Source organism: Amphiura filiformis, chromosome 3 (assembly GCF_039555335.1).
Source record: "Amphiura filiformis chromosome 3, Afil_fr2py, whole genome shotgun sequence".
Classification (NCBI taxonomy): domain Eukaryota; kingdom Metazoa; phylum Echinodermata; class Ophiuroidea; order Amphilepidida; family Amphiuridae; genus Amphiura; species Amphiura filiformis.
This window is the reverse complement of record NC_092630.1, coordinates 53,093,566-53,165,654: the sequence shown is the minus strand read 5'-3', so window position 1 is coordinate 53,165,654 and position 72,089 is coordinate 53,093,566. Positions and strand designations below refer to the sequence as shown.

Here is a 72,089-nt window from a genome sequence, read left to right as displayed (position 1 = left end):
TGATGACTTGAATGACTTATCCTTCACTATTAAGCAATTTATAAATAATTTTACACTTGCGCTGGGATCACTGAATGGGTCTTTAATTGCAATATTCCCCCAAAACTTACAGCGCCAATAATAGGGTGTTATTAGGGAGTCCAGATTTTTCTCTTTCTGTAGACATCACTGATTCATGACAGGACAGTTATTTGATATACTGGACAAGTGGTAATTTTTGCGCTTGTAATTATTTGCACTTTGCCAATATTTGAACTACATTGTTAAACGTACGCGTAAATATAGTAACAGAATAATCACAAGATACAGGCGATCAAGAATATAACATATTTGGAATGTTTTAATTCCTTTTTTTTTTTTCAAAGAATAAAAATGACCAAATATTAAAGTATGAATGGGTATGTAAATCTTTTAATGAAAGTGAAAGTGAAAGTAAATAAAATGCTACTTGCCAGTCTTATAAACATGCAAAATTGTAACAATCATGCTGTACTTTGAGGTGCAATAAATAAAAGAATAAAGTCAATATGATTTCAACACATGAAAACAAATTTCAGAGTGATTGATGTGTGGTTATTATGAATTGATGTTACAGTAATTACATGGATGTCACAAGGGTAACAATTACATGGGTGTCACAAGGGTAACAAAACTATGAAATAAGAAAATACTCAAAAGTTACGTGAAAAAATTCACACATTGTCTTAAAGAATTGTCCCAAATTGTGCATCATCATTGTCATCAAGACTGCACAATAACATTAACAAGACATATGTGAATAATTAACCTTTCTCTTGGTACAATCCAAATGGTTTAAAGAACTGTTAACTTGGGCTTCTTTTCCACACATTATGTCCCGCAACCATCATAAATGCACCCAGACTCATCAATATAAACTTCACCCAGAGTGGCGACTTGTCAACCATTTTATCCAGTGCCATAACACGTAGCAAGACTGGAGCCAGAATGGGTGATAGTTTGAGTAGCATCTGATCATACCAGTTATCTCTGGCTAGCTTGATCGGCATACTGCCAAACACTAGAATATAAACAGCACGTCGGATACAGTCATAATGGAATGGACTCAAGAAAGTGGTCTGAACCTTGCCTGATGTATGCAGATTGATGAACCACCAACTGAGAAAATGTTCTGCTGTCAGTGGTGTATACTTTTCAATGGCACGAAATACTAACAGTGCAGATTGGGTTTCATCATTGAGTGCGCTGTTTTCCTTTAAAAAGGACAAGATCTTTTCGTCGTCTTCGTCCAAGTGCAACCTCGCCAATAGATCTTCCTCATTTTCCATACACCAAATATCATCTTCTGTTAAATTTTGCTGCCCGTAACTGTCTGGGCCAGTGGTAGGTACTTGCTGAGGATTCTGATTAACTGGTGTGTCACCTTCAAAATCTATTTCCTGCAATATTTCGTTAAATTGCACTGGTATGACTTCGTCAGTGTCTGTCTGTCCTTCAGTTTCTTCGGTAGTTTCACCAAAATTACGTGCAAAAAGTGTAACAATTTTAAGCCGACGAGCATCTGGTGATGGAGGCTACAAATATAGACATTCAAGACACAAAAAAATTAAAAGTAGGAAAAAGTGAAGATAGATAAAGAGGAAATACAAAAAGAAAACAAATGAAAAGATGATTTTAAAGAAAGAAAAAGTTGTATATTATACAATTTTCAAATTTAGGAATTTAGAAAGTGACATTTATAAGAAAATAAATAAGGAAAAATTAATTGATTTATACTTGATAAGACTAGGTAGTAGTATGCCTAAATTATAATAGATTTTATTGGCTCAGGTTAACTGAAAGCAAAACAACAAGAATAAGTGTACATTTTTGGTATCTTGTTTACTATTTTCACTCCAGTGCAACTGATGGGCTTTGTGAATGAAGGTTCTGTCAAATGTCGAAGGTTCACGTCGCGTCGATCCTGTAAATAAATAGTTGGTTTTCTGAACTACTGGACATGTGGACGCTGATTGGCTGAAAGTTCAATTAACATTAGCAATAATTTGAGGGCGTGCTTTTTTCCCACTGATTGAACAATCAGACGGTGACTCGCACGGTCGCCGGTGCCCTAAATATGCGGGTATTTTTAAATATTAAAATCAGAAAAAAATGGAAGCGGGTGTGTGCAGTTGATGAAAAGAACCAAATTTGAATCGGACCGTATTAGGCCAATAATTAACAAATGATTAGGCCTATTGTATCTTGATCATGTTAAGTTAAAAGTGCTGAAATGCAACTAATCATGATTGGCACGGTCATAGGCTCAATCTTCATTATGGCAGCAATTCAAGTAAATTTAAAACTTGGTAAGTTGATGATGCCCCATCAGCGTATCATGGTAGGCCTAAATTAGTTCAGCGTCTCGCAAAAACGCACTCTGTGGTTAAAGAATGATTTTTTTAAACTTTATTTTTTATGAAAAACTTACCATCGTTCTGAATGCTAAAATAGGCCTTGTCTATCTAGTAAACTTCAAGTTCAGTTGTAGGCCTATAAATCATGAAATATCTACACGCATGCACGGGGAAAAAACAATCCCTGCTCCACATTTTTCCGACATTTGTCATTCCCTGTGCCGAGCGCAGAGAATTAAAATCGCGCGCGGGGAATTGCGCGGAAGCGCGGAATTGAATGAGCGCATAACGCGAGCAGCAAAATTTTGCCATGTTGCGCCATAAATCATTGTAATACTAGTTGAGAGTAATAATGCATTATGTAATATATATTATGAAAACCATTTTGATTAAAATTTAGATCATTTTTTCATGCAATATCTGACCCCTGTGAAGCCAAAAATTTAACACTTGACCCTATTGTCTATAACTCGAGAACTGTGTATCGGAGATAGGTCAAACTACATTTTTCTGAATCCTGATGCAGATGAGAGGAGTTAGTTTTACACAATGGTATGATTTTTAAACAGATTTGATCAGCTTTGAAATTTGAGATTCTGTTTTGAGGTCTTGTAATGAAAGCTTTTGTATGAGCCAGCTTTGAAGTTTCACGCGATGACATCAGAATGTCCTGCATGTAGGCCTATATAATACTACGTACAAAATGTATCCGCACAGTTAAAATAAAAGCAGTATCTTAAGGGTAGACGAGGCCTGAGGTATTGTTGGTCGAAGCAACCTAAAAATCGATTTTCATTATCTAGATCAATATAATTGAAAAATAACACCTTGATGTTTTGCAAAAGTTCATTCTACAAATTGTATACTTTGCAAATTTGCTTAAATTATTGTTGATAATGAGTTATGTACGTTTTACAAAAGTGTTGTTGTTTAAGCCCTCTTTACAACGTAACTCAAGAACCGCAGCACCTATTTTTTTTATTTATTTTTTAAGTTTTTATTTTTTCGGTTTTGTAGTGTCCCTGGACCTAGACCTAAATGCTAGGATCATTCATGGTTGACCTAAAAAAATTTTAAAAAAAAAAAAAATTTCAAGATGTTTTGTATTTTTAATATGAAAATTGATAATTTATATTCATGTTATACTCAAAATGCATTGAATTTGAATGCATTTTGAAATCATTAATAGAGTATGACATGAATACAAATTATCAATTTTCATATTAAAAATACAAAACATCTTGAAATATTTATTTTTTTATTTTTTTAGGTCAACCATGAATGATCCTAGCATTTAGGTCTAGGTCCTGGGACACTCCAAAGCCGAAAAAATAAATAACTTTAAAAAAAAATTTTTTTTTTAATTTTAATTTCTGAAATTTTTCGAAAATTTGGGGTGGGACTTTACTCGAAGGTGGGACTATACTCGCGTCAGTACGGTAATCTTAAATTACCAAATAGAGTGATCAATAGATACCTCATTCGGCACGATGCGATTTCATTTCACGAATCTTATATCAATTTGAACGCAAACGAGCACGAGTCGTTGATCTGTCACGATGTAATGAACCCGTTCCTCCTGAAGGAGGAAATACAAGTATCCCAATTGTCACTTTTAAAATGTCCTCGTTTTTTATTTGATTTGCTTAGCATGTATAGCAGCAGGCCCTCTCAAAATCTTGAACAAAAAAGGGGTGGAAATAGCCAATATGGGCCTTTAAAAAACCTTAAAATCCAGGAGCTTCTGGCGGCGCTGCCCCCTGGATAAAGCATCTCTGCACCTTACCCGCTATGCACACCAGCTACCTCGCTAAGTCCTCGCTTGACATGGTGGCACTTCATGGCACTTCAAATAAACTAGTTGAGAAGGCCTGAAGACATTTCGAACCTTTAGAAAGAGACATTTTGCAGGAAGTGTTCATATTTAAAAATGGGTATTATGATCCTTAATGGTACAAATCATATTAGTATCATCTACAAAAAGTATAAATTTAAGCGTTGAGGAGCAGTTGGGCGAATCATTTATGTAAAGGAGGAAAAGTAATGGACCCAGGATCGAACCCTAAGGAACTCCACAATGGATGGTACAGTGGAGGAATTTTTCTCAATTTTTCCAATTTGAAATTTCTCTAATGTCACAGTGGTAAATTTTTAGAGGATGGAATGGTCAAGGGTGTCAAAGCCAAGGAAGATACTAACTCAACATAGTATCTTGCCAATTGCAGTTATTGACAAGTAATTAATAGTCATGTAGGTTAAATGATTTTTATGGAAACCAAATTGGTTTGGACTGAGAATTTTGTGATCAGTTATGAAGTCAGGAATCCGGTTATAACTACTAGAATGTCAACCGTCGCCAATAGGTGTACCTACTCATATCAATTGGGGTACATTACATCTTTAGTTATGCAATAATACACAATACACAACCATTTAATTTGAACAAAACACACAAAATAGTTTCATTATAATTGTTTCTCATGCCTTTTATTCATATCTTGAATAATGAGTCCAATAATGAGTTGATACAAAATACATTTTATTACAAAATACACATTTTCCTTATGTATATATAAGAAAAGCAATTAATACTTCTTTTGAAACCAGCAGATACTTCAATTTGATGCAAGAAACATTCTTATCAACTATTACAATTGTTCTGAAATGTTGTTCTGTCATTGGCTTAGTCTTTTGGGGTTTATTAATCTTATTGGAAATCTGACTTAATGTCCTGAAAGAATGGCATTATAAATTATACTATTTAAATTAATCATTTATTATTTATATCAGAATAATTTCAGATTCAGCAACATAATCCATCATAAATATATTTATTACTTATATCAGAATAATTTCAAATCCAGAAACATATTCCATCATAAATATAAATATTTCAAGATTATAGATAGTTATATATATTTGAAAATATTATAGAATTTTAGACTGGAGTAGCTGGACTCCCATGTAGTCCGCATTGTAATGCTATGGGAAATCTGACTTATCCGTATAAAATATTACTGTTTTTTCTCTTCAAGACATGACATTGCAAAAAAATGGGGGAAATGCATACAATGGTGATATTTTGAAGTGGTATTCCAATTTGTGAGTTGGTTGAGTATGGTGTGCTAGAATTGCCTATGGCATTGATGGCAATGAAAACATGTGAAATAAGTGACTTGTTGTGAAGTTGATCAGCCAAAAGTGTTAAATTTATTGCATTTTTTTCATCAGAAAGATGACGATACTTAATTGTTCAACTTTTGGTCAGGAATTTTGCATATTATAATCCTTTCCATGGATGGAAACAAATTTCTATAAATGATTGATTTGGGGTGATTGCCGAATAGGGTGCAACTCTAGTCTTATCACAAGACTGTCCTACCCCAACCCTAAACTCTGTAAACGAGGACTGGACTCAAGTCGAGCAAGTTGCACCCTATTCAGTAATTGTACCTTGATTTGTTTTGACAAAATGTTGCCTCAAAACATCGCATTTGATGTGGGCATCTCTAAGATTTTAAATAATCTTAAATATCTTGAAATTTTCTTCAGCTATGTCCCTTGAACTAACTTCACAATTAACAACATTTTAGAATAACACTTATATTTCAAAGCTCACATTGCATGATTTGAACACAGAACAAAGAGCACTTTGTGCAAATTACACCTGCACATGATTTGGACTATAAGAAATTACACTTAACACCAAATACACATGTTCTCTCATTACATTCTCTATAATTGAGACCAGCTCTATCCCAGAAATGAAATGTGTGATATAAGTCCAGCTTATAACATAATACATGGAATGCTATCAAATAAATTGAAAATGCAAATGAAATAATTATTTCAATTAACTCAATTTTAACCATCAAATATACTAGATGATGACTGTAATTAAAAGAAGGTAATGTCAATCAATAAATAAACTGTAAGGTTGGCAAAATTTCAAATTTCATAATTGGCTCTCAGTTAATAAATATACTAGTACCGTACTGTACAAGTAGTTATTTTCAAGTAGAGATATATTTGTGATTTCAAACACAGAATAGTTTCCTACATATGTTAATATTTGAGTGAAATGGGTTATTCCATTTAAAATCCACTGTCCCTGTGGAAGATTTTGCAACTATCTTCCACAGGGGGAGTATAATTTTCAAATGAAATGAACACATTGGACAGCTCCATAAGAATTTCATACACCCTCTGAGAAAGATTCAACATGAATCTTCCACAGAGGGAGGGTGGGTTTCAAATGGAGCTGCTAATGTGTTCATTCCATTTGAAAATTATACTCCCCCTGTGGAAAAATAGTTACAAAATCTTTCACAGGGGCAGTGTGGATTTTAAATGGAATAGCCCAATTCATGCCTTACCAATCATATGACAAAATTTCATATTTGTACATTGATTAATTCGTGATATAACATCTATTTGCAAAATTCACAAAAATAAATCTCTCACGAAAATCACCACTTCTACAGTTCATGGTTCAAATCAAATTATATAGATCTTCTTTTGAAGTCTACTGTCTCAGGGTAACATTATTTTAATAAAATAATTTCAATAAAATAATTTCAATTAAATTAAATCATGATCCAAGTTAGTTAGCCCATCACCAAAATTCTTTTTCACAAGGTCAAAATAAAAAATAAACTACATTTCTATCAGAACACTCATTATGGTTTTTACAAACAAACTGAACAATTTACATGACAAACACCATCTTGGATTTGAAACGGAACCATCAGGTTTTTTATGATGCTCAAATGAGCTCATATGGAGAAGCATAGAAGATAAATATATTTTGGTCCAATCTCTACTATTCCAGATATAGGTATATAATGTCACTTTTGTTGGTTCACAAACTTGTCAAGAGACATTATTTTAACCCCATGAGAACTACCTGCTGATTGGCCAAAAAGAAGTTTTCATTATCAATTGGCCCAATCAGCAACATTGTTAGAATAATTTCACCACACAAAAAAATTGGGGTGAATTATTTGTAAAGCTCCATTCTGATTGGTGATTAAAGTGAAAATATCATGTAATTGACCAATCAGAGGCAATGTTAGATCAGCAGGTAGTGCTCAGGGGGTTAAGAGTGAAATGTTCATACACTTGGATTATGCATTATGGATGTCTATATTGGACCCTTTTCTCTCTATCCCATCATGCACTATTCCAGCATACCACATCACAATACACAACATTGTGTAATTCTTATCCATTTGAGGTTCACATATGGTACATGGTTCTGAAATGGTGCATTGTGGGACATAAGGGGAAAAGTTTATACTGGGAGGAGAGATTGGCTACTAAATAACTGTTATTCATCCGTTTGTAAAAACCACAATAAAGTATGCTGTCTATGTTGTGATCCATGTTAAATTAAACCAATAACCCAATACTCTATTTAATAGATCTTGAGCCATTTTGTCATCCCATCACCTCTATTAATATTACAACTATAGAACCTTTATGTTGTAACTAACTGTCGTACCTAGTGTGTCAATAATATACTACTGACGATGCACTTTTCACCCCAAAAACTTTTTGTGGACTTTGAAACACCGAGTTACAAAAGCAAACAACAACAAAACAACACAAATAGCACTAATACAAACAGTAGAGACAAACAAAATGCAAAACACATTCTGCAGTCTAACACAAGAACTAACACATACTATGCTTACATTAATAATAATATTCAAAGCCATAACACTGATAAGAGTTCAAAATTGCACAATACTACTACATTTGGATCGTTGGTCCTTTGGATGATAGTAATACTGTACCTTTGAGCTCCTTCCACTATGGACCACAATGGCCTCATCCCAATGGCATAGTTCAATGACCTCAATTAAACAATCATAGTGCACAATTTGACCTCAAGTTGAAGAGTATGATGTTTTGTACTCAAAATTTTAAAGGTCATGCAATGAAGGTGCAAATGATTGGGCTTAAAGAACTGTGCCCCCGATAGATGAGCATGTTGTGGATCCTAGTATTTCCCCTAAAATATAATACCTTTATAAATCTACTGCAGCTCTCAGAATGAGGACCATACTAACAGTGGCGGCACCAAGAATGTAGGGCAAAGTGAATTTCAGGGAGGGCAAAATCATCCAATTTTGCATAAAATTGACATAAAAAGTGGAAATTTTCATAATTTTGGGTTTTTACCAGGGGGGGTGCAGAAAAATATTTTTGGGGAAAATGCCCCTCTTGGCCCCCTAATGTCACCACTGCATACTACATCAGCACCATATTGCTTTTTGACAGAATTAGTCAAATGATCAAGAATTTAAACTCCCACTTGCAAGAGTAATAATATGATCAACCTTACTGTTTCCAACAAAACAAATGTCACCAATAATTTTGGTGGGATGACATTGAAAATCTCACTCACAATCTTGAATATCTACGGCCTGATGAACAAATGGGAGTCTTTTTGTAATTTCATCCTTTTTGGTTGTCTAAATTGTATGTAAAAATTTCAGTAACTTTTGCAATTCATGAAAAAGACAAATTATGTTGAAGAACAAAATGCCCTATCAAATAAAAAATAAATAAATAAATAAATTTCTTTTCCGAAAATACAACAAGAAAAATATGATAATCATAAGAGACTTTGCTGAACAAGTTAATCTTTGTATGATCATAACTGCAGCTGTTTATAAATAATCCCTAACATCACTGCACATTTGTTGATGTTGTTGTTTTTAGAGGAATAATTAAGTAATAGGCCTAGACCATGACATCTGACTCCCGGTACCCCAGGTCAACATAAAAAGTGGTAACCATGTGTGTTCTTCCTTTTTTCAAAACCCCCTTTTCACTGATTTTTCATTGATTTTACCCCCCTTTTTTTGCTAAATCACTGACAAAATCCGGGTATATAATACTCCCTTTTTCAAGGTTTTCAATGAGAAGATTTCCAGACACCCCTTTTCAATGACTCCAAATATTTTAATATATTAAGTACAAAATGTGCAAGTATGAACATTACTTTGTGTCTGTTGTACTCCCAGATGATCCTGTGTTATTAACTGGGGTAATTACAATGCCTGTATACTGATTTTAATTGAAAATGAACCAAAGAGGAACAATCCCTCAAGTTTTGTGTACAGAGGAACCTGTGAAATACCCCTTTTTTTTTTTTTTTTGCGGAGACAATGCTCAGAATACCCCCTTTTTTTGCGATTTAGCTGTCCGCGATTTCAGTCAACAAAATACCCCTTTTCTGCGAAATTTAGAACACACATGGTTACCACTTTTTATGTTGACCTGGGTAGGTATGTTCATAAAATTTTGAAGTTCAATATTTTTAGCTGAAAGTTCTTTCATTTGAAAGAGAATCAAATTACCTAAACAATAAGGGGTCAATCATGTTTCTAGTGCATATACTTTTGAAGTTACAGACAAAAATAGTGTCACCAAATTGTCCAAAATTTTGTGTGTGAAATTGTGACAGCAGGCACATGTACAATGTACACTACTGTATGTGACCCCAGATGACCTCCTATTCTTTATTGTAAGAAAGCTGTTTTGGATGGTCTTGATTTACACACAAATTGCTTTTGCGCTTTAACGAGCGTCCACTTGGTGGAACATAGATTGCACTATCTGATAGCTTATGAATCCATTATTATGCCAGTACCAACATAAGTCAACATCACTTAGGTTTTGGTTGTCAAAATTAATTTTTAGTAATTTTTTCCATTGAGCCCCACAGTAAAGCCATTTTTGGACCGTACAGGCACATTCCACTTCCCTATGGACGAATAGCGCCACCTATAGTGTGTGATGTGAGCCTGGCTAACCTGGGGTACCGGGATCTGACTCCTCATATGTGAAAGTTTGGTGACCAAATTGACATTGCAGCTGTGGAAATGGTCACAGCATATAGCTGTTATTATCACAATTATAAAGTGGTCCAAAATGATACCTGATTTTTATAGACTGATAATACTGAAAATCTTATTGTGAAGAAGGGTAAAGTAAACAGCCTCTTAAAATTGAAGCATGTATTTAACCCCATGAGCACTACTGGCCAAATTATCTGCCTCTAAGAACTATTTTGATTGGTTATAAAGAAAGCTATATCATGCATTGAGCCAATCAGATGTAAGAATAGTCAGCATGGCTGAAGATGAATAAGCTTAAAATTGCTAAGAGATCTATAAGCTGTATTTTGATTGGTTACTCAGATGATTATACCATGTAATTAACCAATCAGAGGCTTTGTAAGAAAGACAGTAGTGACCATGGAGTTAATACCAGGACCGCGACACTCCGGAGGACAGCAGAGGACAGAAAAATGTGACTCTCCTGCTAGTCTCCTACACAACCAGTTAATTATGTTTTTGTTCATACCGCATACAGTCTGGCCCGCGCCCGAGACTAGCAGGAGAGTCACATTTTCTGTCCTCACATCGGTATAGGCCGTCGGCACGTTAATTGTACGGAGTGTCGCTTCTCTACCTTTATTTTCTCTGTTAATACTGATTGCATCTTGTTACATGAGGCTCTCTGATATCTTGAGAGCTCTTCTTAACACATCTCTCATTTCATCTTCCATTCCAAGCAAAGTATCACTTGTTGACCTATGACCTTGTAACCTAGTATGAACTTTACCATCTTTTGAGCTTACAGTTGTAATTTCATTAGTTTCAAACATTCTGTATGTCACACGGTGTCCACTTTTGTGTCTCGATTCAGCTTTGGTCTTGAATTCATCAGTGTCAAGAATGTCTAAGAGATCTTCACTTGAGCTTGCTGATGAATTGCCAGAAGATGGGCTGCTAGGTTCCTCCTTGAGTATTGCATCATCCTCATCATCATTGTTCAGATTGGATGCACAATAAATACTCTCCCACATCTCCATAACAACAGAGTACTTGCCTTTTGAGTGTCTCTTGGAGATGCCATTCAAATCCGATTCACCAATTTTGGCACTCAATTCTGATGTTTTCTTCTCTAGTTCATCAGCAAGTTCTTGGAATCCAGAAGCTTGTGCCCCTAGAAGAGCAAAATCCTGATCAAAACCAGAATCTCGCTTATTGCTTGTAGTTAAGATGCCAAACTCTTTCTCTAGGCTCTCAACCGTCAAGAGATCTACATTGATATCATGTCCCGTTTCATTAATATCAAGTCCGCTATCGGTACCGCTATGTTTGCGTGTTTGTTTCAATATGCTTCTCTTTGGCTTTGCACTAGAGTGTCTCGTTTGGTCAATATTTGCACTTTCATGTTTACGGTTATCATCTTCAGTTGATATTGCAGCAGGTGTATGGTGATCTACCACAGAGGATTCAGTGACACCACTAGCCTCTGTCGACGTTTTGTCAGCCCTATGTTTACAATTGTTCTTGAGGATACTCTTGGGTTGCTTTGTCTTTTTATGTCGATAGTTAACTTCAACATCACTATCGCTTGACAAACCATCGGTATCAGATGATAGTTGCTGCTGTAGCCGAGATGACATTGGAAGAACACGGGTACCACGGACCTCAGGAGGCGGCACATCTAAGGTATCTCCACACACCCATGGATGATGGTAGATGTCCTCTATGTTTGCCCGTCTCTTGGGGTCCACTCTCAGCATCCAGTGGATTAAGTCGGATGCATCTGAAATAGCAAAAATGTAAAAGTTCATAATTTAGGATTGAAAGTATAAATTATTATTTGCAAATTTGATACAGACTTGTTTAGGCAATATGGTAGAGACCAGTTTTTGAAGCAAATACATGTGGAAAACATATGATTGTATAGTATACTATAGGTTCCAAATTTCTCAAAGCATCCATGACTCAATTTAAACAGAATGAATCATTTTATTTATTGAAACATTTCGTGTCATTAGCATTACACATAACACTAATACTAATAGTCATTTTAATTAAAACAACAGTCATTTTAATCCCCTGTCGTGTGAACAAAGATTAACTATATGAGTAACTATTGATTTCCAAGAGGAATAAAAACAAATGACTAAACAAGTCAATGTGGCAAAACTAACCTGAAGGGTTGCTAGGCTCATAGTAATCACCTTCTGATATCTGCTGCCTGAGCTCGTTGAAATCTCCGCCAAGGAAAGGCATAGTCTTGTAGGTCATTGCATAGAGTACTACACCCAAACTCCAACAGTCAACCTGGCCAATAAAGGAAATAGTTAAGTTAGTGATTAAGTATTGGCTACACTTGAGGATACAATAAGGTTCTAGAGAACTATTGTGGATTAATTTAAATATACTCCCTTTGGGATAGATAGATATAACCCAGACTTACTATTAACCATAATAGTAATAGTATTCTGCTCCTTACTCTATTGAACCATTCGCACAGTTTTATCCCATTTCATTGATCCTTACTATAAATAGTTTCTTGTATATTTTCCAACTTGAATTTCATTTCTACTTTTGTGCAATGCTGACTCTTTTTTGAGTTAAGGGAATTTCAAGATAATAATATTGTTATTTCGTTTTAAGCATTTCATTGCCCATGGTATTGACAATTATTTTAATTTTATTTTTAGCATAATTTTATCAATACTTAATGCTATAAATAGTTCTTTAATGTACTCCAAATCAAATTCCTTTCTATATTTAGTAAGACATTTATTTAATACCAACACATTTCGGACAGATGTCATTTATTTGCATGCTCAACATTATTGATACTTTCAGAGTAATCCAAATTCAAATATCGCTATGTTTCAGTTAATACACTTCACTGCCCACAATATTGACAATTGATCATTACTTTGATTTAGATTTTATTTTTAGCACATTTTTATCAATACTTGCTATAAATAGTTCCTTATCGAATTCCTTTCTATTTTTGTAAGACATTACCAACACCTTTCTACCAGCTTTTATTTGTGGGTGTGATTAACATTATTGATAGTTTTCAGAGCGATCAGATTTTACAGATAATTGTCATGTTCCAGTCTATGTATTTCATTGCCCACGATATTGATAACTGATGACTGCTTTGATTTTCATTTTATTTTTAGCGCATTTTTATCAATACTTGCTATAAATAGTTCTCAAATGTCTTCAAAATCAATTCCAATTTATTTCTAGTGAGACGTTATCAACACCTTTCCGATAGTTATTGGATTTTGCAAATTTAGTTTATTGTAATGTTTCCAGTTTGTTGATCTCATTGTATGTTCTATTGTAAAAATGTCATTTGAATGAACACAACTACCAACAGCTTTACGGGATTCGGATGTGATCGTATTTCAAACTGCAAAATGTGAGCAGGTGGAAATAATGATCAAACCAATCAAAAGACATCATTGACAATACTAGCCAATCTGAGTGCATTGGATTCACTTCCGTATAAGCATGCATGACCATTTGTTATGTTATGTTCATTCAAATGAATTTTTTACTGTAGTAATAATAATTGCTTTTCTGTAAAAGCAGATATTTACCTCTGGACCATGATAAGGAAGACCGTTGACGATTTCTGGCGAAGCGTAGAGCGGGCTACCACAGTATGTGTACAAGAGGTTGTTGTGGTCAAACACACTGGACAGGCCAAAGTCAGCAATCTGTAGCATAGACAAAATCAGGGTGAACAAGCTATTAATATTATTGTTGTAAGGATAAAATTATTCATAAAGCGCTCCACAGACTCCGAGTATTGTATGTACAATATTGTATGCAACATATCTCGTTATTTAATCTATTGCCATTCTATTTCCAGTAATGTTTAAGTTCTAACGAATGTTTGATGACGAAAAATCGATAATATGTTACATGTAATATCTAGTAGAAATATATTATCGATTTTACGTCATCAAACATTCGTTAGAACTTAAACATTACTGGAAATAGAATGGCAATAGATTAAACAACGTAGATATGTTGCATACAATATTGTACGTACAATAAAAAGTCTGAATACTGCTTAAGATTGAAAATAAAACGGTGTCCTTGAATAACATTTTCTTTTCAGAAATATTGACAACAAATGAAGGAAACTGAAAGGTTACGATCTTTGAGATCACAGCCCCCATTGGATTTGCATGGAATATCTTATCTCCGAGCACAATGAATTAAGATTATTCCACTGCTGAGAAATGTTCTAAAACGTGCAAATCGAACACGTTGTAGAGAAAAGTGAGTTTGGGAGTGACTGATCACTGAAGGTTCTTCTTTAAAACATTTCATAGAACTATTAATGTCATACTGTATTTGTGCCAGTTTATATGCCCTTGGTTTGTTCCCTATTTCCGAGTTAGTAATTAAATTCAATTAAGTATCATGGGATATGAGCTTAATGATAGGAAATGAAGGGGAGTAAAGATAGTGCTAATGACTTCCCTTCTCTTAAGAACATTATAGCTCATAATCACAATAATTGCCTTTTGTTTTAAACCTCAAAAAACATTACACAATTTAATCCCATCCCACAGACACAGTTCTAAGATAATAATTAATATAACATTTGGTATATGAATTAGTCAATATGAGTTACTCAGCTGCACTTTAATCATTTCAAGTATTTTAACAGCTACTGGCAAGTTACTGCTCTTCCGTTTGGCTCAAAGCCCTCAAATGGAGTCTTAAAGCTTCTGTTTTGTGGTTAAATGTTACTTTTACATCTTTTTGACATCATAAAGTTTCCTTCTTGATGAATGTCAAAATGGTCTAGTTTGTATGACAGAATTAAGGGACGGATCACTTTCAATTGATGTTTTCCAAACGTCAATGGTTATTGACACAATAATGTTATTGTTATCCAAATGAAACTGGTAACAACAGGAAGCCGATCACTTTTGGAAATGGTCTAGTCTCATATCATAACATTACTACTAATGGATATGAATAAGTCTAGAAAACTAATACTTAGATATTCCCAAGTTGCTATGACACGGGCTAACACCCATTTCTATAGATATCTATAATTGCTGATATGCTAATGGCACTATAACCATGATAGCTATTTTGTAAGTGATGCCGCCTTAACATCTGTAGCTGATGTCTTAAGGCTATCAAGCGGCTAGCTTTACACTGTGTGGGTCGGTCTTTTGTGGACTCAAATGATTTGGTCTATCTTTTCTGCATGGATAGAATATTTGGGGGCAGCTAATGAATATTCATGACACCTTAAAACACAGTTAGAGATAGACGCAAGTCAGGTGATTATAGCAGAATAAAACATGATAACCAGAGATGAATAAATCTAAATTGCAGATGTTAACATTCTCTTTGAACTTCTTTGTTTAAGACTTGTACGTATTAAGTTTGGATATTCGACTTTGAATTTAGGTTTCACTACACTTGTCTGTGCGTGTGATAAATTTAAAAAATAGATTATTGTCCAATATACCTTTTTCACCACAAGGTAAGTTTTAAATGTTTCATAAAAGGACAAGAAGAAAGAAGCTAGAATAGAAGTTCACAAGAGGAAGGATGACGAAGGGATTTCAGTAAGTTAAGTTTTACACAAATTATGCCAATTTGTTTGAGATTAGGCTTGATATTATAAAAGAAAGAAAAGCAAAACTAAAACAACCTAATATGTATGGTTTTGAGATAACATTTGCAAAACTTCATTCCTAGGCCTCACCACAGAAACCAAAACTGCCAACTGGCTATCTACAGAAGACTGACCAAGAGGCATGGCAGCTATGGAAAATGCCTTCCTGTCTTTTACCTGGTGGAACACTTAGTAAAGGCATCTTATAGATAAACCATTCTCTTTCCTGGCTAGCTGGCTGACTGGCAGCTATGGGAAATGCCTTCCTGTCTTTTACCTTATGGAACACATAGAAAAGGCATCTTATAGATAAACCATTCTCTTTCCTGGCTAGCTGGCTGACTGGCAGCTATGGGAAATGCCTTCCTGTCTTTTACCTGGTGGAACACATAGAAAAGGCATCTTATAGATAAACCATTCTCTTTCCTGGCTAGCTGGCTGACTGGCAGCTATGGGAAATGCCTTCCTGTCTTTTACCTTATGGAACACACAGAAAAGGCATCTTCATAGATAAACCAATCAATTTCCTAAATTTAGACCAGACATGATGACTCTGCACATGAGAAATAGAATTGTTGTCAGGTTCTTCCTGCCACGATGCCAGAACATTATGCCAGAACACTAAATTTCACATTTTAGACAAAATAATGCACATAATCGCATCCAATTAGCTCCAATTGTAACATCGACAGTGCTACAGAAGTAGCCACTTCTAAAAATGTGTGCGTTTTTTCTGTGTTTTTTTTCCCAATTTCAAAAGTAGTAGCCCAATATCTCCTAATTATTTATGCAGGCAAGGAAACACTCATAGCCATAAACTCCTCATAAATTCACAAATATGCTTCAGGGATACTCATCATTACTAGTCAAATGATTTCCTCTCACTCTATTTCGCAGGAAAAGTGGCGACATCAAGTACTTGTGCGCTGGTGTTGTAACCTTTATGTTCACATCAACTGAGTAAGAGATCAATTTATATCTGTCAAGGGGCAGATAGAGTACATAGTAGGCATTGATGGGCAATGACTCTAAAATAATACATCCTAGATAGGTTTGTGGGTGTTCAAAAGTCAGTGGCTCGGAAAAGGGGCGGCGTCAATAATTTTGGTGGCTATGGAAAAGTACCATTGCCCCCCACCCCAATAATTTGGGCCATGCACCATTGCCCCCCCCCCTTATATTTAACATCTTCCGGAGCCTCTGAAAGTACACTTTTGAAATGGGAATTATGTGTTGTTGAGTGGTGGTGAGAGGGGGTCAAAATCTGGACCTTCTTTATAAGCTTCCATAAACAGTTGTCACTGTTACCAGATCAAAATGCGCATATTATGGTATAACACTCTTCTGACACTCCCACCACCACTTTTAGGCAGTGACTACACTATACATCATCTTATAAATTTAATCAAAAACCACCCCTTAAACCCCCAACAGCCCTTTACTAGCAAAGCAGACAGCACATGGTCTGTCATTACTGGGTGGGTAAAAAGGCTGAAATTGCTTTGTAAAACATAGGCCTATGGTAAAACAGATGGTAAAGTGATGAGCAAGCAAACTATCTCCCAGGGACCCATCCGGTATCTGTCTTGAAACTTTTTGTCGCCTCTTTTCAATTTGTCTCTAATCTCTCTACAACTCCGCCAGGTACTTTGTGTGTATTCCAGGCCAGCTCTATTATACTAAATCAGGAAATAGAGAGCCGCATCATCCCAGCCCAAAGTCGATATTACTCCAGGGGGCATGATTCGACAACGTGTCATGATCACGACATTATTAGGGCAAAATGGGCAGCCTGTGTGTGTAGAGACGTGAGATAGGTAGGCTACCCTCGGGTGTTAGCGGCCTGGCAAAAGATTCATGGACTGGGATGGACAAAAAGGATGGATGACCTTTTATAATTTTGTTTTAAATGGCAATGGTAGAAATGTATGGTAATAACACAAATTGATACTCAGATATTGTTCTTATGATATTTTGAAAATAATCAAAAAGTGTACTTAAAAATATATTAAAATTGACTCCAAATATAGCTTTTGTGTTTTGATATATTTCATTTTGCGCTTGAAAATATTTGCATGTCATAAGATCAAATGCTGTCATGTTGATGCAGGTGTAGATATTGCCAGCCAGATATGTCCCATCAATAAATGGTTGTTTTACATTGCCTCACATTGTTTGAAGAAGATGGTGAACAACAACATGTGATGGAATGTTGTGTTTTATAATCTGTTGAGAATAGCGTCCATTTCGACTTGGGTGGTTTTAACCTAAATTAATATCAAAATCAATCATTTATCCAAATTCCTGGTGCTATAATCATATTTTTAACACTTCATCTACAGAAATGTACACAATACAAAATATTGTGAATTGAACAATAGAGTTCAATTTTTGAATGAAAATCTGATGAATTTGAACTTTCTGTTTTTGACCAAAAAAAATCCAGTATACAGTTTGATCATGAATGGTATGGAATGTCAACTGAATAGGACCATTACAAAATGGAAACAAAAGACAAAAATGCTTCAAATCTCTCGAAGGTAAAAATCTAAGGTCATGCAAATATAGCTTCACCATTTGCAGGTAAATGCGATCCTTTGAGCACAAAGCAGCCCAAAACAAGGAGAAATATACACACATCATACACCTAATTTAGTTTGAAATTTACACCTTTCTTAGACAAAAACACCTCATATCATCTTGGTTGGTATCACTCAACAAGTAAGTGTTATAACCACATCACCATTCGGACAAGGCACAATTATTTGGTGTAATTCAAGCGATTCACCTAGCGGGGGATAGGAAGTTGGCTATCAACGTTAAATTTACCAATTGATCGTATCTGTAAGCTTAACTGTGCTACAAGGTGTTCAGTAAATAAAGCTGTGTTTACTAAGGTCTTATTCACTCTTTCCTGTTACCCCAGTGTTCTTTTTACTTTAAGGAAGTTATATTTATTCTGAAAATGACTTATTTATTTATATATTTGTTAAGAATTACCTCCCACAACAGTTTGGGGCTACAGATTCAAAGAAAGTGTTCAGGCCAATAGTAGGAAATTATGTTGGGGGGAGGGGCAAATGTTTGAAAAAGTGGACCTTTAATGGTGGATTTTTGACAAATTTGGCTGGATTCTAGCCCGGGGATTCTAGGAGGATTTGAGTGGATTTAAGGGTAAATTTTGAGGGATCTTGGGCCAATGTTTGGTGATTTGGGGTGGATTTGGGGTATTTGTTGGACTTTGGTGGACTGAGCCTGGGATATGTCTACCTCTTCACTCCTCCCTAGCTATGGGCCTGGCCTGAATGTTAAGGCTGGAGATTAATTTGTTGGGTAGAGAATGCCTGTGATCATGCTTTCAATGACTGGGACAATGTTACACGGATTTTAACATAATAAAATTGGTTGGGTTTGTTTCAAAGTAACACATCATAAGCTGAAAATAATTTCAATACAGCATAAACACATCCGGGAAACACATATTTACCAAAGAGACATACTCTATGAATTTCCATATTTTTGATAGACAGCTTACTCTGTTACAGGTTTCCAGCTATTTCTGACCAAATTTAGACACAAAATCACTGCTGACAACTATCATTCAAAGCTCTTGATAAGCAGCGGTATCACGGCAGGGAATCACAAAACAACTTATCCAACTATTCCATCTATAGATCATTCTCTGATCGCATGCTGCATGCCCTTTTTTCACAACTGCTTGGTACAAGGAATATGTGTGTATTGCTATGCCATTTCAGCAAATAATTCAATTCGCAGCTGAAATCCAGCTTAGACTTGCTTTTCTCCCCTCATGTTGTAATTAGTATTGCTTAAATATAAATCCTTTAACCTGGGAAAGGAAACAATCTGTCTGAAAAGGACAGATTATGTTTTAAAGGTAAATTTGACACCTTCCCCCACCAACAGTCCCCACCCCAAAAAGGTATAACATGTCACGCTATCTCTCAAATGATCCTTTATTCAATTTTGTCCCCATTGTTAGCCATTTGCGTCCCGGGCTTTGCGTTCATCGCAATGGCAGAAAGGTCCACAATAAGTGTTTACAAAAATGTAAATGAACTTTGAAATGGGACTTATGGGCAAATAATCCTGCAAATTATATGCCAAGAGAAAAGGAAGAAAAAAAAAGGTAAAATCTCATTCTCTTCAATAAAGCACAATATAACAGTGTTTGGAAGACCCCCTGCCCTGTAGGGCAGAGATGCACTTTAATTCGAAATGAGGTGAACCAAGTAACATTCCGCTAAGCATGCTAAGCTCCATCACAAATAAACGTGCTAGTATGTAGGGTCATAGCCTATTGCAAAACATTCACCATGTGGTGAATTATAGGGGAAATAGTGGTCAACCACTGATAATCTAATATGAAAATAATGTAATATTCTTTGTAGTGGAGTAGAGCGAGATTGGAGGAAAGCTTTGAGTGTTTCCGACTTCTGGGTCAAACTTGGTTAGAAGAAGCACCCACTAAAATGAATATAAAAGAGAAAAAATTTGGGGGTGTATAGGTGGTGAAAGGACAAAACAGAGAAATTACTGTAGTAGCTGAGTGTCATTCTGCACTATAGTGAATCCACTACAAAGAACCCTTACATCTCAAAAATGCTATATGATGTGCACAATACCCAAGGTATTTAGTAACAAAAATTTGGGGCACAAATTTTGCACATTACATTTACATTGCATATTTATCTTTCCAGCGCTATTTTTTTTTCAAATTCAAGACAATTTTACTTCAAAATAGTCAGTCATGCAGGATTGTAAAAATATCAAAACATTGATCATGAAATTCAGATGGTTCTAAGCCTTTCTAGTGTATATAACTATACTGCAACAAGAAGCCCTGTCATAAGGAGCATATCACAGACCAAATTTGACTGAAACATCCAATATGCATAAATGGGTTGCCTCAAGCTCTGGATATCAGATTTGACACACCTGAAATGCATAAAGCTATGAAACGTAAGAAGCTCCGGGAGCCTACTAAGTGTGAAAACAGAATCACAAACAGGTAAACATACCTCACTAGTTTGCACGCTATATAGTAGATAGATCTGTGTTTATAGTATACTGATATGATCATGGGGCGTGTGGCAAAATGACTGAATTACGCTATCTAGTTTTCTTAGCCTGCGGCGTTGGTATTTTTGAGAATTAGAAGCCATACCTGTTGTGGTTTGTTTTGTAATCTATCCAGGTGCATGCATCCGACTCGTGTTTTCGCTCAAAACGCATATCACAAATTTGAGTTACTTTGCTTTTCTTTTTTTCTCCAACAGAATCAACAAATGCACAGAACACACAGGCCTGGACAATTTTCCCATAAGATAACAACTTTTCTTCCAATGATGTCTTACATATTTCTTTATTTGGGAATTCGGGAAAGACACATATCCCTCCAAATGCCAAATCTTCTCTGAAAGGAGTTTCTTAGTTTCTTTACTTTTTCCAGCTCTGAAATATATTTGAAATACAAGTACATATGAGTACATAGAGAGCAAGACTGCTTTAATTTCAGGACAGAGAAACCTTCTTTGCCAAAGTCTCTTCACAAATGACAAATGCAAAAGTTCAAAGTACCCACCATTGTATGATTCACCCAATCAACACATGTGGATGTGTTATACCTGCGAGCAACTCCCAATATAAAAATGAATCTTCATAATCAAAAATAGGCCTGGCGACAAAGCCCCGCCAACAAGCATGAAAATAGTCATATCTGATGAAAGCTTTTGTGAAGTCATTCCTAGGGTCCTACCATATATCAGTAACTTGATATCCAGGCCAAGTTGACAGTCTAACAAGAGAACATCTCAAGTTTACCTTTTTTGCTACATTAAACCCAACTGAACCCATGTTTTTTTGGCTATCGAAAGGGAAAGAAGAAATGAAATGATAAAGGAGAGAAAATGAACAAAGAAGTCACTTGGTACCACCGAGATTTGAATCTTGGACCCCACGCATACCAAGCACAAGATTACTGACTGGTAGCCACAGGGTTTCACTGGCCCGGCCAGCAATTCTGTGTGTGTATGACTTATGGCATCATGTGGGATGCATGCATACCGTCGGTACTCAGTGGTTTTCCTGGTGAGATCTAGTGAGTTTCAGTTCATTCTGAATTTCAATGATTTCACTATAAACGATGTGTTGCGATTCTTAACATACCAAGCACTGATGTATGGATTTGTGTATTGTGCAACTCTACAACACCAAAATGAATAGATACTTACAGCTTGTAAAAGTTTATTCCAAACAACAACATAAATTCTGTGTTTAATTGTTGGCACTCTAGATCAGGTGACTCGGACTTTTTAAGGGCAAGAACTTTTTAATGTGCAAAGCCTTATAAATTTCTGTCAACAGCACATAAGGTTCTGTGCATTATGAGTAATTAAACAAGTAGAGGTTGATGCCTCTTTTGTATTAATAGTAGTGGCTCCAAGGTTCATGTTAACAAGTCCACTGAATCATACAAAAGTACACCTTGTAGGCATGTCCAAGTCCAAATGCTCAATTACCCTTGAATGATGTATATACAATGTATATATATAGATGAAATTTGGCAACATTTCAAAAAGAACAATGTGCATTACCTTTATGTCAAAAGTTTTGAGAACACTGAACATCTTATTCATCAATATTAAGCATTTCCCTAAAACTTGACATAACCTTCTATTAAATCACTAAGTAAATGAGCAGAGAGGCTTACACAATGAGAATCCATCAACAACTTTCAACAGGTATGCTGTCGGAACAGGAACAGTGGGATTGAACAAGTTGTCAAGCATTTATCAGATGTTTATCAAGTTTTCATCAGTCCTGAAGTTCCTGAACAAGTCAGAGCCACATCTGACCAAGATTAGTAGCTTTTTCAAACAAACGCTTTTTCAATCAAACAGAATACTCAATAAAACCTTGCATGATGCTTATCAATAAATGATTAACCCTTAATATAATTATAAGACTAAATGGCACGATATTATGTAGGCCTACATGTACGTCATATCAGAACCACTGCAAAAAAATGTGACTAAAACAGATTATCACCTCACACGACAGAAAGGTTTCTACAGTCTGTGTTGTCACCTTTTACAAAGTTAAAACTCTTGAACTTAACACCAGATCTTTATACTAGATAGCCTTTCCCCCAGATCGGAATGATGTTCAAGTATTTGCCTAATTACACGGTCTGTCTGAAATTAATGCTCTTTGATTTTCAAACTATCTTGTCATTCACGCTGTCAAACTTTTTAAACATTTTAACCAATTTATGTACAGCTAAACCTATGTCAGCTTTGCACTTTTAAGTTTTGGGTGAGATCTTTCCGCTTCCTCCAAGAGCAATAAGGATCAGTGCGATCTGATCAAAACAAAATGAATTTTTGAGCATGTGACTTAATAGCGTGGTAGAGATCGTATGAAAGTCAGGATGAAAACAATTTCATGGTACTGCATCCATTTTTGACCCAACCCTATTCAATAGCAATACTATCAATTTTTTTTTATCTTTACCAAATGAATTTGTAGGCCATGCATTTGTATAGAATGTCTGAGAAACCGAGATATGGTTCGTTAATAGTGGAACAAACAAATTTTAAGTTCAAAGAAAGTTACAAGTACTTTATCATAACAAATTGTATTTCTTTGAACCTTACTTTTACAATTTTTAATGGTATCAGTGTGATCATGATTTGCTTGTTATTTTCTGGAATTCAAATTTGACATTCTTGTCTATCGTGCAGGTTCAATTTTACTACGGGGGCAAAACAGATAAAATAGATAGCAAATTAAAAGCATGGCAAAATGTGACGCATACGTATTCTTTGAATTCTTAGAAACAAAGAATTATTTTTTTGTATAATTTATAGTTGCTATGTTAATTATTTACCTTGACATTGTGGTTTTCATCCAGTAATAGGTTCTCCAGCTTCAAATCCCTGTGAACGATGTTATTCTGTGAAAAAAGAAAGAAACTTAACATGATCTTCATCCATGGCATTGTCTTTTTTAAAGACAGTTCTTGTTTTAAATCAAAATTTTAACCAAAATTTTAAAATATTTCTTGATTTTATTTTTCAGCTGCAAATAAACCTCCCCCCCCAAAAAAATATTTGGTACCTTGTATTTGTTGAATGGTTCTTGAGATATCATGCCACATGCACTGGGGATCTTAGGAAAGTGACTTAAAATAAATGATCAAATCTACAGCTGCGTACAAGGATTATAACTCAAGGAGATAGGTGTAGAACATATGATATAAGATATCAAAAAACTGACAACACAAATTCTTTTGATTTAGACGTCACAGTGAGTTAAACTTGTTGGAATAATAATAACGCTACGGGCAGTGCATCTTCACAACAATTCTATGAAAGGAGCCAAAACGTGGCTATAATCCTTGTAAAATATCTCAAGTATTTCTCCCTGTGTGCTAATGACAGTACACTGCGAATCGTTCGAAGGAATACGCCAATTCTTAATTCTTGTAAGATGCTTTTGATTAAGGCATCGAAACCCTGACATTCGTCTGTCAAAATGTAACTATTGTCTTCAAATTTCATTGACTCTGTTCCGACTCAAAACTGTGCAATTAATGAGGTGTGACGCGTAACCTACTAAACACAACATGAGCTGTGAATGAAACTGGCATTAGTTGCTATGTTGCCTTGTTGTTTTTAGGATTCATGCCGCGTTCAAGTAGCTAATTAGGCGATTGTTTTCATTGGTCCTTAATGCCGATGTTTCAATTGAACCAGTAGAGATTTATAAGCAAGACACAAAAATGACAAAATGCTTATTATTTATGATTACTTTTCATTTCTAATTTTAATATCGCCCCACTTTGCAAAACATATTTTGACTAATAGCCGTACCACACCCAAAGAGAATTACTACATCAATTACTTCGTCAATCATAGCAATCAATCCATGATACTATACTTCAAAAAGTACAAACAAGCAATCTAAAAATAATTTCCTCACTTGTTTATGTTATGTCGCTAAGTGGGGTAAGAAATACTAATCGGAAGAATTTTCGCCCATGGTGTTGAAAAAGTTGATATTTATGGAAAGCCGCACTGACCACTTGCTTTGGGGTATAAAAGTTCTGACATAGTCTCAACTTGAAAACTTTCATACACTAATTAATGATAGTAATGTAGTGAAAATTTTCTTATGAGCGACTTTGTGGGTAGGATTTTATATTTTTATTTCTTTTAATGGTTTTGAACTGATTTACACTTTCTATCAGCCTAATTATACCACACTAACATCAAACATCATCTATGATGTCATTAGATGACCACAGATGCCATTTAGTACTATTCAAAAAGCAGGAAACTCACAATTTTTTCAATTTATTAAAAAAATATCCCAATTTTGCCTCACTGCTGCCAAACTTGTCAAAATTTGCTAAAAAGCATGGGGAAATTTGTAAAAACTTTGGCAATTTGCATTAAATTTGGCCGAAAAGTTTGATTTTTGGAATATAGCAATGGGGCCAAATTCCAAACATCTTGGAAAAAATGGTATCTGGATGGGTCCACTATCAAATTCTCAGTGACACACCCTACCCAAACCAAACTTAAACATCCCCAGAAAAAGCCTGAATTAATGCATATATTTGGGGTAAAAGTCCCAATGGGCTGGAAATAAATAAAAGTGTGGAAATTTGGTCTTCAAAAAGATGGAAATCAGACAAAAGAAGGAAAAGTGGTCTCTCTAGATAAATAGATTGCTTGATCTAAAATGTGTACTCAATTTGGGAAAACATCATTCTGAAGGATCTTTACCTTGTGACAATAGTGAACTGCAGAAGCCACTTGTTGAAAGAATCTCCTGGCTTCCTCTGCAGTCAGCTTGTCGCTGTTGATGTAATCATACAGCTCTCCTCCACTTGCATACTCCATTACAAGTACTATCTTCTCTTTGCTTTCAAATACTAAAACGAAACAAAGAGGAAATATCTCGATTAGTTTAATGAGTGATTATATCAATGTCTGCCTACATTTCTATTGAAGGAGCCAAATGAATCAATATGCAAATACAATTCTGATCATAAAAAGGAAGTTAATGTTATTATTTATTTGCATTCGAATCGGCAATCAGTCTACTTGAATCTCAATTGCCTATCAATGGTTGGTTGGTAGTGAGGTCAGCTGTTAAAAATAATTGAATACTTCCAATCATTAACAATCTGATTAAATATGTTATGTAATATTGGGTATCATTGGCGGAAGGATGAAACACAGGAAAACATATAAAAGGGAGCAGTGGAGACATAATTCTTCTTGTCTTATATCGGGAATCTATATACTTGGAAATTGGAATTACAAACTAAAAATATCGCACACATGCAAAAATACCCCCACACATACACACACCCACCAGGGCTGTAAAACAAGTTTATTTGTCAGCAGGTATGCCAAAGTTCACACCAAGATAGCAAAATTTGCAATAATTTCTTATGAATTTCTAACATGGGAAAGCAAAATTTCATTCCAAATCTTTCAATTTCACTTGAATTCTCTCCCCAATCTTGAAATTTCCATGGAACGAGCTTCCTGGGTTCCACATTTTTTTCCAGCCTCAACCGACACAAACAATACAAAGCAGACAGACAGACAAACAAACCTACTGACCCACTGCGCTCACAGGTTAAAAATATTATTAACAGGTTAATTTCGGAAATGTAAATATGTATTGAACCAACTGACCAAGAACCGCAATCACTTCATTCTAATTTGTCTTATGACTCACGTTCCTGTAACTAAATAGCTACATATTGCATTGGCTTTCCTTTGTTTCCAGGCATTTTATTCATCAATGTCCCTGGGTGACTATGTGTAAAAGAAACACCTGAAAACTCATTCTTTCCACCTAAGTTCAGTTTCTGTCAAAGTCATGCAGTATTTTTAATCTGAAAACATCCCCTGAAGGTACATTACAAGAATTATTTTAACATTCAAGAATGCAGCTTACTGAAATTTATCATGGTAAGTATACATTGGATACTAAACTTTGACTTAAAGATGAGACTGACAGGTAGATTATCCTTATGACTTAAGTTTGAACTTTTGTCCAATGCTTCTAAAGCAGGAGGTACAGGTTCTGGGATTACTAATTATATTACAATGTAAGACTTACGGTTTCTTGTGTTTGTATAAGATACTTCTGTAATAAACCTCAGGTTATTTGCAATTTACAGGGTTTTTTTTACTTTGAGTTTTAAATAAGTGTCAGAATGAAGGAATTCTTTCCTTTTGTTTGAAAATGGTAGTTTTTTACCTTTAGGGATTAAATACAAAATGACCACTCATTTCAAATTAGCATATCAGTTCAATCAAATGCCATATAATAGTCAATGAATATATTGGTTTGGAATGTATTCCTCTTTACAAATTTCCTAATCAAACAGTTAAGGTCAGCTTAGCGAAAGCTGGCAATGAATGTGTGGTTGATAATAATATTCAAAGTCTAAATTTAAATATCAGATTTCAACTATTTTATCAATTTGTGGCAGATGATACTTAATGAATCATTGCACACCTGCCATTACAAGAGCACATCACTATGACAAAATCAATGGCTTAAATTTTATGCTGGACTACTAAATCCATCAACCTTGCTGCCTGGCTTTACACTTGGTTTACATGTAGTGGCAATTTCATAAAGGGGCCACACAATGCTTCTGGACATGCAATTCAAAGCCACACATTCACAACACAGCAGCCTTTTCAGCTTTTGTTTTCATCATGTCAAATGAACTGCACACATGTAAAACCTTACTAACCAGATAATGCCACATTTTGTGCGCAGAGGGTAAGATATGAAATATACCGACAATGTAGTCAGTGATTATTTTTAAAAAATGCAAAAAAAAATACTTGATGGTATGATAAAAACTCTTATCATCTTGCTATGGATTTCTTCTTCAGTGGTTATCTCCTGCTAGAACTTTAAATAGAGTTTTCAGACAGATAGGATTTACCAATAGTTGATGATAGTAAGCGGTATTCTTTTATGATAGGCGGTATTTTATTTTGAGGTATACCTCAAAGGCTCACACATCTGCTTTGATTGTCCTGATAATTTGGTGTCTGGAAGTTGTATCTTATTTTGTATCTTATTCAACATTTTCCAATCTTATGCTAAATCGCAAAAACATCACAAAATGTCTTTGACAATCTTGACAAGTTACAATTTTGATAAGTTTTAGACCGATTTTACCAAAAGACCCCTTATTTTTACCAAATCACTCGGTAATGTTACCACTTGGTTCAAGTCCTGTGCTTGGACCCTTTAATTGATGTATACATATGGTTCAATCGAAAAAAGCACAAAATCCTTACTCCTGGGTCCTTACTAAATTGTACATAATGAAATATTTCTTTGAAAAATAGCAACCAAGTCTGAAATTGACTGATTGTCCTTTTGAAAATATCATATATTGTTTTTCAACTTCCAGTAAATGCTATTGGTTCATGGACAATTCTTTTGACTTTTGAATTCATAACGACCCTGGAAGAGATTATAATCATTTTATTTGCATAGGTGTGCATATACCAAAGGTAACGGAATTCAGAGTATGTAGCTGCTAATCAGTCGATAGTTAACAATGTAAACTTTGCTGTGACTAATTCGGTTTTGATAAGTCTAATTGGTGCTACTTGGATATCAACAACTTTTATGAAGTTACAAGTACTAAATGAAGAGTAAACCGGACAAACAGAAAGAAAACAAACATGTTTATTAATGGATTGGAAAGTTGGACCAAATTCAAATCCTTGAAATGTAGAAAACATACTACGTTTGTTGTTTACCAAGGTGTTTACTTATGGAAGTAGACCACCACTAGGGTTCAAATGATTGCAACATACCATTTTCAGCTAATGTTGTCACATGAATCAAAAGTTCAAACATGTGAGAGGACAACATTTTGCACATGTATGCAACATTTGAGAGAATACTGAAAGTTTTTCTTGGTAATCCTCTCTGAGGTTTTAAATAATGAAAAACAGCTTATTTTGCATTTATTATAATAAATTAATTTTTCATTAAAATTAAAATATTTGTGATCTTGCCATGATTCCTTCATGCACAAATTATGCACAAATGCATTATTGGTTGCATGTTTTAATATTACTCTAGATATATTTTAAGGTTTTTTAGTAAAAAGGAGTTCCCAAACAATTCATTCCCAAACAATTCATTCATCTGCATATGAGAGTTTGCTATATAAAGACTATTATAATTATAGTTTGAGTAATATATAAATAAACACACTAATATAGTTTGCTTAATTCTTGCAAATTGCATTTAAAGCCATGACAAATTTCAATTTTGAAGCCAAGAAACAATATCTGACAGTACTCACAAATCATCACAATGAAGATAGCTGGCATAGTTTGACTATCTTATTTGTTGATACTGGGGTGATGATAATAACTGAAATCAACAAAACTATCTTGTATTATCTGGTAAATAGGACACTGATAAATAAACTTGCCTGGGTTCAAAGAAATAATGCCATTTATGCCGTAAATCTTTTGAGGTGACCGAGTTGGGGAAATACCGAACAAAGTTTGCGAATATACCTGTCTGAAATTAGTATGCACCCAATTACATCATTCATATATTCATGAATGATGTCATATTTCTGATGTACAATGTATGGTAAAATTTGCCAGAATATGGATCTCTTGATTAACAATTATGATATGGCTTGTTTACTGAAGGAATATAAATGTGCAAATAATACACTTCTGAGCGAGCATTAAATTTCATTTTGGCCATAAAGATGCTGTGAACTAAAATTAGCAGCATAAAATGCATTTCATTTTTCAATAATGTTGTTGAGTTTGGGCCCCAACAGGTCCTGGAATGGTGTAACTGTCTATATGGTGTACCTGGGAAATTACAGGGAAGAGGATTCAATAAACTGTTCATAGAAATACTTAAAACTTAAAACAAACAACTTAATTACATTGTTTCATGTTATGTTGCGTAACAATTCATTGCATCTATTCATTTCGCATTAAGATAATGTCTAGACTATAATACTCATGAAATATTCAAAATATAAAGCAAGGTCTCTTGCAATAATCCAATCAGACAATACTATAAGGCAAATACTACTCAGAAAAGTTACTTGACCGATATCATATTCAAATACAACTATTGACAATGAATGTATAAAGCATTTTAGAGTAAATTTGCTAAGAGAGATCCTGGGCCAGGGATATGCATCCAACAACGACATACCTGAACAGGCCATTGGTTTAAAAATGGACTGCCCTGGCAAAATTTTTTTCTTTCTTTGAATCACTAGTATTAATAAAGAGTTTGATTGTTTGAATTTGAGAAACAACTGTTCTGTTAAAAAATAATCTATCAATGCAATGCTGGCTTCATTAAAAAGGCTGCTAATGAACTTCAATTGGCCTCATACAGAACTATTGTGACAAGACTATCTGCGTGTTTCTACTGAGGGTAAAATTCCGGGCCATGCCGTGCCGTGCCGTGCCGTGCCGGGTAACGAGCCCAGTAGAAACGACTTGGGGTAATCGGTTGCCGTGTCATGCCGGGGCATGTGCTCGCCTGGCCTGATCCCCCTCTTGAAGTGGATCATGCCGGGTCGAAGCGTGTAATCTGCGCAGTAAAGCGAGCCGTGTCATCGGTTGCGGGTCGAGGTCATGCGTGTTGCAAAAATAATGCGATTTATATTCTACTTGCATAGTCTAGCTTAGGCCTATGATGTAGTAGGTTCCTTCTTTCCGATATTATATACACTGGACACATGTGTGACTCGCATGAACTTGATGAAGTAAAATGGATATGACTTTACTTAGTCTAGGCCTACTTCTTTATAGGCCCCCTAGTTAATGAGTTGGTTATATCTTTATAATTAATGAGTTGGTTATATGAGCTGTAAATTAATTATCATAATAGCCAATTACTAGATCCACTGGTAAATTAATGCAATTTGGATTTTACGAAAATACTAAATTGTGATTGTAGGTCATATGCCATGAGCTGCCATCCGTGACATTTAAATTTAGGATATAATTAACCGTCAAATCTGTTTTCCGTACTTCGGTTTACAGGAAAAAAATGCCGTGCATCGTATGCGAGACACGGCTTTCTGGTCTCAGTAGAAACAAGCTGGGTAACGGTGGCCGGATTATGATCGGTATTTTGTGCCCGGAAAATAGCGGGTCAAAAAGCCGTACGCTCAGTATAAACACGCTGTATGAAGATATCATTTTGTTAACCATGGCTGAACTTGGCACCAAATAGTTAAATTGAATTTTCCAAATTCCTTTGCATTAAAAAACCCTCTACCTAAGTCATATTTCATTTTTAATCCCCAGACAACCTGTTTCCTGATTAAAACCAAACAAATTACCATGAATTTAATACACCTTTGTTTTAACTTTTCTCTTAAAGTGACCTCATAAATACTTTAATGTTTGGTCATGAACTTGATGGTTTCCTCTGTACTTCCTCCAGTCACCTTGACTGAATTCTAAACCACCCTGTCAGACTTGGGTCTGACCACCATCACCTGATTAAAGGCAATTTGTGGCTGAAAATGGTAATTTTATACAAAAACCAAATTCTATTTGGATTGTGTCTAGTGAAAGAGGGCTCACAACATTTATTCTAAGTTCCAATAATTCAGTCCAAAATTGTTATGTTTCTGTTTACAGCATAATACATTAATTTACTGTCAAATATGATCACCATAAAGATCAAATTTGGCAAACTGTTACATTGAAAATATTAAAATAAGACACTAACATGTAACTAGAAATTTAAAAAAAAAAGCCCCAAGGCATATTCTTTCCAGAACATGTAAAATAGGGGCATGTACTTATGATGTTGTGTAATTTTCCAATCAAAAGTTTGCTAAATATCCTGAGAAGGCGTTAGGAGTTGTCAATCATGCAATGCCCCTTAGTTAGTTTATGTAGTTGCAATACATATATCACTTGCATTTTGTGGTCTATGTTCATTCAATTAAAAAACACCAATTTGAAAATCAAAACAGAAGGAACATTCCATGATTTTGACGTCACAAAGTTTTGCAATGCTCAATCACGCCACATACTTTCTAGCTGGCCCAGGGGATGAAGACTTCTACATGAGGGGTCTTGTTTGCGGATAATAACCTCATCTCTTTCATCACTGCAACCAAAGTACACTTACAAAAAGTCAAACTAGTCATGACAAGAGCATGACTTTACAAACTAAAGCGTACAATGCCAATCCTGTCAGCACATATTTGTATTTGCTTAGAACCTTGAAGAAAACTAAGGAACCAGAAGTAATGGGATGCACCGGCGTGTCCAGGACCTTTTCCTGCGGGGGGCTAAGCCCCTTTTTCAGATTTATGCGGGGGGCTTTATGGCTAAAATCGCCAAAAAACGGCTGATTTTACATGATTTTTAACAAAGTGCGGGGGGCTTCAGCACCCAAAGCTCCCCCCTGGACACGCTACTGAAAAATACAGCAATTGCTTTCTGAAAATAACAATTTTCATATTTTGACAATTTCATATGTGTGGTGCCTCTTTGTTAATAAAACAGAGATTTTAAGATCTTAAAATATGTGGTTACATTTTAACACCAAGAATGAAGCAGGTTTCCCCCCTCCCTCCCTCCCTTTCAGCAAAAAACATGTACCATTGAGTAATTCACTTTTGATCTTAATTTTATTTTTTACTTTGTAGGTAGGATAAGGATTTTGTACATTTGTGTTCAATGACCTCTTTATATATGCATACTGTTCAACACTGAGAAAAACAGAACTATAAAATTGATTTTTGTACAACAAAATATGGATTCTGATTGGCATATAAAGACACAAACAGATCTATATAGGCTGATCAATGTAAGCAAACACCTTTGAAGATAAAGAAATGAATTTAATGAATGAAATAAAATAGTGAATTGTCTTTCACCTGCCTCATCCCCTCCTCAAAGTAACAAACAGGAAGTGTTGGTCTTAGGAGACAAAAGGACTACATTGTTCTCTATCTCATTCTTCACCAGATTTGGGAGATTATTTGTAATCTGCTGTCCTGGGACCCAGGCCTAAGACCACAAAAAAAGGATGGATTATGTTTATCACTGGTTAACCCAGAATTCTCTTTCCTGTCTACAGTTTTGCAACATATGGTCACTTCTGAAATCAAGCGCTCAAGTATGGGCTCAAGTACCTGGGAAGGTGTGGTTGTTTACTGTAATGAGGGCCCTTAGCAACACTCATGTGGTGTGACTTAAGTATGCTTTGGTGTGACTGTGACATATTTTCAGTGTTCAGAATGTCCATCATTTTCACACCTTTTCACAACTCATTGACATTTGAATCAAAACAAGACTGTTATGTCCAGGATGTTTTGATTTAGCACATACCATAGATGGTACATAAAGGAGTTTGAATGTCCATCATTTTCACAGCTTTTCATAACTTATTGGAGGGGAGGAGCTCATTGACATAAAAACAAATGTCCTGCAGGTTGTTTTAATTTCAACACATACCAGAGATGAATACAAAAGGAGGAATCTGAATGTCCATCATTTCCACACCTTTTCATAACTAGTTGCAAGGGGAGGGGGGCTTATAGACATGAAATGAATTTCGGAAAACAAGACCATTATCCATTCTGGTTGTGTTTTATTTCACCAGAGATCAATATATTGGGAGGGATTTTGGAGTTCTTCTGAATGTCTATCATTTTCATGCATGCTGTGGGGCATTACCAATAATTAAAACAAGATAAGTACTCAGTAGTAGGGGTCACATCATGACATATGACATGAGTTCAAGTTAGTGTGAAATTCAAAATTGAGTGAGGAAGCAAATTAATGACAATTATGATTATATGATCTAGAAAGCAATGGGATCCAGTTGATATTGAGAAAGCATGAAATAAAATTATGAATGGTGTGCATTATTCCATAAGTCAAACTGATCTGAATTGCCTGCACTGATGTTCCTGGATCACAACTGCAAACATCCAGATGTTCCTGGATCACAATTGCAAACATCCAGATCAAGGGCTGACATTTGCATCAGTGCAATGTATGCATAATTTAAAAAGGTACATGGCACATAAAACATTTGAAAAACAAAAATGTTCTGTAGCCAAAGAAGAAGTTACTGGAAACATTTCAATCAATTGTATGCTCAACATTTGGCAATGGTCCAATGCAGTTTATTTACAACTTTCAAGAAGTTGTAAGAAGTTGTGAAGTGCAATCTGTTTTATTCTTCAGGTTAGTGAACCCTTCATGGATAAATTATTCCTTTGTAGCAATACTCCTGTTTATTGAACTCTTTAACTGACTCAGTATTGTACAATCACTTACCATGCACTTACAAGTACTTTTAAATTTGAAGTAGTTCTGAATGCATGTTATTCACATCAATGAATTTCATATATATTTCTGTTTGATTAATATATTACATTTTCCACAAAAGAGCTAATGTCAATATAGCTCTTTTCTATTTTATTATACATCAAACCTGGTACATGGTGACTGTTCACTTCATTTGTATTCATAAACTTCAGCAAATATTTTTGTTTAAAGTTTAAAAAATTCTTGGTAATGAGGCCACAGTGTCTGCCTGTCTCAACACAATTACTTAGCAATCTTCTCTCGAATTCTAATAAATATTGTTTTAAGGTTGAAACTGTTGTGATTTGGTAGTTCACTGCATCTTGCGAATGGTAGTGAACTTTGGCAAAAATTGCATTGATCCTTTCATAGTGTGTAGAAGAATTCAAATATCACAGATATACTTTTGTAGGTCCTGTGGTTCTTTAGTTATGTTATAAAGAGGGCTGAAACAACAACACTTACTATTTATAGTAAAACATAAATAACTCATTCCCAACAATAAATCTAAGCAAGTCTTCAAAGTATATAATTTGTAGAGTGTGAACTTTTGCAAAATATATTAATTTACATAATGAAAATCTTCTTTTTTTCTTGGCTGCTTTGACCAACAATACCTTGTTTACCCTTATGGACAGTTTGTTTTGGTCAGCACACTTTGACCCATTTTGTGTCATCATTACTTGATACAGGAAAGAATGATGGTCACATGAATGATTTTGAACTCTGGCGAGTTTTCCTGATAAATTAGTAAGGAAGTTAGCTGGTCTGTTATCTTATGACCACATGTGACTATACAAAATCTTTAATGACACTGACATGACTGGCATTTTAATAAATGTATATCAGTCCTCAAAGACAATTGCTTAATTGCTTCAAATATTAGCAATTTAACAAAGTTAATTAATTAGCAACCTCTGTAAAATTCACAAAGTATATTGCACATCTAGGACTGATACATCTTCATACTTTTCAAGTGAACTCTTTTAACCCCATGAGAACTACCTGCCGATTGGCCAAATTGAATATTATGTCTAACTTTGAACCAATCAAGGAGGGTATTTTATAAGATCATCTACAAATGCAAGTTTGACCATAAATAGTTCAAAGCCTTGTCACAATTGGCAATTTAAATATGCATTTCAAGTTATCAACCAATCTGAAATGCTATTAGATGATAGGTTAGTGTCCAGGTTGAAATTCAAAACACTAATACCACCTTCATAATTGATTTCCTAACTGTAAAATAATTTGGGTCAGTGATCTAGAAACATTTTATGTGATCACAACCATGTCCAAATTATTCTTTCAAATTAACAAAAACCCTGAATACATCCTATGGATGAGTCAATGACCCACGAATCTCTTTAGGTTATTAACTTATTATCATATTGTGGACTCCTAGACATCCTATTCATGCTCGTTATTGATGTCATACATAAATTATAAGGGTGGATGGCAAATATGTTGTCCTTGATAATATGATCATGGATAAACAGCATTACGCATTCCAATGTATTGTTCGAATACAAAAGGTATCATTATCACCGGACATTGACTGAATGTATTGTAATGGTCAACCACCTCTAAGTGAACAACAATCCTATGTCCGCAAAATACAATAGAATATTAATATTACACAACCACAAACAAATTATGATACATGTATGAATATTCTGAAGAAAATCTGAAATCCCTGTCTGAAATTGCACCGATTGAAATCTTGCTTAGATTTATCTTTGCGACATGCAAGATGAATAAATAAATTAAATACTGGTAATAATGAAAAAATATAATTAATAAACAAATAAAATATAAATAGACATCAATAAAATAAGATATTTGTTTTATGTATTTAATATAAAAAAATTTATATTTTATAAATAAAATAAAAATAAAAACTGACATAAATAATTTTAAAAAATAAAACATTTTTAAACAAATGGATAAATAAATACCAATAAATGAATGTCTCCTACCTTCTTTGATGCTAATAATATGAGGGTGATCTAGAGCCGACATTATCTGGATTTCTTGACGGATGCGCCGGAGATCATCTGCATTCTCAATCTTGGATTTAGGAATTGATTTGATGGCAACCTGCAGAGAGAAAAAAAAATAATCAAATTGTTGATTAAATTTTGTTATATTTTCAATTTTCATGGGTGACTGAAATTTATGAAAAGTGACTGTGACAATTTTTTATACATGATGATTGTATTCTTGGCACAATGTGATAAGAAATTTATGTTGGTTTTATATGGCATGGACAAACGAATACCAAATATACAAAAAAAATGAAAAAAATGGAAGACAAATTAAAATAAAATGTGAATCCATGAATTTGATTTAATTATAGATCTATCGCGATACAAAATAAAACATAATGGTGAAAAATAGTAATCTTTACCTGTTCTCCAGTCTCTATTTCAGTTGCTAATTTCACTTTGCCATAAGTTCCTCTTCCTAGTGTCTTGATAAATTGAAATCTGTGTTTAAGCTTATGCCTATGCTTGTGTTGTTTCACTCCTCCAGTAACCCTCTTTTCACTCTTTCTTCTCCTTGCTCCTTCACGATCATATAAATTTTCTGCTCCTGTCATGGTGATGTTGTCTGTCTGCTGCTGTAAATGATACTGATGAGCAAAGGCTAGTATGAGTATCCTTGTGAAGGTGTTATCTCAATCTCTAGCCAAATGATAAGCTGATTAGCATTCTCTACAGTGAATCATGTATGCAGTCAATGATCTAAGTCCCTGGTTGCGAATGAATGAGGCAGAAATGGCAAATATTATGTGGAAAATATAGTACACGGATGATTCATAGCATATCTGAAAGCAAACTCCATCCAATCCGTTCAGGTACACTAGACTGATTACTGATGTTGATGACACATACTTTTCTACCAAAGTGTACTTGTCAGATGTCTGCTCGCCTGTAATGCCAAATGCAATCTGTCTGTCTATGGAAAATTAATGTAACTGGCCAGGTATGCACTGCTTCTGTGTGGTGGAGTGTGTCTATTCACTTCCGGGTCTGAGTAGACTTATTTCAAGTCTTTCTTATTTACACCAAAAATGGTGAGTGGAAAAGCTGGTTGCCCGGGTTGTTTCCCTGAAAATACAAAAATAAGTTTTAAGTTCAGTTTTTGGGTTTGATCAAAACAAAACATTTTAATAACATTATATGTCGGGTTATAAATCTCATGAATGTTTTGAAATGTTATTAAAATGGTTTATCCGTTGTACATTTCCAACTATTTTCTGTCAAAATCTTTGTGAATGTTTTCTGAACAGTTGGGGGGGGGGGGGTGTAATTTTTATTTAGCTTTTATTGGAAGCTATGGGAGGGAGGGGTGGGTACTATAAATAGTATATGGTAATACCAATGTGCCCCTTCAGCTTTGAAAATGATAATTTTAATATTCACCAAGTGAGGGGCTATATGCTAGGGCTCAATCATGCAGAAAAACAAGCAAAAACGGGGATGGGTGTGTTATTATTATGGTCATGTGCTATTAAATGCAGCTTTACGGATCATGGCGGTGGCCGGGGGGGGGGTACTTGATCATCGTGGCACTGGGTCACTCATGATGAAAAAAAATCTAGGCGTAGGCCCTATAATTACTATAGCTAGCTATACTATATTAGGCCTATAGCTGTATAGCATCATTTTTAAATACAATTTAAAAATTGTTCAAGCCGGCCTAGTAGAATGACCCAATTGTGAACAACAAAAATTAAAAATTATTTGGAACTCGGAAGTTGAATTTTAAAATTTTGATGCATTGAATTGGAATGGAATTGAAATTATTATAGTTGATCAATAATTGAATTGGAATTGAATCAAAATTACTTTGAGTTTGAGTGTTGACAAATTGAATTGAAATTGCATCAAAATGATTTTGAGAAACAGAGAATCAAATTGGAATCGAATCAAGCTAAAATTATTAAGGGAAATAATTGAATTGAAACGATCATGATCAATATTTTTAGTGCATTTCGATTCCAATTCAATTCATGTAACACAATTCAAAAATATCAAAATCAATTTATTTCCATGTCATATTTCAAACATAAAATATATTGTGGATATGTCTTATGTTACACTCAGTGTATTATAAATAGAATGAAGAATATAACAAATACTCTTCCCCGCTTCTAAGATGCAATCCCCAGTCTCCACTGCATTATATTTCACATGAATTAAAAATACTGAAGCATTGAATTGGAATTTAATTGAAATGCTGGGTGAATCTAATCAAAATTAAATTAATTGAATTTGAATCAAAATAATTTATAAAAAAATATTGAATTTGAATCGAATCAATAACAAAAAATAGGGAGAGAGAATATATTTGGAAGGGGTGCAAGAGTACAATGAGTACCTAGGCTTAGCAGCTAAAGCTACCCGCCCTGCCCGCCAGTATAACTATGATACCCCCCCCTTAGCTCCCCTTGGTTGGCGGTGCAGTGTACAATACATGGTGTATGGGATCGAAAAGATCTCCCCCCCCCCCAGGCCTTGTTCAAGACTATGACATTCGCCGTGTTTATAACATTACGTTTTGAAGCCCAATAGCAATGTTGCTGTAACGGATGAAAATAGACCAATAGAAATTCTGCCCAGTTTGGACGAATGCTTGATTTTGGTGAATATTAAAATCAATAAAATTAAAACTATTAAACAAAAAATCATTGCAGGCCTCTTCAGAAGTTCAGATGCTGCTGAATCATTTCGAGCGGTTTCGCGGAAGTCAACGTTTTGACAGCAATTCTGGCAACTTTGTGTTTTGGCGAGTGCACGGACGAAATTTGAATTGACGAAAGACGTTCTGCAATAAACAGCAGAAAGCAAGCTTACAAATCTCAGGAGGAAAGGTATTGTTATTACGGGGTAATCAAGAAATATCAGTTGTTCATGTGAGAAAAGGTCTGGTGTATTATTTTTTGTGTAATCTTCCGTTCGTTTCCCACTAAATATAAGTCATACGACCGGGTCTTGCGATAAGCTTAGGTATTATACATGTACATGATGTAGTACGTACCTGCCGAATTCAACAACATTTTAAACATGGCCATGCCATGGGCTGGCATGGGAAAACATTGGCATATAAATAACAGTGTTGTAGTCGAGACCGGCCTATCCAAGACCGAGACCGAGACCAGGTAGTCCGAGACCGAGACCAACTGGTCCGAGACCAAGACCGAGACCGGCAGGTCCGAGACCAAGACCGAGACCGAGACCGGGCTTGAAAGTAATATCATTATTGAATGATAACTTTTTCGGTGACTGGTATATAATGGGCCATGCAATCCATTTTTACTGCTAGGTTTTTAAGCAAGGATACCAAAATTCAATTATTTTTTTAAACATTTGGATCCAAAATAAGATAAATAAGGCTATTTAAATGGCCCGTTAGTAACATAGCAATAATATTATATTGGGCCCAAAAGCTATAAAAGAATGCACTCAAAAAGCTCTATTACAATGCCTCTTTGATCATGGGGCCTTAAAGGGGCATTTCGGAATCAACTGAAATTTTGGGAATAAGCCTTTTTCGTGGATATGTACTGAAAAATGTCATAAAAAGAGGATGCTAGGATCACGAAATCCTCCTTTAAGTTGCAAGTTGCATATGGCCTTATCTGCTATTCTTGCCATATGTCCAAGTATGGAATTTGAAAAAAAAAATCCTTCCGCCCAAAGATTTCCCTTTAAAAGAAATAATAAATGCAATGCACTAGTCGTTCATATACCGTAACCACTCGGGTATAAGCCCACCTTCGGCTATAAGCCCACCCCTTATTTTTCAAACCATTCGGGGAACAAGGGTGCACTCGGGTATAAGCCCAGTAGTCATTTTGGCTAAGTTTTTAAATCATATCAATGCTTTTCTTTTACATTTAAGAACAAATATTTAAAAATAGTTAAAAATTAACATTCCATACTTATAATTGAAAAAGATGATAGAAATTACTGATATATTGGACATATATACAAATGGGGAAGATTTTTCTTATTTTTAGATTCAACTACTAGCCCCTCCTCGGTTAAGTGAAATTGCCCATCTAGGGGGGTGGGCATATACCCGAGTGGTTACGGTAATATTTCAAAACAATCTCTCAGCAAACACAAGGTGTTTGAAACGTTAAAGAACAATTTCCCAAAAAGTTGTTTAAAATAACGGTTGGCCTGATGTGGACTTTAGGAAACATTTTAAAATAATAATTTTTTAAATGTTGTCAAACGTTTATGTTAAACTTTAAAATAAAATGTAGGCCCGTTATGTACAACAAAATCGGAAATGTTATTGTAAAATATTATATGAAAACTTTTCATAACCGTTATATAGATTTTACTTATATCTGGTAATCTTTGTGAGTCCTTTCATGTTGCCGCTTTTTGGCACGTATAAAAAAGATTATTTGGGCAAATGCACCAATGAAATTGTTTAAAGTTAGTAGATTTAAACAGAATTGGATTCTGGAGATTGAGATTGAATTTATAAAATGTTTTGAACAATTAGTAATTGGACCAAATTGGGAAAAAAATGAGTAGGTCCTGATGTAAGATTGAGACTGTTAATTGAGAATTTAGTAAATTCTTTAATGATTCAATTGATGAAAACTGTCTGAGCAGACTTGTTGCCAGGTAACCAGAAAATAGTGCTATTTTGCCGGCCTCGAACCCGGTCTCGGACCGAGACCTCGAGACCAGGAGGGCCGAGACCGAGACCAGCAGGTCCGAAACCGAGACCGAGACCAAGACCATGCTTAGCTGGTCTCGAGACCTACAACACTGATAAATAAACATACTTTTTCACTATGAAAATTATTTGCGATGGCGAACCTGGTGAAAAATTATGTTTATTTATGTAGAATACTCAAGAACTCTAGCTTCGAATTTACACACAATAATTTTTTAATTATTAAAGCAGAATTTACTTGATCTCTTTTGCAATGATGCATGCTCAATGACGTTATACTTCCGTTTTCAGAGCATTACGCCGATCAATCGATACAAATTGCTGAGGCAAAAAACAACGTTGCTAGCCTTTTGAATGCATCAACCAATCATTTCCTATCAAATGCATCAATTATTTTGAACTTTCTTGATTAATTATAGCAACTTTTGGTGATGAATTAATTCAAATGCAATAATTATTGACAGTAGTGATAGGCTGTATAAGGGTGTAGTTGCAAACAGATTAGGGTACCAGCTTATTTGATGTCAGCTAACAGCTTGTTGTTCTGTGTAATTTGACACCAATTTTATTGAAATCGGCCAAAAATTGAGACAGTGCCGGCCAATGCGCACTAAATCTAAATTAGCTCTTAAACTTGCATCAAAACATACGATTTGTGTAAAAATTGCATAAATATATAATCCAAGGGACCCCAAATCATGTTTACAAATAATCATTAAAATCCAACAAACAGCAAAGAAAACACCCATAATTGTCAAAATAGTGAAAAATAGGGCAGGGTTCAATTGTTTAAAAATTTGTGTAGCAGTTTTTGGCTAATTAATTCATCATAATCAGGATACTTCCATATACTAAAGCACTATAAAAAGTGCTATACAAATGCAAAATTGGGTAGCAGTTACTTCAAAATGTGGAGCAAACTGCTATGCGATACAGCCGAATTCGAACCCTGAATAGGGGGGTCCCAAGAAATCCCCCTTATGCGTAGTTTTTTGGCCGCACTGTCTCATTTTTCAACCGATTTTTTTTTAAGGTGTCAAAATGCTCAGGAGGATTAGCTGCTTCAATTCAGCTGGTACACTAAGCTTTTTGAAACATCACCCTTTTTTTGGGCTGTACAGCCTATCAAAAAGTATTTTGTGGCATTTAGAATATATCTTTTAAAATTCAATCATTGTTGTCTGTAATTGCTATCGTAGGCATGATCACAAAATGTTCAAGTAGGATATTTCACATGGAAATTATTTTGTTTAAAAAGGTGATTATTTAACTTAAAAAATGAGGGGTCAACCATGTTTGTAGGTCAAAAGTAAGCAAAGTTATGGGTAAATGTCTGTTTTTAAAATTCTGCATTTTCTGCGGCCATCATTGACAATGCCTTACAATGACTTACTGTACAAAGAAGCAAGTAATGCATCATTTTTCACCACAGCGATCCGTTTTACATAAAGGCGATTTTATTTTATGAAATCTAACTATCACTGCATGATGACTTCTGTATCAAAGATAAAGTACCAGCACTTTTTAGACTACGTCTTTGTAGAGTCCATTGACCTAAAACGAAGTACTGCAAAAATTATTAGAAAGTGAGGTAAAGCTTTCTGGTTCTCATCCCTACATGTAACATGGTCCATACACCATATTAAATATTCTTTCTCTTGGGTTTTTCCTTTTTTTTTTTTTTATTCTTAAATGTTTTTTAAATAGAACTTGAAGCAACAATGGCAGATGAAGATAAAGACCGCTTATTGCCAAACTGAAGAAGGAATTACAAGAGAAGGAAGGCAATTTAAAGCTATCAGCTCAGATAGGAAACAGTCTGCTGCAACAAAATAATGATCTCGAGATCAGATGTGAAGAATTGACACAAGACTACAGCCAGAAAATTGAGGTGAGATGAAACAGATTTACAAAAAAATTATCAAAAAAATGGACCCCGAAAATGGACCTACATTGGCTATTGGGTTTCGCATCACAAAAATAATCTTCGGATTAATTTGATATGCACCCAACAAAGTGGGTGGTCATTTATTTACGCAAGTTTTCAACTTCATTTATTTCCAAAAACATCAAAATACAACAAAAATGACAAAAGATGGAGGAGGTGCAATGCAAAACAAAGGCCTGAAATTATTGCACCCCTTTACATGAAATTACTTATCTTACACACACTTGCATACAAACATGATTGTTGCAAGCAAAAACACCACAAAGACATACATCAATTAAAACAAACATGAATTTAATAAGGGCATTTATTTATAGAACATTTAAAGTACCGGTACCATATTCATTCCATCAACTGCCCCTTTAAGTGCCCACCCAGTGACTTTACAACAAGCAAACTGGTATTATTAACATAACTGCCCCTGACAGTGTCCGAAATAAGGAAAATATGGAGGTTATCCCGAGGATAACTAAAGCATGAATTCTGCTTGTCCTCAATACATTTTGGTTGTCCCCAAAATGTGTCATACTTAATAACTTATGGAGGTAAAATATATTGGTTGTCCAGGGGATAAGTACATAGCTCAATATGGTTGTCCCCAGTGATTTTTGGACAAGAGGATAAGTGCTTATTTCGAACACTGGCCCCTGACCTGCACCCGCTGTGGATCATGGTCTGAAATATGGATGAATATTTTGGGTCATTTTTACGTATTATGTAATTATGCATGTATGTACGTCATCCACCAGTGGAGCTCCTGCGCCCCTCCGCAGAACTTCCGGTAGTGGATGTTCTGCGCTCGGGGGCGCAGAGAATCCACTGTCGGAGTTGCTGCGCCGAAGCAAAATAATAGATTTTCGTATTATAATAACGGTGGATCATTTCTGCGCTCGGGCGCAGAACATCCACTATCGGAGTTGATGCGCCGGTGCAGTCCCTTATATGTAACGGTGGATCATTGTTGCGCTCGGGCGCAGAACATCCACTGTCGGAGTTACTGCGCCGAAGTAAAATAATAGATTTTCGATATAATAACGGTGGATCATTTTCTGCGCCGGGCGCAGAACATCCACTGTCGGAGTTCATGCGCCCGGGCGCAGTCCCTTATATGTAACGGTGGATCATTGCTGCGCTCGGGCGCAGAACCTCCACTGTCGGAGTTACTGCGCGCGGAAGGAAAATAATATATTGTCGTACGATCAGAACGGTGGATCATTTCTGCGCCGGGCGCAGAACATCCACTGTCGGAGTTGATGCGCTTTCGGAAGCAAAATAATACATTTTCTTATTAGGCCTATACAATATGCATGCGTATAATAACTAACATTTTCTTATTATATTAATAAAAAATAATATGCATGCGTATAATAACTAAACTCCGAGAAGTTTATTGCTATTAGTATAACCGAATTGACAGCAAATAATATATTTTCTTATTATAATAATGGTGGATCATTTCTGCGCCGGGCGCAGAACATCCACTATCGGAGTTGATGCGCCAGGCGCAGTCCCTTATATGTAACGGTGGATCATTTCTGCGCTCGGGGCGAGAACATCCACTGTCGGAGTAACTGCGCCGGAAGTAAAATAATAGATTTTCTTATTAGGCCTATATTAATAAATATCCATGCGTATAATAACTAGTATTAGGCCTATTATAATAACTATATAACTCCAAATTGACAGCAAAAAAAATTGCTGCGCTCGGGCGCAGAAAATCCACTGTCGGAGCTTCTGCGCTCGGAAGAGCAAATAAATTATTTTCTTATTTTCTTAATAAAATACAATATGCATGCGTATAATCCACTGTCGGAGTTGATGCGCCCGGGCGCAGTCCCTTATATGTAACGGTGGATCATTGCTGCGCTCGGGCGCAGAACATCCACTGTTGGAGTAACTGCGCTCGGAAGTAAAAAAAAAAGAGTCTAGAGTCTAATATAATATAATATGTTTTTTAGTTTTGCTTTTGTTTTTATTTTCTCATTTTACATTTATTTTCTGTTTTCTTTCATCTATATACATTCTTTTGTCTTTTTTTTTTTTTCCTTTTTTTGCCGTTTACGTTTCCTTGTCTGTATTTTTCATTTAACCGCAAATGCTATTTCAGATAATTCCTATTCAAATATAATTCTGATTGACACATGACCATTTGCAATTCGGCCTTTGTTAGTCAACAGATAAGTAGGTGTAATCCATTGGATTCCCAATAAGCGACATGTATGTACGTCATCCACCAGTGGAGCTCCTGCGCCCCTCCGCAGAACTTCCGGTAGTGGATGTTCTGCGCTCGGGGGCGCAGAGAATCCACTGTCGGAGTTGCTGCGCTCGGAAGTAAAATAATAGATTTTCGTATTATAATAACGGTGGATCATTGCTGCGCGCCGGGCGCAGAACATCCACTGTCGGAGTACCTGCGCCCGGGCGCAATCCCTTATATGTAATGGTGGATCATTGCTGCGCTCGGGCGCAGAGAATCCACTGTCGGAGTTGCTGCGCTCGGAAGTAATATAATAGATTTTCGTATTATAATAACGGTGGATCATTTTCTGCGCCGGCGCAGAACATCCACGGTCGGAGTTCATGCGCCCGGCGCAGTCCCTTATATGTAACGGTGGATCATTGCTGCGCTCGGGAGCAGAACATCCACTGTTGGAGTAACTGCGCTCGGAAGCAATATAATACATTTTCTTATTATAGGGCCTAATACTGGTGGATAATTTCTGCGCTCGGGGGGCGCAGAACATCCACGGTCGGAGTTGATGCGCTCGGAAGCAAAATAATACATAGGCCTATATTAATAAATATACATGCGTATAATAACTAGTATTAAGTGAATTGCTATTAGTATAACCGAAACATCCACTATCGGAGTTGATGCGCTCGGAAGTAAAATAATAGATTTTCTTATTAGGCCTATATTAATAAATATACATGCATATAATAAAAATAAATTATTTTCTTATTTTATTAATAAAATACAATATGCATGCGTATAATAACTAATATTTTCTTATTATTAGGCCTGGCATTTTCGGTAATTTTGTACCGGGTACCCGCCGCAATTTTCAAGCGGTAACGGGTACCTGAAATAAAAAAAAAAAAAAAAAAATTTTTTTTTTTTTTTTTTTTTCGGTTTTGTAGTGTTCTGGACCTAGACCTAAATGCCAGGATCATTCATGGTTGACCTAAAAAAAAAAAAAAAAAATTCAAGATATTTTGTTATTTTTATGAAAATTGATAATTTGTATTCATGTCATAGTCTATTAATGATTTCAAAATGTATTGAATTTGAATGCATTTTGAAATCATTAATAGACTATGACATGAATACAAATTATCAATTTTCATATTAAAAATAACAAAATATCTTGAAATTTTTTTTTTTTTTTTTTTTTTTTTTAGGTCAACCATGAATGATCCTAGCATTTAGGTCTAGGTCCAGGGACACTACAAAACCGAAAAATAAAAACTTAAAAAAAAAAAAAAAAAATTTTTTTTTTTTTTTTTTTTTGATTTTGGTACCCGGGTAGGGTATTTCCTACCCGGGTAATGTAATCTCGGGCGGGTACCCGTTTACCCGACCGAAAATGCCAGCCTTACTTATTATATTAATAAAAAATAATCAAAATAATAGATTTTGGTATTATAATATAACGGTGGATCATTGCTGCGCTCGGCGCAGAACATCCACTGTTGGAGTAACTGCGCTCGGAAGCAATATAATACATTTTCTTATTATAATACTAGTGGATCATTTCTGCGCTTGGGGGGCGCAGAACATCCACGGTCGGAGTTGATGCGCTCGGAAGCAAAATAATACATTTTCTTATTAGGCCTATATTAATAAATATACATGCGTATAATAACTAGTATTAGGCCTATTATAATAACTATAACTCCAAATTGATAGCAAAATAATGCATTTTCTTATTGAAATTATGGCGGATCATTGCTGCGCTCGGGCGCAGAAAATCCACTGTCGGAGCTTCTGCGCTCGGAAGTGAATTGCTATTAGTATAACCGAATTGACAGCAAATAATATATTTTCTTATTATAATAACGGTGGATCATTTCTGCGCTCGGGCGCAGAACATCCACTATCGGAGTTGATGCGCCCGGGCGCAGTCCCTTATATGTAACGGTGGATCATGTTCTGCGCTCGGGGCGCAGAACATCCACTGTCTGAGTAACTGCGCTCGGAAGTAAAATAATAGATTTTCTTATTAGTCCTATATTAATAAATATACATGCGTATAATAAAAATAAATTATTTTCTTATTTTATTAATAAAATACAATATGCATGCGTATAATAACTAATATTTTCTTATTATATTAATAAAAAAAATAATCAAAATAATAGATTTTCTTATTATAATAACGGTGGATCATTGTTGCGCTCGGGCAGAACATCCACTGTTGGAGTAACTGCGCTCGAAGTAAAAAAAAAAAAGAGTCTAGAGTCTAATATAATATAATATGTTTTTTAGTTTTTGTTTTTTTTTGGTTTTTTTTCTCATTTTACATTTATTTTCTGTTTTCTTTCATCTACATTCTTTTCTTCTTTTTGTCTTTTTTTTCTTTCCTTTTTTTTTCGTTTATTTTTCCTTGTCGGTACTTTTCATGTAACCGCAAATGCTATTTCAGATAATTCCTATTCAAATATAATTCTGATTGACACATGACCACTTGCAATTCGGCCTTTGTTAGTCAACAGATAAGTAGGTGTAATCCATTGGATTCCCAAACAAGCGGAGGGGGTCCAAAAATTAGCATAAGCGAAGATCAATGTCAATTTTAAATCCACGGCAGAGGATAATTATGCGCCGTCATTTTGTGGTTAGAGATTAAAGGAACCGATAAACGTGGTTTCATGTCGCCGGCATCTAAACTACACCAAGGCCTACGATATATAGACGAATAAGGAAATCACAAACGCTATTTTCTTATTATGTTAATAAAATATAATATACATGCGTATAATAAGTTAACTCCGAGAAGTTTATTGCTATTAGTATATTTATTTTATTTATTCATTGGAACATACACTTTTGTATCAGTGGCACACGCCTAACCAGCGGTGCGTTCAAAAACAACAAATATACATTATATATAAACAAGAAACAAAATTATAACACAATTGAATATATAGTCCTACATACAAAATTATGGCCTTAGTACAAAAATTAAGGGGTACTACACCCTCGATAAATTTGTGTCTATTTTTGCATTTTCTCAAAAACTAATAACACACTGGTAACAAAATTAATGTATATTATAGGGGCAAGGAATCCAATTACTACACCGCTTGTCTTGAGTCATTGAAATTTCAGTGTAATAATTGGATTTCTTGCCCCAATAATATACATAACTTTTTTTACCAGTGTGTTACTATTTTTTGAGAAAAATGCAAAAATAGTCAAAAATTTACCACAGGGGTGTAGTACCCCCTTAAAGGAAAAGAAATTGCCAGTATGAACCTAGACTCGATCCTCCAGTCCTCGAATACTCACGCACGGCCGCTCCACTGTGCTGTATTAGGCAACGTGAAGGATTGTGGGTAAAAAAGGCGCCGCCATTAGAGGCCAGAAGGATTCAGGCTAGTATGAACCCAAGTTGATTTGAAATGGGTCCTTAGCAGGAAGAAACTGGTGGATCATTTCTGCGCTCGGGCGCAGAACATCCACTGTCGGAGTTGATGCGCCCGGGCGCAGTCCCTATATGTAACGGTGGATCATTACTGCGCTCGGGCGCAGAAAATCCACTGTCGGAGCTTCTGCGCTCGAAAGTCAAATAAATTATGTTCTTATTTTATTAATAAAATATAATTATGCATGCGTATAATAACTGACAGCAAAATAATAGAGTTTCTTATTATAATAACGGTGGATCATTGCTGCGCTCGGGCGCAGAACATCCACTGCTTTTTTGGAGTAACTGCGCTCGGAAGTAAAAAAAGAAGTCTAGAGTCTAATATAATATAACTAGCGGGATACCCGCGCTTCGCGCGGGTCCCCGCTAGATGAGTAAATGGGAGCGATCACTAAAACAGGAGGAATTACTGAAAAGGTAGAATCATTGAAAAGGTAAATTTTATTTTTCTAAACCTGTTCCTTCTTGCATTTCCATTTAGCTTCTTTCTTTCTTTTCAGTTTCTTCTACATGGGTCTAGTTTGTTCCCATTAAAAATTGCTATTTAGCTTGGGATTTTCCGTTTCCATGTTATTTATTTATTTAGGCCTAACCGCATTCCCATTATTTTCTGAATCTGTGCTTTCTTACGCTTCCCATTTAGCTTCTTTTTTATGCTGCTTAGCTTGTGATTTCCCGTTTCCATGTTATTTATTTAATTCTGTTTTCATTATTTTGGCTTCATTTTTCTTATAATTTCCTGATTAGTTTTTAATTTTAGCTTTTTTTTTCTTACGCTTCCTGATTAGTTTCTTTCTTTCCTTCTTTATTTTGCTCCCGCTTCATTTAGTAACCCGTATAATACCGTATCTTTTTTGTCTTCCCTTTCTTTTCTTTTTTATTCATTTTATTCTTTCTTTCTTTTCAGTTTCTTCTACATAAATCTATTTTGTTCCAATAGATATATGCTGCTTAGCTTGTGATTTTCCGTTTCCGTGTTATTTATTTATTGAACCCCGTTCCCATGCATTATTTTATAAATCTACCCTGACTTACATTTTGTCCTTTTAGCTTTAGGTTCTTTTTCTATTATTTTGTTCCCATTTTTCATATTTCCTGCTTATTAAGTTATAGCTTGTGATTTCCGCTTGTATTTAATTCTGTTCTCATTATTTTAGCTTCCTTTTTCATGAATTATTTATTTATTTATTTATTCTTTCATTTTTAGGTTCCTTCCTTCCTCCCGTATCCTTACGATTTTTATCATTTTGGTAATCTCTTAACCAAACCCAGTACCCCTTTTTGTCCTACTTTCTTTTCTTTTCTGGCACGGAAAGTTGGCCTATGCCTATGCGTCTTCCTTTTATTTATATAGATTTATTTATTTATTTACTCTAATCCACAACCCTGTACCCATAACCCATCCATAGTAGGCCTACCTTTTCAGTTTTGTCTTACTTTCTTTTCTTTTCTATTTCTCTGGCACGGAAAGTTGGCCTATGCATATGCGCCCCGTGCGTGCGAGTCACATCCCTTGTACGCCAACGCACTACACCAACTCGCTGCCAGTTAGTTACGGTACGCGCTACCACTGAGTTTTGACAATAAAAAAGCCCGGGGAAAAAAAAATCCCGGTTTTAACCATATTTGTTGACCGTTTTGAACCAAATAAAGTGCAATGCATTTCCCGTATATATTCCTCAATCTCCGGACGATTCATAGGCCTAGAATAAATAATGAAATTGTACACTGACTGTCTGCACCCCGGGTCTCCAAGCAGGCACTATCACCATTCTAGACTACCAGACCACTGTTTCCTACGTTACCTTAGTGATGACGCAAAGACCTGATTCACGCGTCGTAGCCTTAATTTCTTGGCTGCCAACCTTGATGCAGTGGCGGAAAATGGGGCGCGTAGCTCTGCGTAGGGAAGAAAAGCTCGTAAGATCATTATTAAATTATGCGCTGTTGTGCATCTAGATAGCCTGAATCATTTCTTGGCCACCTCGCAGTTGGCAGAAAACGGGGCAATGTTGGTCTGCGTATGGTTTTTTAATGGAAATATTATTACGCGGTTCACACTGTCCTTATTACCCACAATACCACTGCGATCGATTTTGCATAGCAACACGACAGTTTTTTATGTTATTCTCTTAGTTACCACCAATTTTTGCAAAAACGAATGTCCGATGGAAAAATGGCAATATGTACCCGATCAATATACCACTAAATCATAGCCGAAAGTCTAGGCAATTCGGAGAACACTCGCGCACAAGATGAGCAACCTTCCTTTTATTTATACTAGCGGTCACCCGTCTTTCGCGGTTCGTAAATAAATGCAATTTTACGAATGCATCACCACCCTCCGAGTTTTATTATGAACAATTTTACCAACTCCCTAATTTGTTACCGATTGATCAGTCGTTTCATTTAATTCATTTTGATCAACTTTTTCTTTGTTATAACCCCCCCCCCCCGTGTTGTCCCCTATCCTCCTTGTTCTTTCCACTGTTCTCCCTTTAGCTCCCTCTTCTCCCTCTTATCCGCTCGGCCTCTTATTTGTCCCTAGTATAAATCATGGTTTTAGTATTTCTTCCTAGTCAACTGCTAAAACATTTGTGAATGTGAATCAGAAAATGTACAATTTATAAGTTAGCATAAGTAGGTCCAATGCTCAAAAAATTTATAACGGCTATTAATTTGTATTTTTGCCATGTTCGAAAAATTTGATGGTCACCCGTGCATCGCGGATTGTTAAATAATTTCGCTAACCCATGGCACCCATGCACTCTTCTCACTCATTTTGATTTTCCGTGTTTATTATTCCCACTTGCTTTAGAGGCAGCGTGTTGATACGCGATGTCGCGAGATGACGCGAACTAAATGATACGCGCTTTTTTATTTGACGCGGCGTGTTGGTACGCGAAGACGCAAGATTTTTATGTTTGACGCGATGTAGTTGTTAGGCAGACATAGTAACTGATGCTCAATATTTTGAGGTCCCTGGATATTTTTTAAAGGTATTTTTGCTCATTTTAGACTTTAATCACTAAGATTGAAAAAAAGTGAGGTGAATATGCAGCGTAACTTCGGTGAATGATTAGGTTTGCAAAAGTGAAATTTGCAGTTGCATCACCACCGCTCGAGTTTTTATCTCGAAAAGTTTTTGCAACTCGGTAATTTGTTATAGATAGATATGTTTTTTTGTTTTGTTTTGGTTTTTTTTTCTTCTCATTTTACATTTATTTTCTATTTTCTTTCATCTTCATTCTTTTCTCCTTTTGTCTTTTTTTTTTCTTTCCTTTTTTTTCCGTTCACGCTTTCCTTGTCGGTACTTTTCATGTAACCGCAAATGCTTTCTCAGATAATTCCTATTCAAATTTAATTCTGATTGACACATGACCACTTGCAATTCGGCCTTTGTTAGTCAACAGATAAGTAGGTGTAATCCATTGGATTCCCAAACAAGCGGAGGGGGTCCAAAAATTAGCATAAGCGAAGATCAATGTCAATTTTAAATCCACGGCAGAGGATAATTATGCGCCGTCATTTTGTGGTTAGAGATTAAAAGAACCGATAAACGTGGTTTCATGTCGCCGGCATCTAGGCTACACCAAGGCCTACGATATATAGACGAAACATAAACGCTATTTTCTTATTATCATACTATAAATAGGGAAATGTTGTATCTATGTATCTATGTATGTATCGCTATAAAGGCTCCGTCAGTTTCGATCCAAATGTCGCCAAATTCATACGGGAGATCGAGGAATATACGGGCGTGTTTAAACTTTATTTGGTTGAAAACGGTCAAGAATTGGCTGCAAAAACAGTGAAAATATGGGTAAAACGGGTTTTTGTTATGAAAATCAGTTACCAGCATACGCGTCACTGCAGCTGGCCGGCAGCGCGTCGGCGCCAAGCGTGCGTAATGCGCGATACGCCAATGCGCGAGTAAGCGGCGCGAGAGCCACGCGACTTAAGCGAGCCAGAGACCAGTGGACATGATAATAGGGAAAGAAGGAAAAATGATAAAGGACAAAATGGTACATGGACGGGTCACGGGATGAAGCGGTACTATAAAGAAAAATTAAATTAAAATGAGGAAAAAAAGACGAGTAATTAGACCAACGGGTTAAAGTAACTAAATGAAACGGGAACGAAACAAAGAAGGAAAGAAACTATTCAGGAAATGTAAGAAAAAAAGAAGCTAAAATAATGAGAACATAATTAAATTAAAAAAACATGGAAACGGGAAATCACAAGCAGCAAATAAAAAAGATGCTAAAAGGGAAATGTAAGAAAGTACAGATTTAGAAAATAATGGGAACTGGGTTAAATAAATAAATAACATGGAAACGAAAAATCACAAGCTAAGCAGAGGAAACTAAAAAAGATAATGTTAGAAGAGACATATTTAGATAAATAAACATGTACCTTTTCAATGATTCTTCCTGTTCAGTAATTTTTCCTGTTATAGTGAACGCTCCCATTTACTCTCCTAGCGGGGACCCGCGCGAAGCGTGGGTATCCCGCTAGTCTTACTATAAATAGGGAAATGTTGTATGTATCTATCTATGTATGCTATAAAGGCTCCGTCAGTTTCGATCCAAATGTCGCCAAATTCATACGGGAGATCGATGAATATACGGGAACGTGTTTAAACTTTATTTGGTTGAAAACGGTCAAGAATTGGCCTCAAAATCAGTGAAAATGTGGTACGTTGCTATGCTGGGTAAACAAAAAGGAGTCAGTTGTCAAGCTAGCCCGCATGCGCGTCATACGGGCGTATCTAATGCCAAGCCGCTAGCGTAAGCGCAGCGATAGCGCCGCTGGTAACGCAAGCACTACGCCATGTCGCAGTAAACGACGAGAGTCGCGCAATGAATGATAATACGGTGAACGACCGACCGAAGGCGTAATAAATACGGGAAAAGATGTGTGTTAAAAAGTACAAACAACATGAAGAGGTAGGCCTACTGTAATTAAAAAAGAAAACAAAATGAGGACAAACAGGTAGGCCCTCACGGTATGTGGGTTAGCCTATAGTTAGTCACAGTAAGAAAATGAAAACGGGAATAAAATAGGCTAAAGAAGGAAAGAATAATAAAATCTAATAAAATTAGATGATTTAAATTAAAAAAGCTATTAAACTGAGGACAGAACTAAATAAATAACATGAAAACGGGAAATCACAAGCTAAGCAGCAAATAAAAAATGAAGTCAACAGGGAAATGTAAGAAAGGACAGACTTAGAAAATAATGGGAACGGGATTGAGTAAATAAAAAACATGGTAACGGAAATTTGCAAGCTTAGCAGCAAAATGTTTTTAAAAGATGGAACAAAATTGGCCCATGTAGAAGAAACTAAAAAGAAAGAAAGAAACTAAAATGGAAACTTAGGCTTAACGAGGGTCAGACTCAAATAAATGAAATTTACCTTTTCAATGATTCTACCTGTTCAGTAATTCCTCACGTTTTATTGAACGCTCCCATTTACTCACCTAGCGGGGACCCGCGCGTAGCGCGGGTGTCCCGCTAGTGTTAATAAAATATAATATGCATGCTAGGGTGCATACGTAGCCCTCATAGTTACCAATTAACTTCTACCTAGTCTTAAAATGTTCCATTGGTTAAAAAAATCCCCCTATGAAATTTAAACGAAAATGAAAGTCGTGTAGGGGTCCCACGGGGAGCCCAAAGTACGGAATCTTCTTCCTTACCTATGTTCATAAGGCAGCTATTTGTAAATGCTTCATTAATGTATTGCAAATGCAATAGCTGCCTTCTCTGTGTTATTTGTATTGATGCTGTGAGTTCACTGGTTATCACTTGTTGAAATAGAATAAAAGGAAAATACATAAAGCAGCTTTTTGGGCTATTAATATGTACAAAATAATAGCTGCCACATGTATTTTAATATGTTTCATGGGAAAAGTGTGTGATTTTAGGCCTATAATTTATATTTTTCACATAAGTGCTGTTCATGAAGTTTTGATTTCCTGTTCATTTCTCTGCAAGTTAACATGGTATTTGACACCACTGGAAGCAACAGAGTCTAGCATGTGACATCAGCCTGTGACCATTCAGCGACACCTAGGCGTGCACTCCTGTGGTCAGGTTGTGTAGGCATCACATTGGTGAAATTATACTCATATGTTCAATGACTTAAAGATTGAGGTCTCAAAGTTGCCTGATGTTTCTCTTTTATTGCGATTTCACAAGTACTTTGAATTACTGCCATAAAAGAGTGATCGGCGTCTTTACTTAGTTGAGCCTTTCCCCATACAGAAAGCACTCGGAAGATGATAGAAGCTTGGCATGCTTGGAGACTTTGGAGAGCTAGTGCTCATGAAACCTTAACCCCCAAATTAGGCCTTCAAAAGATGATCATCAAGAGTTTGTGGAATATGTCTTCTATTTTTAGGTGGCAAGGACAAAGTGAACTTGAGGCTACCCAGAGCCCCGCCCGAGCACTGCACAAAGCAAAGCATGTTTAATGGCCAAGCTTCTATGATGCCATAAAGATCCATCTGGTGGAATCTCAAACTTCCCCAAGGAATAATTACAACAAGACAACAATTGCCAAGAGTGAGGGACTTAGTGATATTTGCTACCCTTATCTATAGCAGCTTGTGGTGGTTTACACAATGTACATGCAAGTCTGCTGGCAATGCACCATGGAATGACTTGAAACTGTACCACTGTCTGTTTAAAATGTATGAGGCCGTAGATCCTGTAGTTTCAAGCAGTGAAATCAGAGCTTTCCAAAGGCATCTCTGCACCTCAATACAGAGATGGTACCACATGCACTCTTCAGTAGTGTTGTACCGAAAGAGGAGAAACAAGCACTAGCTGTCAGACTCTTGGCTGTTAGGCCTCAGGAAGTAATGCATTTTCAAAGTGATCATTATGGTACTGGATTTGGGAAGCCCAAATTCCCGGCCCAAATTTCCCAAATGCATAGACCAGTGTACTACCCTTGCTGATAAGTTTTACAAAGTAGACCATGAGTTTCTCACAGAGAATGTTAAAAGCTGGCCTAACTTTGCTGCATACCAAGCATCTGCTCATATTGTTGATACTTTGAATGTGATAAACAAGACTTATGTCAAACCTTCGGAAGCGGAAATCTGAAGAGAAATACATGTATGACATTAAAATATCAAACATGCAAAAGCAAGCAGGTATTTAAAGCTTCCTTTTTAAAGTTAGTGTTCAGCAGCATAGTTAGTACCATTTCTGACATTGTTCTGCCTTTGGGCGTAAAGTTCTGTGACTTCAGCATAAATTCATGTAGTTGTTTTGCCATATATTACTGTGTACATGAAGCTCCAGTGAAATATAGCATAAGGCAGCTATTGGTAACTATGTACTTTATATTGCCCAAAGCTGCTCTGCATTTAATTTTGTGAATTAGGACTCTGAAAAACTCTCAGAAACTATGGACAAGGTAGTTATGCAGAATGAATCATAAAGCAGCTATCATTTTCTACATAAATATATTGCATTCCAAATAGCTGCCTTTTGCGTTTAGTGCTACAGTAGCAAAATACTTTTGAACGGCCTGTGGGACCCCTAGACAATGATCGATTTCAACCAAATTTCACATGAGGGGTTCTTTTAGGAAGTGGAACACTATAGGGGTAGGTAGAAGTTCAATGCTTACATTTTTGAAAATTAGGGGGCTACGTATGCACCCTAATGCATGCGTATAATAACTAAACTCCGAGAAGTTTATTGCTATTAGTATAACCGAATTGACAGCAAAATAATAGATTTTCTTATTATAATAACGGTGGATCATTGCTGCGCTCGGGCGCAGAACATCCACTGTCGGAGTTGATGCGCTCGGAAGCAAAATAATAGATTTTCTTATTATAATAATTAGGGGTTCATTCATAGGATTGAGGGCATGATCGCTGTTTATGCCCGAGGCGTGAACCGAGGGCATAAACAGCGATCATGCCCGAAATCCTATGAATGAACCCCGTTCATACATACCCAACATTCTTAGCAATTCAATACAGATGAAAATAATAAGGGTTTACAAGTTTAAATAACATTTCCATACCGTTTTCCTTCATAAATTGGAAGAAAATGAGTAGGCCTACTTGCAGGAAGCAGCTCGACTCATGAGGTCAACGGCCGGGAGTCAACGCGTAATACGCGTCATCTTTTGCGCTCCGCGTGAGTGGGCGCGGTGACATTCGCGTGTACGCAACACTAGCAAATCGTGGATTGTGTTAATTGGGTTCCAACGCTGCGTGACGCAGCTTGTTTATGCCCTGCGTACTGGTCATAAACGGTATTTATGACCAGCAAAAAAAGGCGCAAATCCAATCAGAAACGTCGTTATATCGTGAGTATGTATGAACGGTGGATCATTGATGCGCTCGGGCGCAGAACATCCACTGTCGGAGTTGCCATGCGCCCGGGCGCAGTCCCTTATATGTAACAGTGGATCATTGCTGCGCTCGGGCGCAGAACATGATCCACTGTTGGAGTAACTGCGCTCAGAAGTAAAAAAAAAAGAGTCTAGAGTCTAATATAATATAATATGTTTTTTTTTCTCATTTTACATTTATTTTCTGTTTTCTTTCATCTTCATTCTTTTCTTCTTTTGTCTTTTTTTCTTTCCCTTTTTTCCGTTCACGCTTCCTTGTCGGTACTTTTCATGTAACCGCAATTGCTATCTCAGATAATTCCTAGTCAAATATAATTCTGATTGACACATGACCACTTGCAATTCGGCCTTTGTTAGTCAACAGATAAGTAGGTGTAATCCATTGGATTCCCAAACAAGCGGAGGGGGTCCAAAAATTAGCATAACCGAAGATCAATGTCAAATTTAAATCCACGGCACACAAAACATTCAGAACAATACAGAACAATATCAATGAGGATAATTATGCGCCGTCATTTTGTGGTTATAGATTAAAGGAACCAATAAACGTGGTTTCATGTCGCCGGTATCTAGGCTACACCTAGACTATGCCATAGTCGAATTTTATTAAAAATATGTTATTATTAGTCATGATGAACCCATTTCGTTGAACTCAAAATTATACTGATGTTTATTAAAATTAAGAGTTAAAAATATCAGACGATTAGTGACAATAAAAGTAATTGAATGCAACATTATCTTGCATAATTATAACGGCTCACTTTAATACTGAACAATTCTGATTTTGGAATCTACCAGTTTATTGATAGCGAACCCCGAAATTTCGACTATGAACTTTGAATTGTAAGCGACCAATCACAAGGCAGATCCATTTAAAGATGCATTATTACATCATGGACAATTTTAGTTAGGCCAGAAATTGGCCTAACTCTCCATAGAGTCCCGTGTTAAAAATCTTAACCGCAAGGCAATGTCAGTAGTCCACTTGGGAAGCTAACAAACAGAGGGAGTAGGGTGACTGATCAGATGTGAAAATCTATCAATTGTGCACACATTAATTAAATCAGAGTTTTAAGCTTAAATACAATATCCAGAGTATGCACAATGGGCAAGTGGACTACGGGGTAGTCTAGGCTACACCAAGGCCTACGATATATACCCGAATAAGGAAATCACAAACGCACACTCGGAATCAACTTAAATTTTGGGAATAACCTACTTTGTGGATATCTATTGAAAAATTCATAAAAAGAGGATGCTAGGATCACGAAATCCTCCTTTAATTGTTTTTGTGACATAATTGTGCATTCTACTTTTAATTGTGTTTTATTCCTTTTTGTATATAATTATGTATGTTGTTGTTTTGAACGCATCGCTCGTTAAATAAATAAATAATAAAATAAATAAATAAATACATATTTAATTAATTAATTAATTAATTAATTAATTAATTAATTAATTAATTAATTAATTAATTAATTAATTAATTAATTTAATTAATTTAATTAATTTAATAATAAATTAATTAATTAATTAATTAATTAATTAATTTAATTAATTAATTAATTAATTAATTAATTAATTAATTAATTAACTATAACTCCGTTTAGTGGATTATCTGCGCTCGAGCGTAGTATTTTAATATTAAGAAAATAATGATGTTATTTTACTTCCGAGCGAGAAGCTCCAACACTGGATTATCTGCGCCGAGCGCAGAAATAATCCGCCACTATTTTGCCCCAAAATAAATATTTTCTCAATCACACTTTGACAACAAACTTTTTTTAAAAAGCAACCTGGAATGTTCTTGACAATATATTAGGAATAAACATGACAAAAAAACCCTCGAATACACACCAATATATTTGGAACAAGAAAATCAATATATAATTATTGTAATGATAATGTCAATACATTCGGAGTTATAGTTATTATACGCATGCCTAGGCCTATATATTATTTTGTTTCCGAGCGCAGTTATTTTGGTTATTTCCAAAAAAACAACAACAAAATGGCCGACCCTACTTTCTTTTTTCGTCGCGGCCTTATCGGTTCCTTTTATCTATTAACCACAAAATGACACCTACTTATCTGGTGACTAACAAAGGCCGAATTGCAAGTGGTCATGTGTCAATCAGAATTATATTTGAATAGGAATTATTTGCGGTTACATGAGGACAAGGAAACGTGAACGAAAAAAAAAGATGAAGAAAAAAGAATGAAGAAGAAAGAAAACAGTAAAGAAATGAAACTTGTAAGACCTATAGACCTAATAGTAATAAACTTCTCCGTAGCGCTAATATAAATAATTTATTTAGCTTCCGAGCGCATCAACTCCGACAGTGGATTCTTTGCGCTCGAACGCAGCAATGATCCACCGTTATTTTAATAAGAAAATCCATTATTTTGCTTCCGAGCGAGTTACTCCAACAGTGGATGTTCTGCGCTCGAGCGCAGCAATGATCCACTATTACATATAAGGGACTGCGCCCGGCGCATCAACTCCGACAGTGGATGTTCTGCGCTCGAGCGCAGCAATGATCCACCGTTATTATAATAAGAAAATCTATTATTTTGCTGTCAATTCGGTTATACTAATAGCAATAAACTTCTCGGAGTTTAGTTATTATACGCATGCATATTATTTTTTATTAATATAATAAGAAAATATTAGTTATTATACGCATGCATGTTGTATTTTATTAATAAAATAAGAAAATAATTTATTTGACTTCCGAGCGCAGAAGCTCCGACAGTGGATTCTCTGCGCCTATTATAAAAGGCCTAATACTAGTTATCATACGCATGCATATTTATTAATATAGGCCTAATAAAAAATGTATTATTTTGCTTCCGAGCGATCAACTCCGATAGTGGATTCTCTATGCCCGAGCGCAGCAATGATCCACCGTTATTATAATAAGAAAATCTATTATTTTGCTGCCAATTCGGTTATACTAATAACAATAAACTTCTCGGAGTTTAGTTATTATACGCATGCATAATTATATTTTATTAATAAAATAAGAAAATAATTTATTTGACTTCCGAGCGCAGAAGCTCCGACAGTAGATTTTCTGCCTTGAGCGCTTAACAATGATCCGCCGTAATTTCAATAAGAAAATGTATTATTTTGCTTTCAATTTGGAGTTATAATAGGCCTAATACTAGTTATTATACGCATGTATATTTATTAATATAGGCCTAATAAGAAAATGTATTAGGGCTATTTCATTATAAATGACAACATTGAGTCCCAAAAGGGGTCAAAATTCAAACTCATTTATTTCATGCAAATTCATTATCATTTCAAATTTCAGATGGTGTGTCAATAATTCTCAAAATATTAGAGCGTCAAACCCTCAGGAACCATTAAAAAATTAAATTGAATTTTTGCTGTGTAAAACATAGCTGCCGCCTGAGGGGACATTTTTTTAAACAATTTAATACACAACTTTGAAAGAGTATATGTAACCAACATTGGGTTCATACTTATTCATATTTAGTCTGTAATAATTGTTGTATGTTCCTTTACACTTCAGTGTCTTAAATATGCCAGTTTCAATATAAAACAATTAGTAAATTGATACTAATCCAGATAAATGGTGCAAAATTACTACATATTTTTAAGGATAAACTTTATCTTCACATGAAAAATTCATGAAATAGTCATTTTGTCCTGCCCAATAGCTACACTGATGCATAAGTTAGTATTCTGCGTCAATCTGTTGTACTAGTCATGGAAAACCTAAAATAACAGACCCCTCCTGTGTCATTTGTTCTGGATAGGACACATTTTTTAACACATAATAAAGCATACTTTAACTTTAGAAATAGCTGCATTAACAAGAAACTATCAATATTATTGCATAAAAGATCCCCAGCATTTAAAATCCACTACAAACAGGGTTAATATTCTGGTTAAATTAGGAATATTGCAATTTTTAGCTAACCAAGTTCAATGCAGAATAATATCATATGTGTTCTCAACAACTGGACAATAATTTGAACACTAAAGTGGTTTGTAAGCATAATTTGCAATCAAATGCAAAAATTTCCTGTAGGTTTGGCTCTTTGAAATTTTTATTTTTAGTTTGTTTACCAATTCATGGAAATGACATAATTGTGCTGGAGAGGACATTTGTTAAATTGCAAACAGAATCGTGGATACAGGCTTGCAAAATGCAACAAATACCAAATCATGTGCCACCTTGGTAGAAGGAAGACCACTCTTCCTCTACAAATTTCACATTCTATGATATAACCCTTCTTATTTCAACAATTAGTAATTAACTTCAGTTCTGGAGAGGACAAATTTTAACGCGGAACTGTGGTATCAAGAACAAGTGGTCTACTGTATGTAAAATAAATGAATTCCTCAATCAGTGCCCTGTCCCATCAATTGGTAATATAACACAGATTATACAGGTAGGGTAAGGGTTTATATTTCCTCTTTAATGTTAACAAAAATGGAGGCATGAATTGGAGAGGACACTCATTTTTTATTTAACGAAAATGCCAATTTTGCAAGAATCTCGAATTTTAACATTTTTGCACCAATTTTCACCATTCAACTTGCATGATGTTCCACACATATCATATTTTCATTGCAACAAGCACATTGCCATAGAATGTACCTAATTTTTCAAAGAATTAATTCAGAATACATGGGCAAAATGAAATGGGACTCCAAAATTGGGTTAAAATGTACCTTTTGGCAATTTTTTATACAAAAAATAGACAGAATTCTGTAAAATGCTCATGTAGCTTGTAGTTTGTGGCATACTTAGAATTAAGTTAATAACACTGCATTATCACCCTAATTATATCAACCAGATATGATAAAAGCCATTTTTGTGAACGTGTCATTTATAATGAAATAGCCCATTATTTTGCTTCCGAGCGCATCAACTCCGACCGTGGATGTTCTGCGCCCCCGAGCGCAGAAATGATCCACCAGTATTATAATAAGAAAATGTATTATATTGCTTCCGGCGCAGTTACTCCAACAGTGGATGTTCTGCGCCCGAGCGCAGCAATGATCCACCGTTACATATAAGGGACTGCGCCCGGGCGCATGAACTCCGATCGTGGATGTTCTGCGCCCGGCGCAGAAATGATCCACCGTTATTATAATACGAAAATCTATTATTTTACTTCCGAGCGCAGCAACTCCGACAGTGGATTCTCTGCGCTCGAGCGCAGCAATGATCCACCGTTACATATAAGGGACTGCGCCCGGGCGCATGAACTCCGACAGTGGATGTTCTGCGCCCGAGCGCAGAAATGATCCATCGTTATTATAATAAGAAAATCTATTATTTTGCGTCCGAGCGCAGTTACTCCGACAGTGGATGTTCTGCGCCCGAGCGCAGCAATGATCCACCGTTACCTATAAGGGACTGCGCCCGAGCGCAGCAACTCCGACAGTGGATTCTCTGCGCCTCGAAGCGCAGAACATCCACTACCGGAAGTTCTGCGGAGGGGCGCAGGAGCTCCACTGGTGGATGACGTACATAACTCAATTATGTTAACGAATACGATGTGAAAAATAAGTGCCCTGCCCATCCAAAATTACTTTGGGCGGTTAATGGAATGAATACAGTACACAATATTAATTTCTTTGAGTCTAATTTCTTTGATATTTCTTTAACCACTTTTTCCTGACCAGATTAATGGCATTATTAAATTTGACACTTCTGCCGAATTGTTGTTAACTTTCTTAGTTGGCATCGCTTATAAATATTTAACAATATGACAGACACAACATTTAAGAGGAAAAATTTTATATTAATGAAATGCACTTGTACAATGCAAAACCAGCAATAGTCACTGACAATCATTCTTGACCATTCTTTAAATTTGCAGGCTCTGGAACAGGAAAAGCATAGCCTCCAAATGCGCCTCTCCTCTAAAGATAACATGGAGAAGAATCAAGAGAATGAACTTGAGAATCAACGTGTGCAGCTATTAAGAGAAGCAGAACAGCAGAGAGAACACGAGCTGGTCAAGCATACACGCATTGTCCAGCAGCTACAGACAAAGCTAGACGCTCAACAGGCAGATATAGAGATGGCGGGGATCACAGAAGAACAACTCAGAGAAACGGTATGTAAAAACTTGTCATAATGGTACTGCTGTGTGTACATACATAGGACTTGTAGGTAGTGGTTTAAAAGCAACCTATCTTGGTGATGCACTCTCTCTTTCTCCCCTCTTTTCCAATGTAAAATGAAAGACCAGGAAAACATGCATTTTTAAAGAGATTGATGGAGAGTTACAAAATAAGTGAGGCAAATATGGGAGCATTATCAAAAGAAAACTGCAGTAATTTTGCTCCAAAAGAATATCCTTTCACACCTTCAAAGAATTAAAATATAGAAACATTTACTTTTAAAATTTACTAAAGCTGCATATATACCTATGAATTGATGTTTTACTTTTACTTTGTCTTAAGGGGGTACTACACCCCTGTGGTAAATTTGTGACTATTTTTGCATTTTTCTCAAAAAATAATAACACACTGGTAACAAAAGTTATACATATTTTTGGGGCAAGGAATCCAATTACTACACTGAAATTTCAGTGACTCAAGCGGTTCAGTATATATGATAGGAAACGAGGTACATGCTAGCGGTACCTTATTTCTTATCATAAATAACGAACCACTTGTCTTGGGTCACTGAAATTCCAGTGTAGTAATTGGATTCCTTGCCCCTATAATATACATAAGTTTTGTTACCACTGTGTTATTAGTTTTTGAGAAAATGCAAAAATAGACACTTTTATCGAGGGGTGTAGTACCCCTTAAGAAGTGACATAAAATCATTACCTAAAGTTCTTCAAATAATTACAAAAAGTTAAATTTCACTTTTGTAATTAGATTAAAGAGTAAGTAATTGACATTTGAGGCCGCCACATTGAGGTCACCATGGGCCGCATACACAGATCTCTGGTTGGCTATCCCTGAACTACATGAACTTTAAAAGGTATTATTTGATTTTGTGTTTTGTTGATTTTTTTCTTCTACTTACTTTTGACTCTTATTGTTTTGTCTTGTTTTATTTTTCAGACTTTAAAGCAGGAAGAAATGCTGAAGTGTGCTCATGACAAACTGAGTACACTAGAAGGTGTATTACCAGTTGATGATAATGAGGAATTGATGACGCTGAGACAAACTTGCAACATACTCAAATCTGAAAAGGTATGACCACCCACTTGCTACCTAGTGTTGGCTTATAGCAAATGTTCTGTTGGAAACTAAATTGCACTCAAACTGACCAAATTATTCAAATGCAAACTAAATTTGTGTGCAGTGAAGAAATATTTATCTGCTTCGATTATAACTGGTTTCATTTTAGTCTTGGACAGCAAATGGTTAAATTGGTATGTTTTAGCTCTCAAGAGAAATGTACCAATGGTTCAGGTTAACACTACTAGAACAGTACCTAATCAGAACAGAGGTAGGGCCTACTAAAAAAATATGCTATATTTCTTATCGTACCCTGTATATTGTGCATGTATTTCATGTATTTTCATGAGTTCACTGATTGGTTTATATTATTTCTCTCAACAAGGAAAGTGCAGATTAAACTCCCACCTTATGAGCTCAGGTCTTTTGAAATGAGATATCAAATTATCAGGTTATCAGCCCAAAATGCTTTTTAATATGTCACTGACTTACAGAACCCCCGGGACGGAACCAGAACCAAATGTACCAGTAGCAGTGGTCAACGATTAAAGATTTCTTTTCTTGAGCGAGAATTTGCTGATGATCAATGATAATCCCTTACAGCTCTAAAGTAAAATACCAACAATTAATGATATGATCCAACATCTTGGATCTTAAAAGAGATAAACAAATTTGCCAACACATTTAAAAAAAAATACATCTTGATTTTTGAACTATGGACTTTAAATTTATTAGGATTACTTAGAAATGGAACTGAAAAAAGTTGAAGACAAGCTGGAACAGATGTCATTCCTGATGGATACCAAGGACCAACGTGTTGAAGCAATGACAAAGGAGGTAGAGGAGGAACGTCATCAAGCTATCTCAAACTTCAATGCTCTGGAGGTAGGTTGACACATAGCAAGAGGCTGTTTACATTGCTGCTGAAAATTGAACTTGATTACATGTTGGAAATATTTAACCCTATATTACTTGATATAGTTGTGTATATGTTTACTGGATCTGGATGGCTTCATCTACATACTGTTTTTTTAACAAATTAGGTTCAAGCTAATGCTTTTCTGAAACCTAAGACATCCTATAAATGTATACATGTTATTCCAGTGCTCCCTGCGTGTGTGACTATAATTTTCAAATTAATTGGCTTAATCATTTGCTTAATAAAGCTTGGATACATGTTAAAAATGTCATTTTTTTTATTCCATTTTTGTTTTTCAGAAATGTAGAGAAACAGTAACTGATTTACAGGTTCAGTTGGATGTTGCTAGGATGGAGACCATGGGACATGAAAAGAAAGGCAACTCTCTATTTGCTGAGGTGAGACCAATAAATAGCAAAGCTGATGAAATATTAGCAGAAGTAACCCATTCAGATTACATTGCCTTTCTTGCTTACTATTGCTCAGATGTTATCTTGTTTGATTTTATCCATAAAGTGAACATCAGTTATTGGTAACTGTAAGATAATGTTACACTTTATCAAGTTTGTTGCAGCGGGATATTTAGTTTTTAAAGGTGCCCAGTCTGTCAGAATAGATAGGCGTAAGTACAATTAATAAGAAGTTACTCTGAAATGGAGCCTTCCAATTACAGTTAGTCTTAAATGAAGCTTATCAAGTACAGTTAACCTGAAATGGAGCACAGTTAGCCTGAAATGGAGCCTTCCAATTACACTAAATCTTAAATGAAGCTTACCAAGCACAGTTAACCTGAAATGAAGCCTTCCAATTCCAAGCACAAATACTCTGATATGGAGGCTTTCAATAACAGTTAATCTTAAATCAAGCTTACCAAGCACAGTAAACCTGAAATGAAGCCTTCCAATTCCAAACACATTTACTCTGAAATGGAGCCTTTCAATTACAGTTAATCTTAAATCACGCTTACCAAACACAGTAAAACTGAAATGAAGCCTTCCAATTCCAAACACATTTACTCTGAAATGGAGCCTTTCAATTAAATCTTAAATCAAGCTTACCAAGCACAATTAACCTGAAATGGAGCCTTCCAAGTACACTAAATCTTAAATGAAGCTTACCAAGTGCAGTTAACATGAAATGAAGCCTTCCAATTCCAAGCACAAAATACTCTGATATGAAGCCTTTCAAACACAATAATTCGGAAGTGAAGCCACATGATGTATTGTTTTCTCATTCGCCATTGAAATTATCAAGTATGGCTTCAGTGTCATAGATGTTTTCCCTGATTCAGGGATATGTGGCCATGCCTTACACTCACAGAATGACAATATAAGTATTGTGTAGAAAATGGTTTGAATTTACAACCAGACATTTTCTAACAAAAGTGCTCAATAACTTTTATAAAATTGAGAGCAATTAAGACTTTTAAAATGATATTTTACCCTTTATTGTTAGGTTGAAGATCGCCGCAAACAACTGGAGAAAAAAGTAATCTCCATGAAAACAAAGTTGGATGCCTCACAGCAGCAGCTTACTCTTAAGAAGCAACAACTGTCAAAACTCAAGGTAATAATGAATGAATGTGAAATTATATCCTGAAGTGCATTTCAATTCATAACAATGATACACCTAGATTGCATACCAGGCTGATTGAACCAAAAGATCTATATTTCATGTACATAAAACCATATGAATTATGTAAGTTTATTCAAAATACCATACTTGTCCTGAATATTCTGATGTTACTTCATACATCAAGTCTGCACACTGAATCAAGTTACCTAGCTCTCTTTTCTTTTCCTTATTTTTTTGAATCGGTGTATGGAAGTGTTCCAGTACATATATTCATAAAGTGCAGACTATGTCAATAAATTCATAAGAATCTATTTAAATTTCATGTTCCAGACACAACAAATTAGAGATGATAAAAACCACATTTGTACCACATTAATATCACAATGTGCATATAATAATTTCAACTTAATAACAAGTATGTGTAATAATTTTGATACAGTACCAGATAGCCGGGCTACTTGAGATGGGTGGAGGTAGAGCTGATGCCGCTCAGTTGGAGAGATTAGAACAGGCTCTGAACCAGAGAAATGGAGAAATACAAATTCTTAACAGCAAAATTGCTCAGATGGAACAGAAACAGGTAAAACAATTTAAAGTACATTTTTACTTTATATTAGTATATTGTATGTCAATCCTGTATTATTGAAAACTTTGGCTAACAAATGTTGTAGTACATTTAGAGCAAAATGAGAGTATTTTGAATGAATTTTGGAGCAGTTACATTTCAGAATAGAAGTGGTCAGCCTTCTTTACTTACATGTAATATTAGAGACAATGACATTTCCTTGCATGGCCACATTTTCTATATTGGTCGTCTTTTTTAGTTCTATATATTACCAATTCCCTTCTTACTTCACAAGCTCCCCATACAGGGACAAGATATTCAATTGTCCACATCATTAATCTTAATTAGAAATTCCAATGCAATTAGTCGAGATTAGATTGGAAAGTTTCATTTCTCTTGACCCAGTGGCTGACAGTAAATTTGTCACTTGATTGTTGGGAGTGGCCTTCTTTTACTTGATCTTTATCTTCAAATCTGTTTCTTGTCTTTCCATATAGGCCTGCATGCTTATATAGGCTTTTTGGCCTGGCTTGAGTATTTTGTTTGAGCCTGGTCCTACCAGAACTCAAGTGCATCTCCACATGGAGCAACCATTTATTTGTAATATTTGTAGATGCGCAATAGCATATTCCCAGCATAAGTCGAAATATTGCGAGTTGCAGGTGTTACAAATGTTTAGGTAACTGCCCTGCCCCTGTTTGGGTCTTGCCTATTGTGTTCAACGTAATAAACCGTAAGTCATGTCCATTCCTAATTCCATGTGAATGAACACTTGCCTCTTATACAGAATGTGAGTGTAGACAAACATTTGGATGCTTTCTGCAAGAAGTTTACTGGAACGGGACAACAACAAAGTGGAGGGGCTCAAGTAGATTCTGATTTAATGGACCTCGTTAAGCTGAAGCTCAAAGAAGCAAAGTAAGTTTTTGTTCAGTCTTTGGTGGATCTACGCCAGTGTTGTAATGACTGGAGTTATTGACTTCGACTGGAGTCATTGACTTCGACTTGGGTTGACTCAAGTTGCTTTTTCTGGCGACTTGACTTGACTCAAACGAAATAGTAAATGACTTGACTCAACCACCCATTGACTTGCTTTGTGACAAGAACCAAGGTTGACTTGTTACAACACTGCTCTTCGTCCACATGGCACGTTTTGTGTTGATGTACATGTAGCATGTGGTCTAGGAAATTTGGTTTGTTATTGACTAATTGAATCGTGTCATGAAATATCAGTACCTCATTGACTGAACAAGCCATGTAGCATTGCATGACCCTGGCATGACCTAGTTTTTTTCACATGATAAATGGTATGTCCATTGGCAAGTACCAAAGACCTTGCCAAGAACTGCAACTGCATGCAACTTAATTTAAGTTGGTGTTTCCATATTGGTATGAATACATGCTGTATCAAAATGATTAGTACACATCAGTTCCCAGTGATTATAGATACATGTATATGTAATTAAAAGTCCTAAAATGGTAATTTTGGGTTATATCAAGAGGATCCAATGTTACATTTCAAAAAGGCAGGCCTTTCAATCAATATCAGGGATGTAAATCTTCCAGAACTTTTTTAGGAGGGGATGATAACTTGCAGCCTATTCCTCAGCCACTTGTCCAAGAACCAGATGGATTTTCAGGAAAAGGATATGTTGCCCATTTACATTCCTGCAATATCAAACTGATGGGTACCAAATATTTTGATTCAGTTCGTAGTACGTCCTTTGTAGGGATCTATGGGATGTGTATAACTTTATAAATTATAATCTAAACCTGATTAAACTTTGAAAATAAATTGTTTCATATTTTGTAGAACTTTTCATAACTGCAGAACGGCAACCGTCATGATTAGTTTCTTTAAAATCATTTTTCATAGAGTCTATACAATAATTTCCATTCGATTGGTTTTGCATAAAATGTCTGAAAACACAACTCCTACAGATTTGGAAAGACCATGAAGCAGAACCTATGTTATGCCCCATATTATTAACTTACATTCTCAAGTTGACTTAATTTGTTATCTTTGTCCATTTATAGTGATAAAAATGAGAAGTTAACAGCAGAGCTGAAGACAGAGAGATTGCAAGAAATGATGAGCAAGGACAGCCTACTTAGAGCTGAAAGACGTCTCTATCAGGCAGAGTCAGAGGCAGACAGGTTGCGTGCAGCTAACATTAAATTGAATCTGAAATTGGATGAATTAAGGAGCAAATACAATATCCCAGGTAAGGAAGATATTTAGTGGTTTATTTCCACTTTTCAGCCCTGTAAATATATGTTATCTGCAGAGGCAAAACATTTCCACAAAGCTAGTAAAGGAGAGGCTACAGAATTAGAGAAGGAGAACTGGGACTCCCTATACAGCAACATACAATCGCGCCGTCGGCTATGGAGAGAAAATTGGGGGTATTCAGGTCCTTTCCGACGGTGCGCGGAGACGAACGAAAACAATTCTGCATCTCATCTGAAGCGTCTTGGTACTTAACAACTTGGTCTCGAATGCGGCTCTTAGTCATATGCGCCCATCATCCATGTGGCGCTTGAATGACAATAAATGCCTCAAGCGCATTCCGAAGGAATCCGAATACCCGCAATTTTTGCTCCATGCCTATATCAAGATGGCTGTCGAGTCCCGATTCTCCTTCTCTAATTCTCTGGGAGAGGCTTAGATGCCAGTATTGTGGTTCTGTCAACTGGTTGTGCCAGTATTCTTCCAACTTTTTCGTCATCCCAGATAGGAGGGTATGAAAAACTAGTGCTAGAAATTAGACATACCAGTACAGAATTTAACAGCCTTGTGATTTATCTTTGGAAAATTTGTTTTGGGAAATTTAGACCTGATCACAAAATTAACTTGTCAATTGTTAGAGATCTATGCAACTTTTGCACTTTGGAATGTTCTGGTTTTTGTAGTATCCATTCTAATGATGGTTTAATTTGCATTTTTATAGATCCTGAAGCTGTCCGACAGAAAGCACCCCAGTACTACATAGAGAAGATCCCTCTTCCAACAGATGAGCCAGAGGAGAAGCCAACGGAATCATCAGAACCAGCGGAAACAACAGCCGCAGCATTTGATGAAGCATTAGCAACAGTAGAACCACAAGTGGTTGTTACAGCAGCTGATGACATTACACAAAGCTCTCAGACAAAGTCTTCTCCAGATGCTGAAACAGTCTTTGATTATTCACCAGCTGAAATTGCGGCATCATCTAGTACCTCTGGACTAGCAAGAGACATTCAGCAGCAACCATTTAGAGACCTTTTAACTGTAGATGGTGCAATCCCAAAGCTCAGGAGAACATCCAAGAAATCAGTGAGCATGAATGAAACTGTGTCCACTATAGCAACAACAGGAGAGGTGCTTGAAATGACTAATCTGAAAACGGGTGATGAAAAGTCTAGTGTCTTGAAACGCAGAACGGGAGATGAGGAGGGAGACCCGGAGAATACAGGTCCAGAACAGGGAGGTGGAGGAAAACGTAAACCTAAGGGTCGCAAATGTCATAATGTCACTTATATGGGTTCAGAGCCTAAAAATGATTGCAAACAGCAGTGAATGTTGTTGTGGGATTGGATGGATCTTTTGTTGAATCTATTTGTGAATACTAGTCAGTTGGGATCATTTACCAGTTGAAATGACATGAAAAGGTCATTATTTCTTTAGGTTTTCCCTGTGGCAGTACGCAGGAATTCAAATTAACTAAAGGGCCATAGTATTTTATCAGGTCTTTTTTTTTTGAGATTTTTTAATTAAAGGCCTAATCATCATCAAAATCATCATTATTCATCAAAATTCAGATTATGGCACCTTTGCTAGCATCATAGATGTTGCTTACATAGCCTGCTGGTGGTTGATCCGAAAGTGTGTATAAGACAAAATGAGACATTTTACATGAATCTGTAATTTCTCTACTTAGAGCAATTAGCAACATATATTCAAATGCGGTTTCAATACTGCGCTGTTTTCCTCATATTTTGTGTTAAATGTTAAAAGTGCTAACATTAACATCTTTTTTAGTCATGAGCTTTTTGCAACTATAATTGTGAGTCACACTTGAGTTATATCAATAACATATTCTCTGTAATTATTAAATTCAACCAATCTGTCAAAATACCTTTAAGTACTCGAACAGTACTTTGGAATATATGATCACTGATTTCACAATATCCATGTGTGTGGCCAATGTCATCAACTTTTTACGGTATTTGTAGCAATTCCGTATTGTTCGTGGAGCACTGCAGCACTGCCAGATGGTACTAGCAATGTTTTTAATAGGAATTATCCTGGAAGTTATTGTAAAGTCCTAGTTAATGCCCCCATTTTGGAAAATGCAATGCCCTGGGTGTTAATTAGAGAGAAAATGGGGAGTCCATTCTTATTATTATCTTAATCATTTTCCACTTTTTTCTATATTTTGTAAATGTTTGCAAATATATAAATATAGCATATCTTAAGGGATCTAAAATGAGCGTTTATTATGTTTCTACAGTATTTTTGTGGGACATGAGAGCACCTCAGACCTATCGAATTGCATTCTGAATACTGAAGCATGTCTTTCTGATATCAAATAATTTTCATTTTTGAAAATCACAATATAATACAAATTTTATGACAAATTATAAAAATTTGATATTTGTCAAATTTTTGATATATAACAGTCCTCGGTAAATTATATAAATCTAATGACATATTCTTAAAGTGTATGTAGCAGGAGGAAAAGTCGACGGTCAATTGAAAATTTTGACCTTTCATATTGAAGATATGGATTTTTTCCCCAAAAGACCTAATTTTTTTTGGTGTTTTGGGAAAAAAATCCATATCTTCAATAATGAAAGGTC

General features: G+C 35.7%; 2 protein-coding genes across 4 annotated transcripts; one reads left to right on the top strand and one right to left on the bottom strand.

Annotated features, from left to right (window-relative positions):
* Positions 1-10,881: 10,881 nt before the first annotated feature.
* Positions 10,882-37,268, bottom strand: LOC140148716 (uncharacterized). The gene is made up of 7 exons (XM_072170760.1): positions 36,714-37,268; positions 36,283-36,403; positions 25,691-25,839; positions 23,788-23,853; positions 13,822-13,941; positions 12,400-12,532; positions 10,882-12,008 (listed from the first exon to the last, which is right to left on the bottom strand). Exons 1-7 carry the CDS (start codon positions 36,903-36,905, stop codon positions 10,897-10,899), a joined length of 1,893 nt encoding a protein of 630 aa, XP_072026861.1. The 5' UTR covers positions 36,906-37,268; the 3' UTR covers positions 10,882-10,896.
* Positions 37,269-39,042: 1,774 nt separating this feature from the next.
* On the top strand, positions 39,043-71,700 carry LOC140148715 (protein Spindly-B-like). Of its 3 annotated transcripts, none has more exons than XM_072170757.1 (11): positions 39,043-39,182; positions 42,719-42,902; positions 62,865-63,104; positions 64,069-64,200; positions 64,924-65,073; positions 65,407-65,505; positions 66,563-66,673; positions 67,122-67,262; positions 68,035-68,165; positions 69,285-69,472; positions 70,199-71,700. In XM_072170757.1, exons 3-11 carry the CDS (start codon positions 62,895-62,897, stop codon positions 70,804-70,806), a joined length of 1,770 nt encoding a protein of 589 aa, XP_072026858.1. In that variant the 5' UTR covers positions 39,043-39,182; positions 42,719-42,902; positions 62,865-62,894; the 3' UTR covers positions 70,807-71,700. The 3 variants fall into 3 exon arrangements, with proteins under 3 accessions (XP_072026858.1, XP_072026860.1, XP_072026859.1); XM_072170759.1 differs by having other exon boundaries at positions 39,043-39,198; XM_072170758.1 differs by having other exon boundaries at positions 39,043-39,234.
* Positions 71,701-72,089: the final 389 nt, after the last annotated feature.

Bases quoted from the DNA above. Each gene is read 5' to 3' on its own strand.
- LOC140148715 (XM_072170757.1), top strand. From the start codon at position 62,895: ATGCGCCTCTCCTCTAAAGATAACATGGAGAAGAATCAAGAGAATGAA. The intron at 64,201-64,923 runs GTATGACCACCC...TAAATTTATTAG, and splicing joins ACATACTCAAATCTGAAAAG to GATTACTTAGAAATGGAACT. The intron at 67,263-68,034 runs GTAAAACAATTT...CCTCTTATACAG, and splicing joins CTCAGATGGAACAGAAACAG to AATGTGAGTGTAGACAAACA.
- LOC140148716 (XM_072170760.1), bottom strand. From the start codon at position 36,905: ATGACAGGAGCAGAAAATTTATATGATCGTGAAGGAGCAAGGAGAAGA. The intron at 25,840-36,282 runs GTAGGAGACATT...GTTTCGTTTTAG, and splicing joins TATTATTAGCATCAAAGAAG to TATTTGAAAGCAAAGAGAAG. The intron at 12,533-13,821 runs GTAAATATCTGC...TTTATTGGCCAG, and splicing joins TTCCTTATCATGGTCCAGAG to GTTGACTGTTGGAGTTTGGG.